At 43.9% G+C, this 72089-nt stretch overlaps 3 protein-coding genes and 2 pseudogenes across 8 annotated transcripts in view; 3 read left to right on the top strand and 2 right to left on the bottom strand.

Moving 5' to 3' along the window:
• The window catches only part of LOC310791443 (RING finger and CHY zinc finger domain-containing protein 1 pseudogene), a 6188-nt pseudogene extending 165 nt beyond the window's left edge, over positions 1-6023 (top strand). Inside the window, exons 1-2 of the transcript in view lie at positions 1-618; positions 5907-6023. The exon at positions 1-618 is cut by the window's left edge and continues 165 nt beyond it. The product of the transcript in view is annotated as an RING finger and CHY zinc finger domain-containing protein 1 pseudogene (transcript). The remainder of the gene's footprint in view (positions 619-5906) is intronic.
• LOC310772487 (partitioning defective 3 homolog) overlaps positions 1-29763 on the bottom strand; it is a 660426-nt gene extending 630663 nt beyond the window's left edge. For all 4 annotated transcript variants that reach the window (XM_083632305.1, XM_083632307.1, XM_083632306.1 and 1 more), the window contains exon 1: positions 29551-29763. In XM_083632305.1, coding sequence (XP_083488431.1) covers positions 29551-29670 — 120 coding nt within the window. In that variant the 5' untranslated portion in view covers positions 29671-29763. The remainder of the gene's footprint in view (positions 1-29550) is intronic.
• On the top strand, positions 6123-6891 carry LOC310791435 (RING finger and CHY zinc finger domain-containing protein 1 pseudogene; annotated as a pseudogene). The gene has a single exon. The product of its transcript is annotated as an RING finger and CHY zinc finger domain-containing protein 1 pseudogene (transcript).
• A 2986-nt stretch (positions 29764-32749) lies between the features above and the next one.
• Positions 32750-61714, bottom strand: cul2 (cullin 2). Its single transcript, XM_083658156.1, has 21 exons — positions 61630-61714; positions 60275-60413; positions 59186-59288; positions 58961-59055; positions 53557-53662; positions 53195-53277; positions 51697-51793; positions 50859-50969; positions 49724-49886; positions 45901-46025; positions 44155-44262; positions 43839-43898; positions 43478-43606; positions 43133-43219; positions 42695-42847; positions 41299-41376; positions 41121-41187; positions 38930-39132; positions 37919-38020; positions 37689-37805; positions 32750-33508 (listed from the first exon to the last, which is right to left on the bottom strand). Exons 2-21 carry the CDS (start codon positions 60391-60393, stop codon positions 33377-33379), a joined length of 2238 nt encoding a protein of 745 aa, XP_083514282.1. The 5' UTR covers positions 60394-60413; positions 61630-61714; the 3' UTR covers positions 32750-33376.
• Positions 61715-66759: 5045 nt separating this feature from the next.
• The window catches only part of LOC310772551 (cAMP-responsive element modulator-like), a gene marked incomplete at its 3' end in the record, with an annotated part of 26369 nt that continues 21039 nt past the window's right edge, over positions 66760-72089 (top strand). Inside the window, exon 1 of the mRNA XM_083632389.1 lies at positions 66760-66825. Within this exon, the coding sequence (XP_083488515.1) occupies positions 66795-66825 (31 nt within the window). The 5' untranslated portion in view covers positions 66760-66794. The remainder of the gene's footprint in view (positions 66826-72089) is intronic.

Below are 72089 nucleotides of genomic sequence, written 5' to 3'. Positions count from 1 at the left end.
CAACAGCCACAGCAGACCTGCCAGCAGTGTCATGTGCAGTTTGGGGACTATTACTGTGATATATGCCACTTGTTTGACAAGGACAAGAAGCAGTACCACTGTCAGCCTTGTGGAATATGCAGGATTGGGCCACGGGAGAAGTATTTCCATTGTGAAAAGTGCAATCTGTGTTTAGACAGTGATCTGCGGGGCAACCACAAGTGTGTTGAAAATGTCTCAAGGCAGGACTGCCCAGTGTGTATTGAGGATATCCACACTTCCAGAACAGGAGCTCATGTTCTTCCATGTGGCCACCTCCTACATAAGACATGCTTTGATGAGATGGTCAGAGCTGGTGTGTACCGCTGCCCTCTGTGTCAGCACTCTTGCTGGAACATGGAGGCCCACTGGGATCAGATGGACAAAGAGATCGCCCAGTCACCGATGCCCACTGAGTACCAGGATGCTGCTGTGAAGATCATATGTAACGACTGCCAGGTCCACTGCACTGTGCCTTTCCACGTGCTGGGGATGAAGTGCAGCAGCTGCAGCTCCTACAACACGGCCCAGGTCGGCGGACTCATCCTGCAGCCACAGAGACAGCAGGCGGAGGCAGACACCCAGCCCGAGGCAGAGACAGTCTGGATACTCTTCATTACACCCTCTTTCACCATAGCCTCAAGATTTATAATAATAAATCACAATTGATTGCATTTATATTGCACCTTTCTAGATACTCAAAAGCGCTTCACATATCGGGGAGGAACTCAACTCATCCACCACCGATGTGGAGGAGCACCCACCTGGGTGATGCACGGCAGCCAGTGTGAGCCAGAACACTCAACTTAATGTGGCAATTAAGTAAGGAGTGATGATTAGGTGGCCATGATTGAAGGAAGGTAGGAATGTAGAGGCAGGGCAGGGTTACACCCCTACTCTTGAGAAGAGTGCCGATGGGAACTTTAATGACCACAGAGAGTCAGGACCTTCGTTTAACGTCTCATCTGAAGGACGGTGCTCACTCACAGGACAGAGGCCCTGTCTCTGCCCTGGGGCATTGAGGAGATTTATTCATGATGAGACCAGAGGGAAGAGCACCTCCTACTCCCAACTCCCAAAACACCCGATGATGTCATACCTACTGATGATATCATGCCCCGGCTGCAATCCTTTAATTGAGCATGCAAACACCACCCGGTGGTGACTGAAGATGTCATACCCACTGATGTTGTCATGCCCCACAATCGTCTAGTGGTGGCCAGAGCATGCCCACCCTGGTGGCCAGTGCTGACTATGTCATAGCAGACATGTTATGCTGCGGCTCAGCAGCGGTGACCCACACGAACACAATCCATCAACTGAGCATGCAAATGCCACCGATTGATCATGTCATATCCACTGATGATGAGCAATCCATCAACTGAACATGCAAATGCCATTGACTGATAATCTACCCACTGATGATGTCATGATGTCCCACAATCGTCAAGTGAAGTCATACCCAACCAGACTCATCATAACATACCCACTAATGATGACATTGTGACATCATCACTAATTTTATAGTAGTTTGTTACATCAGTGATGTCATAGACTGACTTGTGATATCATCAGTGATGTCATAGATAAATGATGTCATTCCCACTAATGATGTTATAGACATTGTGACATCATCACTAATGTCATAGACTGAATTGTGACACTATCAGTGATGTCAGAGAATGAATTGTGATGTCATCAGTGATGTCATAAATCCTTCCCTGCTGAGGTTATAAATTGGAAGAAAAAAAGGACCACAAGGACACAATGTAGGGAAAGGATGAATCCAGAAGGAGGTGCTAATGCAACATAAAGGATGCCAACTGCATAAAGGATGCCAACTGCCATAAAACACCACAGAAGAAGAAAGGAGCGCAAAGGCGTGCGTGGAAGTTGGGAGGAGTGGGAGAGTAGGGAAACTGGATGGATAAATCCAGAAGGAGGCGGTAATGCAACATAAAGGATGCCAACTGCATAAAGGATGCCAACTGCCATAAAACACCACAGAAGAAGAAAGGAGCGCAAAGGCGTGCGTGGAAGTTGGGAGGAGTGGGAGAGTAGGGAAACTGGATGGATAAATCCAGAAGGAGGCGGTAATGCAACATAAAGGATTCCAATTGCCATAAAACACCACAAAAGAAGAATTCGCCCATGGTTCTGGTTGAGCGCGTGAAGCGTGCGGGGTGCTAAGCACATTAGTTGGCATGAGTGGTCACACTCCCAAAACGTGCAGCCATCTTTTATTGACACTATGTATAGCTGGTACAGTATTTGCTTCAGTATGATCATATATTCCTGTTTTTCACAAATCCCAACATCACCGCCCTCCCTGCAAAGGGCAGTTTGTTCTAGAATTGAGCACGCGAAGGTCTGGATGGTCCTGATAATTCTAGTCTCTTAAATCCCTGATCCAACATCATTGACAAAATGACAGACACTGATGATGTCATAGACATAATGGTCTCTATCGTTGCATCGGCCTATAGACTGCGCCCAGCGCAGCGCAGATTAGAGGGCGTGGACCGGCCCACTCGATATTTTGGTGTCGGCGCTACAGGCGGCCTTAAGCATTATAACCACGCCTTTTAAGCGTAAAATTATGCACAATCTGCTGATTGGAGAAGTGCAGTAAACGAATCACAAGCTTCCGTTTTAAGCTCCAATTCCACGGAGCGATCCAGTCCGGTCAGAAAAGCCAAGCACTCTGAGCTCCCCCCCTCCCTTTCATCCCCCTCTCTGTCTCCAATATATTATTCCATACTATTATGTAGGGCTGCTCGATTATGGCAAAAATCATAATCACGGTTATTTTGATTGATATTGAGATCACGATTATTTAACACGATTACTTATTGACATTGAGAACATCATGAATTTATTGAACATTGACACTGGCTTTTCTTTTTAACATTGGATGTCTTTGGATTTTAGATATAATTGAAAATAAATAAATAATATTAATCTACATTCAATATGTTGGTAAACATCTGAACTAGTAGTCCTTAAACCTCACACTAGCCAAAATAGTGTCGCAGAAAATGATCAATCAGTGAAAACTGTATTTATTTACCGTTGTTTAATTAAGTGGAATGAAAACAGTCGGGACATATGTTACCGACTGCAAATTAGTGTTCATATTTCATCAAAACTAACCAAATGAGAATGCTATTGAGTAACGTTCGTTTAAATTACATTAAATTACTCATTTGGCAGATGCTTTTATCCAAAGCGACTTACGTTTAGGTTCATAATAGGCTATTGTGTCCTGAATCGATGACTGTGTTGCTGTGGCAGGAGTAACTAAATGGGGCTTTGTCTTTTTGTTCGTTTAGCGTTTATTGCTTGGTCATAGGCCACTTTGTGAGTGGATTTCAAGTGATTAAACAAAGAGGGAGAGGTCGTGTTGCGGGGTGCAGCCACGACCACGCATATCTTGTACACTGTGTTTGTTCCAAGTCTGTGGCTGTGATTGACAGGTGGGTCAAAACTCGCATCGCAATTCCGTGCTGTATATTCGCATCGCTCTTGAGGACTTTTAAACTCGCCGAAACCATAGTGTTTCCACCCCACATACGTTGTTTTACCTCTCTTCTCGACCAGCGGCTCTGTTTCTGTGACTTCTGTCATCTTATTCTTGTGCTACCACGGAAATAAGCGGGGAGGATAAACGTGCCGGGTGGCTCTTCACATGACAGGCATTCACAACTCGAGCTGAAACGAAACGATGTGCTTTGGGGGAGGGGCCGAGCAAAGGAAGGGGTGCGCTTGATTTACAACACAAGACAGAACGAGAGAGACAAGAGCCGCAAAATCGTTTTATGTCGATTATCTTGTTTTCATAATCGTGGACACCCCAAATCGTAATCATGATTAAAATTCGATTAATCGCCCAGCCCTACTATTATGCTTCTCAAACCTATCTAACTGCAGTTTAAATACTGCAAGCATGTAAATACGCTACACTATAGCAAGATCAAAGTGAAAAGAATGTTCTAAACGCATTGGCTAGAAAAATATAGCCTATCCCTATGTGGCCTATGTCATGGTGAGATTAGATTGGTGAAAGTTTGTCCAGATTAGAATGATATCGTTTTCTCTCGCTACCTTTTCTTCTCCAGTGCTGCAGATGATGCACATATAGCCTACATTATGTAAAGTCATTGCATAAATGTGTTTTTATTGTAAAAGGCCTGTGGGAAGATAGGGCCCTATATCTATGTCCCCACAAAAAAAAGAAAATGTATTTCTTTCAAGAAAGAAAGAAAGTGGCCATACACTCAGTGGACGTCTTCAGTGATGTCACTATGCTTAAAGATTTATCAGTGATTAATGCTGCATTCGTTTATAACTGGCAAGTGGAAAATTGACAGTTGCTACTAGCAAAAATCTAATAAAACACCATGTTAACTGGGAGTTCCTACTCGCAAACTTGGGTATGATTTTCAACCCCCATTTGCTCCCAGTGTGTCATTTGATGTCATTTCAACATGGCTCCCACGATTGTAAGAATTTAAAACACAATTTTTACACATTTTTCTTTTCTTTTCAACAATAGTAAGCTTTCAGACCAATCAGCATTCCAATACAATAGTTGGTTAAACCCATACAACTAAACGTTAATGTTGTTATTCGCTGTTAGCTTAGACAGCTAATGATAGTTAATGACTGTTAACTTAGGTTCAGGAGCTGGGCCACGCCTCAACCACTTCTCTAACCACGCCTCTAACCACACCTCAATTACCTGGCAGGTTACATATACATGTACCTGGTGAACCTGTCCTGCCCTGTTTGTCTCAGATCATCTCAGTTCTCTCAACCCACCCTCCCTTCCCTTCATCCCTACCCGCAACCCTCATCCCTTCATCCCTCATTCCTACCCTCAACCCTCATCCCAACCCTCACCTCCTAACATCCTCATTCCTTCCCATCAAATTCGGTGCATGTCTCCGTCATGTCTCATTCCCAGGATCTGTCTGGAGGGGTCTGAAATCAGCTCGGACGTAAACACGCCTGAGAAGCAATCCGCTCGGGCAGCTCATGCTGAGACGGAACCCCCAACGCTGAGTCTCCTCCTGCCTGTCTCCTCCCAGACAGACATCAACGGATGACACCTTCATGCATTCTCACATGCACCTTCATGCACCCCAACGCTGAGTCTCCTTCTGCCTGTCTCCTCCCAGACAGACATCAACGGATGACACCTTCATGCATTCTCACATGCACCTTCATGCACCCCAACGCTGAGTCTCCTCCTGCCTGTCTCCTCCCAGACAGACATCAACGGATGACACCTTCATGCATTCTCACATGCACCTTCATGCACCCCAACGCTGAGTCTCCTTCTGCCTGTCTCCTCCCAGACAGACATCAACGGATGACACCTTCATGCATTCTCACATGCACCTTCATGCACCCTCACGTGCACCTCATCACATACACATCTCAATCTTCATTAAACTTCTAAACGATATATTGTTGTGGTGTGGTCCTTGCTAGTGAAACGGCTATTAGCATCCATGGTTTTGCGACTGGAAGCCTGAGGCTTGAACGCACGTAGGTCGGAGATGACGCGTTTTCCACTTGTCACTTGCCAGCTGTAGCTAATGGGGATCTTAAATAAAGACAAAGACAAAGACAAAGACAAAGACAAAGCTCCTACCATAAACGAATGCAGCATTATGACTTCTTCTTCTTCTTCTAATGGCTTTCCGGCAGACTGCATGCCTTGCGGCACATTGCTGCCTCTCACAGTTGGATGGTTTCACTCTAGACCTGGTTCTTCTTCTTCTTCTTTCAAGTTTCCGGTGTTTCTCACACCTCCTCAATCTTGGCTGTTGTGCCTCGTCTCATGTTGCTCCTCATCCCAACGCGCCTTCACCTTCGTGAAGGGATCCTCTGTTAATAGAGATTTCAGCCCAGGGGTGGAAGCCATCATCTGGTTCCTCGAACTCAAGATCACGACCAACAACCCCACCCTCAGACTCCAGCATTATGACTGGCACTGATGATGTCAGACATTGTGACATCATCAGTGATGTCATAACCCCTTCCCTGCAGAGGCTGTAAGTAGGACCAAAACTACTGTCACAGTATATGAAATGAAAATGGCTTCTCCTGCTGGATGTGAACATTATGTGCGCAACTGTTTATTGAAAGCGCCTTGTTGTGGCAAACTGTACGTGTGTCGACTGTGCCATGATGCAGAGGAGAACCATCAGATGGACCGCTTCAAAGTGGAGGAGGTGCAGTGCTCCGACTGTCAGAACCTGCAACAGCCACAGCAGACCTGCCAGCAGTGTCATGTGCAGTTTGGGGACTATTACTGTGATATATGCCACTTGTTTGACAAGGACAAGAAGCAGTACCACTGTCAGCCTTGTGGAATATGCAGGATTGGGCCACGGGAGAAGTATTTCCATTGTGAAAAGTGCAATCTGTGTTTAGACAGTGATCTGCGGGGCAACCACAAGTGTGTTGAAAATGTCTCAAGGCAGGACTGCCCCGTGTGTATTGAGGATATCCACACTTCCAGAACAGGAGCTCATGTTCTTCCATGTGGCCACCTCCTACATAAGACATGCTTTGATGAGATGGTCAGAGCTGGTGTGTACCGCTGCCCTCTGTGTCAGCACTCTTGCTGGAACATGGAATCAGATAGACAAAGAGATCGCCCAGTCACCGATGCCCACTGAGTACCAGGATGCTGCTGTAAAGATCATATGTAACGACTGCCAGGTCCACTGCACTGTGCCTTTCCACGTGCTGGGGATGAAGTGCAGCAGCTGCGGCTCCTACAACACGGCCCAGGTCGGCGGACTCATCCTGCAGCCACAGAGGACTCTGGTTGCATTGTATACACCATATATCTTCTAATAAACACCGGCACTCTATCTGCCTCCGGGTCTCCTTTAACCGCCGGGGGTCTGACCCGATTTAGCATAATAAACGCTGGTCTCGATTAAACGCCGGGGCGTTTATTAGATTTGGCTAACGCTGTTGTCAGTCAGTCTTGCCTGCGAGAGATCGCTGCCTGTTGGAGCTTTATCTGTCTGGGCGGGGAGTAACGTTACGACGGCCGCGGTAAGTGAAGGCCTGCTCGGCCACCCGCCCAAGGAAATGACACGGTGCAGCCTGGCCTAGCGGAGCTGTTGATAGCTAGGGGGATGTTGATAGATCTTGCTTCTAGTTTGCTTGTTATGTCCAAGTCCCGTTTTTCATCAATGGTAAAATTCGTTTTGACAATCTGTTGCCCGTTGATATAATTGTTTTACAACTGCCAAATTTTGTAGCCAAAGTAGAGATGCCTGCTGTGTCTGTTTGTTATGCATGACTACTACAGTGCAGTGCTCTCTAGTCAGTCCCTCCAGGAAATTTCGATTTTGCGATCGCAATAATTAATGCAAATTCAACCAAACTCCGCAATATTTGCGGGGGCTTGCAATTTTTCAAAATTCCCGCGATTTCGCCGCAAAAAGTTAGTAAAATGCCGCATCTTTACCTGGGTTTGAGATATGTGTGCGCTGTCATCTTGCCTGGTTGCTGTCGGGACGAGGGACAACAATAGGAAGTGACGAGAGTATGGGACGTAAGGTAACACGTCATCGCATTGAGATGAGGAGGACAAACCCCTCACATTTACCAACAAAAATAACAGCAAAACAATTACCTAATGTTTTGCATGAAAGTGGAGGCAGACTATTTTGCACTCCGTGCAACACTGTCTGTTGTGGAGGAACACAAACGGAAATCATCACTCGACAGCCACTTTGCTAGCGCGAAGCATTTGAGACCCATACACACACACACCCACACACACACACACACACAAACACACACACACACACACACACACACACACACACACACACACACACACACACACACACACACACACACACACACACACATATTTAGCTTAGGGTCTAGTAGTTTGAATATTTAACAAGGAACAAGGGATGAGGAGGACAGGGAAGGCATGAAGAGGAAATAAGGATAAGAGGAAAAATATGAAGCACTAAGCAAAAAGTATGAGAAAAGGCAAAGTGATAATAGCATTATTGAGGATGAGGAAGAAAGGAGAAGAGAAACGATGAAGGGAGGAAAAGAAAAAATGCAATTCAAAATTAAAAAATTAAAATCGAATTTTTTTCCGCAACTCCGCAATTTTTGCCAGTTCCCTCAATTTTACCGCAAAAAATCACATAAAATGTCGCAAATTGCATTGCAAATTTTGAGAACAGCTGCCGCAAAATCAAGCATTTATGATCGCAATAATCACACAAAAACGCCCGCCCCCTCATAGAAATGCTCTGAGCACAATCTCAGATGAAGAGGAAATGAGTTTATGAATTGACGATGCTGTCTGAATATCAGGCTACCAGATTGATGCATTTAAATTAAGGTTAAAATGAACAAAATTTTCTTTCAGGAGAGGAAGACGCCCGTAAAGGGTCCCACCACAGTGAGTCTCACTAAATCCTGTGGGAATTCACTGTGAGGGAAAGTGTCTAAGTGTGAGTGTGTGTGTGTGTGTGTGTGTGTGTGTGTGTGTGTGTGTGTGTGTGTGCGTGCGTGCGTGCGTGCGTGTGTGTGTGTGTGTGTGTATAGCCGAGTTAGTTTTGAACAAAGCTTTGTATGATCTTAATTCTGTTTGCATTTGCAGAACATGAACACCTGTGCCTCTTCTTCAACCCTCCCGTGATGTGACCATGACACAGTGAAAGAGCGCTCACAGCTCTTGTTCTTAACTCTTTGACAAGCACCCTGTCCTTGTGCTCCAATAATAGAGTGCTGCCAAACTGTAATCATGGCCACAGAAATAAGCTGTTGACAAAACAGTGGATCACACCCAAGTGGGCCTGGCTGGCGTGGCCTGCAGGGCCTGGCGTGGCGTGGCCTGCATGTCGAAACGCCACAAACCACATAGCTGGCCTTTGCTGCAACTTGTTCCCTGTCGGATTCAGCTGGAGGCAGGAGTTGTCATCTCATGGAGAGGCGGGATGAGAAAAACAAGAGGAACAACTCTAGGTACTTCATACAAAACAACAGGAAATACGGTTTGAATTGACGTCCAAATCGTTGCATTTACCAAATACACATGTTTACCCCCTTGGCAACGTACAGATTTAGTCCCTGCTATGTTATTACATCAACAATGCTTAATCTATGATTAACAGAAACATATGGAGCCTGAGTTATTAACAAAGAGTAGGATATCAAAAACAGCAAGAAAAAACGTGATGAACTCTCATCCTCTCATACTGCTCCATACCAACAGCTCGCCTCACCACACTAAACTACAATTAATACAAATGCATTTTGCTTACCTCTATGACCTGTACTTTTACATGTTTGTGTCATGATGTGGTGGAATATTATTTCTGGCCTACATGATTTAATAAAGTAATTGTCTTACACATCCATAATAACCTCCAACCACGCCCCCCCCCCCCCCCCCCCCGCACGCGCAAGTGGGAAACTACAACATTACATCCATATTGAATCAGTGAAGTCTGCACCCCAAGCGGACTCTGGAAGTCTGCAGAAATTCTGCTTAAGGCCCCTTGTGGACTGGATGAATTGTGGATATGGACAGCCCTCAGCCCTCACACAAGGCCAGATCTACCTGGGCCCAGGGGCCCTCAGCATGACGGGGTCCTCTTGGTGCTGAAAGGTGAAAAGAGGCAATCTAGTCAATGTCATACTACAAATGTATTTTGGTTAGCTAGCTAGCCAGCTGACCTTCCAAGTTCAAACTAGCCATACTAAACTACAGCTACCTGACCTTCCAAGATCATGGATGCCATTATCATGAATTAGTGGAAAGAATAAGTCACTGCCTTTTATATGTTTTATTTATATTGAGAGCAGCTTTGCCATGGAGAAAATGATTGTATAAGCTCCAATCTATGAAATAAGAGCTGGGGAAAAGCTTCTCCTCTGAGAGTTTCCTCTGACTAATGCAGAAAACATGCTACAACGTCAAAGCCCTCGCCGTATTCGCCGACGGCTGCCGGCACCCCCCCCCCCCCCCGAAAATATGACGACGCAGCTGACGTGAACCGCGCAAGTATAATGTGGATGGGGAGATAACAGGAGAGCATGAAAGCTATTACCAAGTATATGCACTACATTGTCTCCTTGAGCTAACTTCTAGTCATTAAAATCCTAGTGAAATCGCACAATTTATTCATTTTGCTGGGGACTCCCCTGCGACCCCCTCGCCAAGCTGACGTTTGAGTATATAGGTCTAGCTGCCGCCGGCAAGGCTCCAAGTCGAGGCTGATGTTGTTGCATGTTTTTAGAGTGAAGCTACGTGCATACATTATTCAATGGAAAAGGAATGCCTGTGTGTATGTTAAGAGCATAACAGCAGGCTTCCACGTTAAGACCCGCAAGGTTTAGACAGTGGAAGCTGTCAAAATAGCCTTTGAGGATGTGTTGGGGAGGTCCAAAGTGCTTTTCCATCTTAACAGCATTAGCAAGCATAATGTCGGCCATTGCTCCCCGTAAGACATTTAATTCAACAGCTTGTACACATCGTTTTTCCATTCCAAAGACTCCAAACATGGCTTATGGAGTCCTCTTAAAGAGCTATTCTTCCATGCCCATGGGGAAGGTACAGCGTAGTAGAGCCCGACCGATATTATCGGCCTGCCGATATTATCGGCCGATATTGGCGATTATTGATATATCGGTATCGGTAAAAAAAAAAAAAAAAAATCGGCCAATCTTTTTTTTTTTTTATATATAAGTTATAGACAGCATGGACAGCATGTTGTGTATATTTGATATTTTTTCTTAACTATTTGTTCTATTGTGTTTTTGTATTTCTAGTTATTTATAATTATTAAATTCCCAGTTAAGTTTACTGTTTCATTGCATTGAGTTTATTAATAAGCTGTAAAATATCCTGCCTACATCACATATTTCAATTCATGTCAACTCAATCATATCTTTGTCAAGTGTTTGATATTTGAGGGTTGCTGATGTGGTGCCTCCTCTGGTCGTTAAGGGCGCCTGTTCGGAGGGAGGGGAACTCGTTGGAATATCGTGATCCTCCCACGTGCTATGTCCTACCGGTGAAGCTTCCCCTGTCAGGTGAAAAGAAGCAGCTGGCTAACTGCCCATGTGGAAGCATGGAGCCAGTTTTCGGCTCTCCCCAGATCGGCAGAGGGTGGAGCAGCAACCAGGATAAATAAATAAAAAATTAGCACTAATGGGGGATTAGCACTAATGGGGGATAAACATTTGATGATAAAAACAAAAATAAAATAAAATAAAAATATCGTCCGATATTATCGGTATCGGTAATTTTTTATTCCCTAAAATCGGTATCGGTATCGGTTTCAAAAATCCCATATCGGTCGGGCTCTACAGCGTAGTGTTAATCTATTCCTTCATGAAAGCTGTTGGCCGTGGCATTATCACACTCACAACAGGCTGCTTTGACAGCATTTACAGACAGGATTGAGATTTGCTCAACTCTGCATCAACACAGCAAAGGTCCTGCAGCAGAAAATACATCATTATCTACCATTAATGGAGGGAAATAGATGCGAGAGGAAAATACATTAAGGAATAAAAAATAAATAATAACTTGCCAGTGAGGGGTTCAGACTTCAGATAATGGCTTTTCTAAAGAGAGTTTCATATAACAAGTCCTATATTGGCTATTGTCCAGTATTGCAGTATGTTGCAGTGCCTCTAAACCCTCTATGAGTCATGGCCTGTTGGCTACCAGTCCAGTTGACCGAGTTAAAGGATCTTTATGGTAACCTGTCCCAAACAAACCCATCACCTGCTTGTGACTCACCTGTGATAACACATGGGAGTGTTAGAATGGGATTGAGTACCAGAGGTAGGCAGGAGAGATAAGGAGGGAGAGAAAAAAAGCACAAAGTGAGGAGGCCTCGTGGCGCAACGGTAGCGCGTCTGACTCCAGATCAGAAGGTTGCGTGTTCAAATCACGTCGGGGTCAAAGCTTTTGAAAAGCACACAACTCTCCGCCCATATAAATAGGCTACAGCAGAGAATGTCAATTTACTGCTTAAGCTGCGTTCACACCGACCGATTAAAGTTTTTCGCTGGCATCGAGTTTACATACAAAGTCAATGCAAACGAGCGATTGAGCGTATATTTGCCCGGGAGAAAAATCGCTGGGCGTTCGAGCGACAGAGACAGAGCGATAGGGAGAAAATACGCTCGTCGCCCCAGATGAAATATCCCAACTCGAGCGAAAATACGCTGCCATCAGTCGCTCGCTGTTCAACGCTGATTGGCTGCCATGTGAGAGTGAGTCAAGGATCACACTGGCTTGGAACAAACCGCTGGTTTATTGTGTGGCAACAAACCGCATTGACAGGCTGACAGCTGACATGAAGTGAAGTCTGTACTACCGGTATGGAGCTCGCATTAGGAGCACGCTGATAGGCTTAGCTTGTAAACATCTACGGTGGCTCGTAGTGGACAAATATCATGACATTGCGTAACGTTACAGCCCCCACATGTCCGTCAATTCGTGTGCCTGTTGATGAGCGATTTAAACAGAGCGACAGAGGGATTCCAAAGGGTTGAATCAAGCGACAGAGCGAAAAATAAATATCTCGGTGTGAACACAGCTTTAGACGCATATTATGCGTCTAAGCGGCGCATCGAGCGTGCCTAGTTGAATTGAAAAACAAAGAAAGAAAATAAAAGTAAATAAATATAACTTTAACTAACTAAAATAAATAATATCTAAAAAATTTATTGTTCTATCGATTATCTTGTTTTCATAATTGTGGGAAGCCAAATTAAAATTGGATTAACTTTGGTTTCGGCCCCGAGGCTCACCCGCTGCGTCGGCTCGCGGCACACAGCTCGGCTGCTGCGTGGCCTCGCCTGCCCTAATTGGTAAGCGCAGCGAACAATCGCCTGCACTATTGGCATGCGCAGCGCACAATTGCCAAACTTCGCATCACTGATGACATCACTGTCACTGATGATGTCACAATGCCTATGACATCACTGATTATGTCACAATGCCTATGACATCATCAGTGCCTATGACATCATCAGTGATGTCATAAGATGATTTTGGTCAATAATGTCACTGATGACATCACTGATGTCATAGACATTGTGACATCATCAGTGGGACAAAAATGTAAACCAATATTGCCCGCTTGAAACAGTCCACTTGCTCTCTTTTATACGTAATAAATAAAAGGATTGCACAGCCTATACCACCAAAACCTCTCCAAAAAGGCAAATACAAGGATTATTAATGGCTAAACAAAGGGTTCGTGGTGACATTCGGTCACACATTTGACTCCCTGAACACCCGGTATTCACCATCATCAGTAACCAGGAATGACAGGACCATTTTGCAGGTCCCCACCCCCACCTCAAAACCATGTCATTCTGAAGCTGTGAAGGATAGCCGCCTTTGAATACAAACAAATGTCTAAGTTATGCCAGATCATGTGCACTGCATTGGCTCTATTGTCCTATGTAACGGTGCAGGCTAATGATTAACTGTGTTATCTGAAGCGGTGGACTAAGATAACTAAAGGGGGTCCTCAGCGGTGCAAGGCCATGGCTGGGACAGGAAAACACAGGCGAGCAGCTATCAAGAACTCATGTTTGACGTGTCAGCTCGGTCACACTGAACTAAGTCTGAATGGAGCCCTGCAATCTGCAGTAATATCCATTTAAGAGAACACATCGTGTCTATATAGAAAACACAGCCATGCGTGCACGCACCAGAGCCAGAGATGTGCCATGCTTTGCCTGCCACTTTGTGTCAAGGCCGTCTGTGAATGATTTGACAACAAAAGCAATTTCTGTTATTCAGCTCAAAGGACAGCGGGTAAATAAGAGAAACCAAAAAAAGGATGGGCAAAAAAATCAATAACTGTAACCGCAGCGGCGGTATATTATGTGCCAACAGAAACTGGAACCAAAGCAAGAAATACCAGCTGTTTTTCTATGCCAACAATTCATATGTCTCTCCTGAAACCTGAAACGCTGCATCACATTACCATGCCTGATGCAAAGTCTGCATCCAGGACACAGTTAAGCGTTTCCCGCTCCAAGGAGCCCAAATGATATGACGGAACTGGATATTGCACCACGACCCTGAATGCCCCAAAGCAGTGTAATGTATGTAGAGCAGGAAAACACCACAGTCACGCAATGGTCAGCATATTCAGATGTTGTTGCTGCTATGGCGTGTGGCCCGCTCACACTGCGGCGTTTGGCCAGAACACCCCCCCCCCCCCCCCCCCCTGCACTTTCACTCATTCATCATCATCCAGCGGTTAGTGATGTGTGCATATATGTGCAAACAGTCTGGTCTTTGCATGCATGTGCACCTCCTCAGACACATTTAGGTATGAGCACCTGTGTACACCTTGGATGTATGCTAACCAGTGGGTAAAGTCCCGACGTCGCCAGGTTCACGACCTGAGCTTGCCCCAGAGGAGAAAACAGCATTTGGGGGAAGATAAGTGGATCAGTGTGGTGCCGTTGTCTTTGGTGTTCACGTGGATAGGGAAGCTCGCCCAAGACAGCCCTTCAGTCTGTCAGCCAACCAGGCAAAAAGCCTGCCAGGCAGGATCAGGAAGTAGTTTCTCTCTCTCTCTGCTCTACACTGACTGATCATTCCAGACAGGATCAGGAAGTAGTTTCTCTCTCTCTCTGCTCTACACTGACTGATCATTCCAGTTAGGATCAGGAAGTAGTTTCTCTCTCTCTCTGCTCTACACTGACTGATCATTCCAGACAGGATCAGGAAGTAGTTTCTCTCGCCACTTCTTAACATGCAGTGGAATCCGGATTATAACCAGCTCCTAGCCGGTTGGCCTGCATGTTAAAAAACAATTAGCTGGCTTATGTGCACTCCCGCGAGTGCGGATCATGACCATCTGAGCCCCTGGTATAGGATCCGCATTATTGGAAAAGCGGCTGTTGTTTAACACTGGCAGCTCATGATCCAGATCATGTAGCTGTTATGTGTGAGCGGGCGGGTGGTGGCACTTTACAAACCATGAATGTCCCATCATTATTTTCATGAATGGACGTAGCGTTAGTTACGTGGCTGGATTATTTGGAAGAGAGCCAAATTAGGTGAGTAAACAACTAAAAGTTGAATTGTTTCTTTGTCCCCCATCTGCCAGTTTAAAAATGCAACAAAGGAGATGATAGCCTACTAGAGTTGCGCGATCTTGACCTCAGTCAGATCGTCAATTGCCACCCTTTGACATCGCCAATACACGATGTCATCGCGCAAGCACATGGCTAATTAATATGGACGTTAACATCCATATTAATATATAGCCATGTGCTTCAGCTGCGCTCTCGCTGTACTTTGCTAACTTAGCATCGATGCTAGCGGGACTTACCCAGCTATCGTCATTGCCTGCTTTTACTGCTGCTTGCTGGTAATGTTAATCCCATCATTCCCATATCAGAAAAAGTCTCCAGATTTGTCGCTAACGTTAGTCTCTTCTGAGAAAGATTGTCTCCAGGAGGGTCTGAAAAGTTTTCTCGAGTTGGATGCAGCCATGTATTGTGTGAGGCAGCCATTTGAGGCAGCCAGTGACTGTGAGCGTCCAAGCTAACACAGCTGTGGAGAGGAGCCTATTTGGTTATGTCGATGAGATGAGCTGACTGACTGACAGCCTATATCGAGACATAGGCCTAGCCTAACTTTTGTGGGGAGAAATAAATTGAAAACTAGTCAGATATGACTTGAATGCCACTTGTAAAATAAATCACCCACAGTGATTGACGACGGTACGCCCACTATTTTGACTGGGCGGCTTTATGTAACAAAGGCAAGCGCTCATTTTTGGCACATTGCCACCCCTCGTTATTGCCTGAATGGTCGGAATGGATCCTCCGTTAAAACGGCATGTTTTTGAATGGAGTTTGGTTAGAGATTCACTAAAGCTGTTTCCATATCACATTTCTTGTTATCGATACATTACATGCTACCGCACCCCCTCCCCCCGCCCACTGGCAGAGAGAATACGGACCATTTCCAGCTGTTTCTAAACACAGACTCCTCATGTCTAGAAAGGTAAAACCGGAAAATATCCTGCTCTGGCTAGCCGGACATGATCCAGACTTCATGTTTAGAAGAGGCTTCTCTCTCTCTGCTCTACACTGACTGATCATTCCAGACAGGATCAGGAAGTAGTTTATCTCTCTCTCTGCTCTACACTGACTGATCATTCCAGACAGGATCAGGAAGTAGTTTATCTCTCTCTCTGCTCTACACTGACTGATCATTCCAGACAGGATCAGGAAGTAGTTTCTCTCTCTCTCTGCTCTACACTAGGCTCGTTTGAGTTGACTGCCGCCTCGCCTGGAAAGCAGACGAGAGCAGGCGAGCACAGTCAGGCGAGGCGTCAACAAGTCGAACACCCCCGACGGCACACTCGCTGCTGCTTTTCTTCTTCTACAGTTTTGTTTAACAGCGGTTTGTAAACAAATTAAAATATGCATTAGCGCCACCCACACTCACTGCTCAAATGACACAGCCCTTCAGATTCCTTATTTTTATTTTAATGTAGGCATTCCAGGTGGTATTTATGTAAAATATGGAGTGACAGCTTGGAATAGATATAAAATTGCAGTTTCTACACTTCACTGTGGGTTTGTGATGCACCTGTGTTGAACCAATGGGCGCTCAGCTAGATGCGTTTCTCGTCATCCTCTGTCATCCGCAGTCGGACGCAGTTGGTGGGGAGCAACTGCGGCGCCTCGCTCCAAATCTGCGCCCGCCTCGCTCTCGCGAGAGTCCCGTGACTCACGCAGTCGGGCAGGACGGAGCAAGTCGGACAACTTTCTAACCATCATGCAACGGGGCAAGCAAGGCGCTGGTCGAATCTGTGCAGAATTTGCTCATCTCAAACGAGCCTACTGACTGATCATTCCACACAGGATCAGGAAGTAGTTTCTCTCTCTCTCTGCTCTACACTGACTGATCATTCCAGACAGGATCAGGAAGTAGTTTCTCTCTCTCTCTGCTCTACACTGACTGATCATTCCAGACAGGATCAGGAAGTAGTTTCTCTCTCTCTCTGCTCTACACTGACTGATCATTCCACACAGGATCAGGAAGTAGTTTCTCTCTCTCTCTGCTCTACACTGACTGATCATTCCAGACAGGATCAGGAAGTAGTTTCTCTCTCTCTCTGCTCTACAATGACTGATCATTCCACACAGGATCAGGAAGTAGTTTCTCTCTCTCTCTGCTCTACACTGACTGATCATTCCAGACAGGATCAGGAAGTAGTTTCTCTCTCTCTCTGCTCTACACTGACTGATCATTCCACACAGGATCAGGAAGTAGTTTCTCTCTCTCTCTGCTCTACACTGACTGATCATTCCAGACAGGATCAGGAAGTAGTTTCTCTCTCTCTCTGCTCTACACTGACTGATCATTCCACACAGGATCAGGAAGTAGTTTCTCTCTCTCTCTGCTCTACACTGACTGATCATTCCAGACAGGATCAGGAAGTAGTTTCTCTCTCTCTCTGCTCTACACTGACTGATCATTCCAGACAGGATCAGGAAGTAGTTTCTCTCTCTCTCTGCTCTACACTGACTGATATTCGGACCCACACAGATGTAGCCCTATCAGCATGACCCAAAGTCCGTAAGAGCTATATGTTCCTATACCCTGACCCCTTCCGTTATGTCCACCATAGAGGACTAATAACACAAACCACATCCAAGAATTGTTGTTACTATAGACCTTATTCGCTAAGCCTGGACGCACCATATTGTTGACATACCGTCTACTAGTAACAGCCTTATTGTCGTTTCTGTTCCATTACAAAATAGCGATGGTAATGACAGCAATAAAAAACCCACAGTTGTTTGTATGCTGCCGTTAATGCCTGTAATAAATAAACAAAAGAACGAGGTGAACAGACTTTGCTGTGAGGAGCTGTCAGAAAGTTTCAGTTGTCTCTCCCAACTATCCACACACCTCTCCTGTGCTGCTGGCGTAGCCCCAGTCTCGCTCCCTTCACGTCTGTGGACGGTAGAGATAGAAACAAACCACAGGGACTTTATTGCTGTCATTACTACAGCCACGTGTAACGCAGGTCACCATCCGAACACAATTGGAACGATACAGGTAACGCTAACAGCGGCTAGCTTCCTATAAACGCTGCTCCACATAGGCTGTCACTTAAGAGCTGCAGCGCTATGTCGACAATATGGCGGCGGTGGGCGTGCCAGTACGTGAGTGACGTCAATCGAATAAGGTCTATAGGAGCAACTGTTTCATGTCTTTGAACTATTTCTTCCAAATTCTGAAGCTAATATTTAACTACAGTTTCTGCCTATACACTGTCACTACAGTTTGTGCACAGCTGAGCACAAAACTAAACATGCAGCTACCAGCCTCCATACTTGTAGACTATTACAGTGTGCAATCTGTTTTTTGTGCAATGCAATGCTTTCTTTTTGTTATACTCTTATTCCACATTGCCGGTGGCGCCCAGAACAATCCTTCTTTCTGACACTTTGAATCTGGATTTGGATTTCCTCAAATGTTAAATCCAAAAAAGCAACAGAAGAACAAATTGGCCAGTCTTGCGCAGACTTCAACTCGTGACTTTTGAAGCGGTGTGTGTGTGATGTTTTAATCAAAGACGGGCAGCCGGTAATTCCCCCTGGAAGGAGTTAGCAAGAAAAGTGAGGACAACGCTGGTCAGCCGGAAGAGATGGAGCGCTGGAGAGAAAGGAAGAAAGAAAGAGAGAGAGAGGGATAAACAAGAAAGAAGGGGAGAAGAACAAGTCAAAAGACCGAGGGAGAGCCAGAGAGGAATACAACGCTATTGGAAGGGGGTGAGAGGTCATTGAGTCCATGCTTCTTCTTTTCTTCTGCCCCTGCTGTGATCCCCACTGTGGTAGGAATGAACTCTGAAGCACACCACTGCTTGACCACAGCTGAACCATGGGACCATGAACCCACTCACTCCCACTCACTTACCATCAAACATCTCATCCCATCAACCCAGAGGCCCTACAGCTCTGTAGTCCGCTCACAAGATAACCTCCCCTCAATTATCTTTCATTACCGTAATATTCCTACTGACATAACCGAGCAGCTCCTCTCCGTTATGTAACCAGTGGGCCGCGTGAGTGTAGTGAGCTAATGAGCTCTGACAACCTTTCCAATGGCACTTCCCACTTTCCCCTTTGTGGTGATTCTGTGCAGCTGCACGTTGGCCAAGACAAGTCTCCCGTTAGTTCCTTCGCTGAGAATAGCTGAGGATTACAAAAGTCTAGCTGTGCTTTTAGAACGGGGCCCACGCTCCCCGGCAGACGGGATGCACATGCAGTCGGTGGATGCTTGTAACAGGGGTTGTTTTAATGTAATGTGATAATTCGATGTTCCCCTGAAAGTGATCTTTTGTGGAGGCTAGAGTGCTGGAGTGCTGGATCTGCTACAGAACATCATCCTGAAGCTGGTAGGGATTTTGTGCGGCTTGAAACCCAGGTAGTTGAAGGACGGAATCAATCGGGACAGAATCAACAAGATATCTCAATCAAAACGTTGTCAGTTAAGCTTGCCAATACAGGCTTTGGAAATGGCAAGAGCCTGGTTCCCACGACAGGCTCAACTGCATTTTCCTTATGTTTGTTTGTTTGTTTGTTTGTTTAAGCTGTGCGATTAATCGAATTTTAATCTCAATTTCAATTTTGGCTTCCCACAATTATGAAAACAAGATAATCGAGATAAAACAATTATTTTTTATATATTATTTGGGCTCATTAGTTGGGCTATTTATTTATATTTCCCCCTTTTTTCTTTGTTTTTCAGATAAATTGTATTTAAATGTAAAAGAAATTCAGTATTAAAAATAAGTTTTTTCAAGTTCAATAAATGCACGATTTTGCCAAAGTCAATGAGTAATCGCGTTAAATAATCGTGATCTCAATATCAGTCAAAATAATCGTGATTATGATTTTTTCCATAATCGAGCAGCCCTATGTTTGTTTGTTTTGTTGTTGTTTGCATTCACATTCCTTTGATCACCACTATTTTTGTGACTCTTCACACAACATAGCTCAGATCAGCTGGGCTTTTCCCCTGACTTAGCCCTGCAGTGTACACACTTGTGTTTCTCCACTGGCATGAAAGAAAGCAGGTAGTCTCTCCCCTGTGCGGTCGCCTGTCATCAGGCAACAGCCAATCTGCACTGGGCAAACAACATCCAGGAGCCAGGGAGACCAGGGGCCCTAGGCCAGGGGTCAGCAACAGACAGCCCCCGAGGTGTGTGTGTGTGTGTGTGTGTGTGTGTGTGTGTGTGTGTGTGTGTGTGTGTGTGTGTGTACGTGCGCGCGTGTGCGTGTGTGTAGTCCAAGAGTCTGAAATGACTCAGTGAACCAGAGAGTGGTATGACAAATATGTCTGCTTAGAGAGGTGACTCCTGGCAGTGAGCAAAATGAAACTCAACATCTCGTTTGATGTCCAAGATCAGTCTATTTCGGTGCATAAGTCGGACTTATGCACTAACTTCAACTTCAACTGCATAAGTGCAACATAGGAGGATGGGATCTTCCAGTGCAGTGCATAGAATGAAAGAACCCCAAACCCATGTTTCAGGACTGTCTGAAGCAGCGGGTAAGATCAAAGAGCAACTTGGTCTACTATGAGGGAAAATCAAAGGGTTTGTCAAACAAGATTTGACAAAGAAGAAGACAGCTCTGAAAACGTGTCATTTATGGTTGTACTCAAACCAGACAAAAGCTGAGAGACAAACGGATGAATTCGCTCTTTTCGGAAGTAAGCTGAGTAACTGACCTGGGGGTTTTCAGAGCACTGTCAAAAAACAACACAGAATTTGAGTCTGAATTCGAAGTGGGGAATCAATGTAAACTTGACCAATTCTATGGTGTTCTCCAAGAGCTACTGTAAATGGCAATCAAAAAGACAATGGAGTCACAACGTGAAAATGGATGATTCTAAATCATTTGTACCCACCAATACCACTGATACCATCAGTGATTAAATGATTCTGAATAACAACTTTGATAGTAACCCTTCCTCTTGCTTAAAGCATAACTCTGAGGCGGCAGATGTTCTCATTGTTACCACTGTGGACTCACTCACAGTCAAGTCATCTGCAAACCTTTAAGCACATAACACTGTGATTGATGATGCATCGCATCTGTCTAGTTGGCGCTTATCAAGATAGATCAATCATTTGTTGATTAAATCTGGCTTCTCTCTTAAAGTCCCTGGAAACCAAAATCCACAAAAACCTTCCAACTATTAAATGTAGGGTCTTATGTGAGTAATTGTGTGCCTCAGAAAGTAGGAGACATTAGTTTCAACCCAAACCCCCAAAATCGCCACTTTTCTACAAGGTCTGGATTTCCACTTCCTCATTGAAGAGAGCGGTGCGCGCGGTGCTAAAATGAATGATCTCATCACGTCATAAGATTTTTTTGTCCGTTCTTATAAAATCTTCTTGCCCCCACAGCGCTCGCTCAGTGTCTGTCTGTCTCCCTCCCGCTCTGTGTGCCTGTCTCTCACTGTCACACACACACACGCACGCACACACACACACACACACACACACACACACACACTCCATCTCTCTTTCTTTCTCTCTCTCTCTCCTTCTCTCTCTCTCTCCGTTTCCCTCCCTCTCTCTCTCGGGACACGCCCACACAGTCAGCGGGAGAAAAGACAGTCTAAAATCTAATTGATTCTCATGACTTTTGTCATGACTGTCAAACCTAAATTTATATACTTTGCGACGTTCATCATCGTTCAAATTTGGCTGGTGGCTTATTAACATAGGTTCCTGTGATGTGATGCACTCAAAATGCTAAATAATAAAAAAATATTTCTGGTTTCCAGGGACTTTAAGTCCAGGGGCCAGAGGAGGACACATGCATATGGTGGCTATGGAGAGAGGGGAGCCTGGGCGAGTCACACTTCTCCACATTGAGGCAACTTGCCAGGCAGAAATATGGGACTTTGTTTTGTACCCCCCCCCCCCCCCCCCAGGCTCTTCTTGTGTCTGTGTATTCCCTGTATTTCAACAACTTACGTATGTATGTTGCGACATGTCGGCAAGTCTGAATTTGTGGAATTTCCTTGAGAAAAGAAGAGTAATTATGTGATTTAAGGCTTTAGTCTACGTTTAGGGTGAGCAGCTGTGGGAAAATATGAGACTGGTGAGTATCGGGTGAGCTCCTCAGAGAGCGAGAGGCACAAACGATGGATTCGCGAACCGAAAGGAGAGCGGGCGATCCGACCTGTATTGCTTCACACGTGTGGCAGCGTACAGCGGAAGAAGACGGGAAATAGCATGAGTAGTAGACATTGGAACCTCCCAGTCACGTGTGCATGGGGTTTTGTATGCCCACAACAGCATAGCCCACAAAATAACATCATGCATATTATTGCTCATGGTTAGGTGACTAAAAATGTGGTAACTACTCATTACTTGACTGGCAAATGCACAACAGTCTGGAAAGACATTTAGCAGTAATCCGTCATGACGGCGCACACCGTAGGCCAGATTGACTCTGAAGTGAATGGTGCTTGAGTAGTTGATTTATGCATGCTTCCTGGTCCCGCTGAGACAGTGATAAAGCCTGCTAAGGGTCCCCAGAGGAGATCAGGTACACCAGCACAGCCTGTAACTGATTGTCTGATTGGGGTCCACCGCAGTTACAGCAAATCTATGCCGCATACAATGATAGTAGAATACGCTGAATTTGCTAGATCACAAGAGCACTGTCGCACTCAGGCCGTAGGGCAAACAGTAGAGCTTGCTTGATATTAATATCATGTGCTTCTGAAAGCTACGGTGCAACCAAGTCATGTAAGCAAAGGGGCAGAGAGGGTAGATGACGTTGGCATAAGAGGCGGTCAGGACAGCAAAGCAAGCCATCGATCCTGATTTCCAAAGACAGGGCATGTTAGGCTGCGTTCACACTGCAGGACTTCTTGCTTAGTTCTGAATTGCATCTGATTCTTTTGATGATTGTTCATATCTATTCTTATAGATGTCACCCATATCTCATACCAAACCTTGACTGATGTTGAAAAGGCGTACAACTGATTTACTTTAAACACACATTTGGGACTGTGCGACAGGTGTCAGGTGTCAGAGGGCACTTTGTCCCATGCCTTCTGGTTCTGCCCTTCACTGCCCTTCTGGGCCAACATATTTGACTGGTACTCTAAGGCGGCGTTCACACCCAAAGCGCTTTTTTCAGTCAGAACGCTATGAAAATCATGTTGAGGGCGCTTCCATTGTGCACAAAAAACAGCGCACGGAGTGTTTTTTTGTGCTCCGTTTGTTTTCCCCCGTAGTCGCGTGCAGTACAGATCAGAACACAACGACCACACGGACGGTAACCAGCTAGTTTTGTCTGTTTGATGTTGTTCACTGTCAACACGAAAGCCCGATTATTGCTAATTCTGGCAGCAGCAGAGGTTGAAAATCCCTCGGGAGGAGAAAACGTAGGAAGAGTGAAAAAGACGAACACTTTTTTCAGCTTTGAAACACCCACAGCAGCACTCCTCCGAAAACAACAGACGCCACCAGCGCTGAAACGCCAGGTACATTCATTAAAAGAGGAGCACGTCTAGCGCGTCCTTACATAGAGAATGAATTGCAGAAAGACGCTGGAAGCTCCAAAAACGCTATTGGTCTGAATGGCCCGTAAGGCTTACAAAATAACCCTTCAGCCGGAGGCAGGAATTGCCATCTTCGGCTGCTCGGAGACCTCTGTGTGCTTCCCAACAGCTGTGCAACAGTCTCTGACACTGGGGACAACTGTTGCCAAAAAACTTATCCTGAAAGAATGGAAGTCCCCCTCTCTGCCTTCTTTCCAACTGTGGTTGACGGACATGATCTCGGTCATAAGGATGGAGAGGCTCAGATCCCTGAGAAACCAACTCATTTAATAAGTTTCTAACTATTTGGGACCCGTTTCTGGCCTACCTCGACGAGGTTGGGTGCAGTGGGTGACTTGACCAGTTGGTTCTTCTTGGACCCCTTGAGTGGGACCCCACGCACAACATTTCTTACAAGCACAGCACATAAGCACCCTATATGGACGGTAGCACCACATTATTGTCTATATGTTTTTTTTTCTTTCTTTCCTTTCCTGTGTCTGAGCTTGTTCGTTTGTTTTGTTTGTATGTTGTTGTTGTTTTTACATTTTTTTTATTTTCATTTTTTTTTATAGAACAATAAACGAACAAGACAAACAGGATCAGACACAGGGAAAAAAAAAAGAAAAAAAACACATACAACATTGACATTTGGCATTGTAATGTGGTGCTACCAGCCGCAAAAGGTGCTTATGTGCTTGTGAGAGATATTGCGCATAGGATCCCAGTCAAGGCGTCCACAGGAAACCAACCGGGCAAGCTGTCCATCACCCCTAACCTTAGTCACCGCCCACTAGTCGTTTTTAACCTCGTCAAAGTAGCCCAGAAACGGCTCCCAAATAGTTGAGAACCTTCTAAGCGAGTTGGTTCTCAGGAACCTGAGTCTCTCCATCTGTATAACAGTGATCATGTCCACCAGCCATACTTGGAAAGAAGGTGAAGAGGACTTCCATTCCTTCAGGATGAGTCTTTTGGCGACAGTTGTCCCCAGTGTCAGAGATTGTTGCACAGCTGCAGGGAAGCTCAGAGAGGACTCCGAGCAGCCGAAGATGGCGAGTTCTGCCTCCGGCTGCAAGGTTATTTTGTAGGCCTTACCACAGAGTAGTAGAGTACCAGTCAAATATTTTGGCCCAGAACCCCATTAGTGAAGGGCAAAACCAGAAGGCATGAGACAGTGTGTCCTCTGACACATGACACCTGTCTTGTTTGTATGTTGTTGAAATTGAAAAAAAAAAAATATATATATATATATATACCGTAAATTCCGGACTATAAGCCGCTGCTTTTTTCCCGTTTTTTGGCCTTTTTTGGCCCCTGCGGCTTATATAACGGTGCGGCTTATCTATGGATTTTTTCCAAAAAAAAAACACAGGTGGTGTTGTGTTATGTTGTTTTGTTGAAATGTTAATAAATGGGAGCTTCCTCAAACAGCCATCTCTTTCCCGACAATCCCCTCTGTGCATGAATCCTTACATATGGTAATTAAACAGCAGACGAAGCAATCACCGCCATGAATGAGGAAATGACTCACCTGCTGGAGGCTGGAGATACACGGCTTGGGCTTAACTTTTACTCCGTGAAACACTATCGATTAAGTCCGACATCGCTCAGAGGTTTTGAGCAGCTTGAAAACAAGTTTGAAAACGTGCAGAAGTCCATCCACTCACTCACTAAAGAAAATAAGGCAACCGTGAACAGAGTTTCTAATGCGGAAAAGCGCATCAGCGCACTGGAGGACAAAAACAACACAGTGAGTCCGAAAATGGATAAAATGCAAAAACAAATCGAAACCCTGCACACGCAGGTTGATGACTTAATCAGCAGGAGTAAAAGAAATAACATTCGCCTGATCAATGTAAAAGAGGAGCTGAGATTGGTGACATGGACGCTTTCCTTGGCAAAATCCTGTGTTACATCCTGGACCTGAAGGAAGGCGAGAAACCACAGTGGACAGGGCACACCGGGCGCCTCGGCCACGTCCAGACCCCGGCCTGACACCGAGGGCCATCTTCATCCGCCTACTCCGCTGGCCCGACCGTCAACTCATCCTCCAGGCTGCGGGGAAGAAGCCTCTTCCCCGCAGAAGGGTACGCGCTTTTTCGTCCGGCAGGACCTCTCCGCGTTGGTGCAACAGAAACGCGCAACATACAACAGCATCATCGAAAAGGTTAAAGTCAATGGATATCGCTTTGGCGTACTGTACCCAGCGAGACTCGTCATAACCATTGATGGACAGCGGCGGAACAAGAGCTCAAAGTGAAACTGCCGAATATCTTTTGAGTTGGACTGGTCAATAGTACTGTGAGTAACTAAAATAAAAAAATAAAAAACGGAATTCCTTTTCTTTAGCACTCTTTCTAACTATAAATCCACTTCTGTTTTAATTTCCTCTCTTGCCCTCTTTTCACCACACCGCAGACACTGTGTGCACTGTAAAAAACAACACAGGTGGTGTTGTGTTATGTTGTTTTGTTGAAATGTTAATAAATGGGAGCTTCCTCAAACAGCCATCTCTTTCCCGACAATCCCCTCTGTGCATGAACCCTTACATATGGTAATTAAACATTAAAACACAATAAAAAAATAAAAAATAAAAAAATAAAAAAACATTAAAACACCCGCGGCTTATAGTCCGGTGCGGCTTATATAAGAAAAAAATAGTCAACTTTGCAGGTGCGGCTTATACACCGGTGCGGCTTATAGTCCGGAATTTACGGTATATATAAAACACATTTGGGGGCACTCGAATACCACCGCAGAGACCCGGGTTCAATTCCCGGCAGCAGTACTTCCGGCTTGGTCAGACGTTCATACAGACTCAATTGGCCATGTGCCTGCGGGTGGGAAGCCGGTGGAATATGAGTCCTGGTCGCTGCACTAGTGCCTCCTCTAGTTGGTCGGGGAGGGGAACAAACAACCAAACATTTGTGTGTTCATGTCTTTTCCCACCACATTGGCACTATTTGTTGCAGTGTGGACACAGCCTTAAAGAAGAACCTTTTGTGCACATGCAAGTATTAAAGCGATACTATGGCACTGTCGGCGGAAGGAATATCTTGTCAGTTATAGTATTAAACATTCCTATAATGTTATTATGCCCTCCTTTGCGTCTCAAAGCCAGACCCTGCTCCAGCCTCTAAAGCTGTGATCCATTTGTCCGAAGGTCTTGGCCCGGCCTGTGAAAGTTAACGTTGATCCAGGGCCAAGTGTTCTCCTGGGGGGAAGCCTACACTTCTACACTTCCACACTTATCACTGCATGGATCAATGGGCCAGTCGCCTCCGTTCTGCTGAAGCATGGAAAACCAACAAGCGCGCTAAAACAAAGGAGTGATGTGTGGGAGTGTGTGTGACCGCTTGTGTGTGTCCAAGGAGGAAGTGCTCTTCAAGAACCAGTGTTAGTGTTGACCTACTGTGTCATTGTTTGCCTTCGGTGATACAATCTACTACAGAGCAGCACAGTGCCTCTATGGGAAGACCTCAGCAAGCGTCTTCATTGTCAGGGAATTACATTTTTAGAAAGAAAATAGACATCTTTGCCGGGGAAAACACAAAGCCCTTAATTGGCTTTGGTATGTTTAAGGTGACAGTGTTTGGACACTCTTCTATCAAAAGCGAATGCTATACCTCACCCAAGATTCCTTCTGAAACCTGACTAAAGAACTGGTCTCTAGAACAGGGACATTGAATGCTTTCCAAAGCTGAAACAGTGAAAGGAAATATCTTGGCAAAAAGCATTGTGGGTTCACAGAGGTATTCCAAAGCCCCTTGAAGAGAAGCTGCAACCATTAACGTGACTCCAATAGTAATATAGCAGCCATTGCCATTGACGAGGAGAAGGCCACTGTCACTGACCATGGCAACAGAAACACACTGTCACTGACCATGGCAACAGAAACACTGTCACTGACCATGGCAACAGAAACACACTGTCACTGACCATGGCAACAGAAACACACTGTCACTGACCATGGCAACAGAAACACACTGTCACTGACCATGGCAACAGAAACACACTGTCACTGACCATGGCAACAGAAACACTGTCACTGACCATGGCAACAGAAACACACTGTCACTGACCATGGCAACAGAAACACTGTCACTGACCATGGCAACAGAAACACTGTCACTGACCATGGCAACAGAAACACTGTCACTGACCATGGCAACAGAAACACTGTCACTGACCATGGCAACAGAAACACTGTCACTGACCATGGCAACAGAAACACTGTCACTGACCATGGCAACAGAAACACACTGTCACTGACCATGGCAACAGAAACACTGTCACTGACCATGGCAACAGAAACACTGTCACTGACCATGGCAACAGAAACACTGTCACTGACCATGGCAACAGAAACACTGTCACTGACCATGGCAACAGAAACACACTGTCACTGACCATGGCAACAGAAACACTGTCACTGACCATGGCAACAGAAACACACTGTCACTGACCATGGCAACAGAAACACTGTCACTGACCATGGCAACAGAAACAAACTTGAATTCATTCATTAGTCATTTAATGGGCCTTAAAGCGGAGCCATTAAAAAGACACAAAGGGAAATGCAATCAGCCATCTTGTCAAGCGCTGTTCAAATCTGGCACAAGAAATTCACAAGGACGCGCGGTCCATCACAGATCGATTTGTCGGATGGATTTAACAAGTACAACCTGGATGAACTTACTGTATAAACTTATTCATGATGTTATTGAAAGGGCAATGAGTCAAACCAGTGTTTCCTATCAAAAGCATGTGCATGGGAACCTTCTCACTAATCCCACAACTGCTTGACTCTGTTGTGTAATAGCACGTTTATAGTGACCTTATCTTTCTTTCAAAGAAAGAAATTCAATCTGTTATAGTATCACGGAAATATCGCTACGATATGCCCAGGGAGGTTATATAGATTATAGCTATACACTTTATATACCATTTTATATCTTCGATCTGGTATTACTGGTATTTCTCTGCAGTGCAATTTTCACTAGGCCTATACAATACAATTTTATAGGCCTTGTGGTTGCATGATATTTTGGGTTTTGCTGTGATGTTTTCACGGTTCCCAGGTCATGTCCATCTGCAAAGCCCCTAACTGGTGATTGTGTGTGTACTGTGTACACACACGCACGCACGCACACACACACACACACACACACACACACACACACACACACACACACACACACACACACACACACACACACACACACACACACACACACACACACACACACACACACACACACACACACACTTGTTATTTTACTCTTAAAGTGTATCCATCAATCCTAAACCCGATCCCAAACACTCTGTGTGAACTATGCCATTACAATTACATCATGCACCACTTGTGCGCGCTCTTATAGTCCAATACAGCAGGCATTGCGTTCAGAATGAGCAGTGTACACCGGGCCAGGGGTTCCCCAACTGTTGTCCCAAATACATCCACAATAAGCGAGAGAGCTGCTTCAGTGCAGGAATGCATTGCTGTTAATAAAAACAAGTTGTAGACATAGTTGGGCACAGTGCAGTAAAAACTGACCAAAACGGTCATCCATTCACTCACTGAGCAAAGTGTAGTAAAGTAAGTAGGCTATCCGTCATTTAGCTGGGGTGTCCTCCCTGCCTGAGACACCCACCCACCACCCCGTGGGGGATCCCCACTGGATCCCGGGCTCCGGTTTAAGGGGGAACCGCTGTCTCCCTAGTGAGTCCCTTTCAGTTCGAGCCGAGGAAAGCGCCATGTTATGGCTCTGGTGTGTGTGGATGCAGGCAGCAGCTCCCGGCAGTTTTTGCCTCGCCTTAATTGTGTCAAATGTTACGTTAGCGTAGAGAGAAAAAGAAAGCAGGGTGGGTGGACTTACCTTGGCGATCGCCTTTTTATACCTCATGGCCGCTTGTTCGATGAGGCTGTGCACTTTTATATTCCCATTTCCACAGGGAACGACCACCCGCGTCCTCCCGAAACACACCGTCACTTTCATTTCTCCTCCGCCACCGTGTCGCGTTGTTCTATTAATTCCAGTAGAGAAAGGCGCTCAACAGAAACATAATCCCCGATAGGTTCAAAAGAAACATCCCGGTGGCTCTGGCTCATCTGGAGAGATAGTTCCTGGCCCAGGCAGGCGATCGGGTGGCGTTCCTCCCCTGTTCTGCCGTAACCCGTGTTGACTCACTCAGGAGAAACTTCCCAACAAGCCCTCAGACTGTCTCCACAGAGAGAGAGCGCACCACTGGGCTGCGAGTGCGTCCACATGTTACGACAAGCACGAACTAGCCCACTCTGTGTTGCCAATTACGCACGAAAGCCGTGCGTCAAAATGAAGCGTGCGAGTGGAGGGGTGGTGGTGAACCGAGTTTACTTTACCTTTGTTAAGCCGATGTGAGTTTTTAATGATGTGTTTGCACAGACAGTGCAGCATAAGTCAGTGTGATTCAACCTTTTTCATAGGACCCCTAATTTAGTCCACATTATAGAGCCACAGACCCAAATCTCATATAGCCTACAGTATTTGTATTCAGATTTTATGTTAACGTATTGTAAATGAAATAATTCATCAATTTGCGACGGACCCCAAACCCCCTCAAGGACCGCATGGTCATGGACCCCACGTTGAGAACCAACGGTGGTTTAATTATGAGGGTTAAAGTGACTAGATCAGTTAAAATAGGCCTACCCAAATTCATTTAAAAACTAATTTTAATGAAACAAACTTTGTTTCGTTAAAATAATGTTTTCAAACAAGCTCTTATGAACTCTTCTCCATATGAGTTTGATTGATTTGATTATTTCATTCATTACAGTGAAAACAGGCTATTTGGCTACTCTTCTATCTGGTTCCCAAACTGGGACAATGCCTCCCAGGGGCCCTTGAAATCCACAGGGAGGTCCCATGGTGTCCATAACAAAATTATCAGTTTAATTCAACTCTCTCCAGGTTCACACAATGAGAGAATGTTATCAGAGGTTTCACTGCCCCCTACCCACCAACAGTATAATAACAGCTACAATCTTTTCATATGGGATTCCCTGTACTGGGGCAAAACCATATCAGCCTTATCAAGTGGGTATTACTCATGTATTACCACATTTGGATGGATTTGTGAAAGATAAATGAATGCCTGATGATTGATATAAAGTGAGGAAAATATGACTTGCTAGTCAGACCGAATAAATTGAACCCAAGCACACCATCAAAGTATGTAACCTGCTGCTAGGTCTAACTGGTTCTTAAAGTGGGGTCAGGGGACCACTAGAGGGTTCTAATCTAGGGGATCTCCAGCAAAATAAGAAATTGTTTAAATTTTGCTATTCAGTCACTAAAGTCTTGAAGAATGACTGGTTATCATAGGTTTCACTGCACCTATTATGCCTACATATCTACTTATGTGCTAAATAATATCTAACAAAAAAATCTCAGCAGATTGAGTATATTAAACATAAGCTTACCAATTTATATACATACATATATGTGTGTGTGTGTGTGTGTGTGTGTGTGTGTAGTATGTATATATATATATATATATATATATAGAGAGAGAAATATATAGATCCAATTCCCTAATAAAGCTCTGATAATTAGCATCTAAACTGCAGAGTATTAGAAATCAGCCTGCAGTGGTATTTCCATATTTTATTACCCAATTTACTGTCAAAAGGTGCAACCTTTGGAGCTTTTTTTGCTCCCTGTGGCACTTTCCCCCCTTTTACTAACTAATGTAGCCCAGATGTAGAGCATGAGTGCAAGATGGACAATCCCTCTCCCATACTGTCTCAATGCATGGTGTAGAAAACATAAGGGGGAAATTAAAGATTCAAAATATTTTCAAACCATCATCGCCGTCACACCTGAGAACAGTCCACTACAGCCACAGAAATGAACAGACCACCATATAACCTTGTGGCGCAATGGTAGCGCGTCTGACTCCAGATCAGAAGGTTGCGTGTTCAAATCATGTTGGGGTCAATACATTGCTTCCTGCACACTACTATCTCTGGCTCTATGATTCAGGCCAGAAAGTGCTGCAGTCGTTATGCAGGCAACCTGACTGCTACCTCGTCTTGGCCATCTCACTGAATTGTAGGCCTGTTTACAATGTTTGTGGGCACAAAACCATGGAGAACTATAGCATAACGTATCATTATACATTCTCTGATTGGGGTTATTTCTCATTAACTGACTTAGTGAAATTCAATGCCTGATTTTGCTGGGGACTCCCTGGAACCCGCTCAAGGACCCCTGGTGGTCCCTAGACCCCACTGCTCCACGGATACCAAAGTCCAAATTCTAATACCCCCCCTAGAGGTAAACAGAGGAAACAGAAAGTACCGGTATGCCAAAAGACATGCTGTGAAGAATTGGACGACTTACAGGACATTATTTTACCTCTACATGTTGTACACCTATGAGTCTCAGTCTTGGCTCTTACAATTAACTAAATAAAATGGGTGCAGAATGCAGATCCCTTATGATGATATAGTGTGTACGGTACATCTATCTATTTATCTATCTAAAATTGAGTATGTGGGCAATGTTTGCTCAAGTTCTGTGTTCGGCCACAGCTATGCCATTTTACGTGCGATCGGGCTGAAACCTTAAGGCACCTGTGCACTTAAGGGCACCTGTGCAGGTGACCTGATGGATTTTTAATTAGGCTAATTAGCTAATGATGTGATGTCAAAAGTGATGTCATAAGGGCGCGCACACACACACACACACACACACACACACACACAAGGAGGCATTGTGACAAGTGATGTCACACACACACACAGAGGCATTGTGACAAGACTGATCAGTGATGTCATAGGGGGCCACACACAATGATGTCATCAGTGATATAATGGGGCACACACACAAGGAGGCACTGTGACATCACTGATGCAATAACATTTAGAGATCGACACACACACACCCATGCGCGCCAATAGGGCAGCCGAGCCTAGGCATCGAGCGCGCTAGTTAATCAAAAACCAACATCTGAAATCACTGAAACATGGATACACATGACACATGTTTACATAAAACCCCTCAGTGTTTTTATTTATTTATTTGACAAGCAGCAGGATCATGTTTGTCACCTCAATTTTTTTACTTTACATTTTAAAGTAGATACAATAGTCAGTATACCAGTTTTATTACAATATTTTTTTCCTAACTTCGGTACATTTAAAAAAAGAAAGAAAAAATAATAAACACACAACAACTGCAAACGTGAGAAAAGAAAGCATGTTTTTTTTTATCCGTCTAGCCACCATGTCGTCATATCTCACTCTTTTCCCGGTTTCTCTTTTTCTTTTTTGTGTTGGTTTTCGGTTAAGTCAACGAATGTGTTGATCAGCTCTTCCTGATCGAGTAGCTATAGGCATTTTCTTTTCATTTCAAGGACGCACGGGTGCGTGGCACTGGTGATGTTGTAAACAGCTTTAAATCAGAAGGTGGGTGGGCTCGGGGTGGGGGGAGGGTCCTATGGGTGGTGGTGCCCGTTGGCTGTCTGACATCATGATTCGGTGACCTTCAGTTTTTTGTTTAAATCAGAGATGGAAGCACCAGTCCTGCTTCGGTCCCCGGACGGTGATCACGCCAGACAGCGCCAGTCCAAAAGCGAAATAGATGAATGAGTCTGTTTTTGTTGTTGTTTTGTTATTTCAAACAATGGGCGGGTGTTAGGTGGCAGGGCTCTTCCTGTTTATGCCACATAGCTGTACTCGTCCGCCGAACTCTGGCTCCGCTCGATGTACTGCTTGTCAATGAGCACCTCGATGCACTTCTTGATCATGCTGATACTGGGGTTGAACCTGGCTTTGGACTGGTTGATGACCTGCAGACAGGAAGGATTGAAAAAAATATGTATGTGCTTTTTGTCCTATAAACACCCCACCTTCATATAACATGTGTTGGTTTGATACCCAATATGATGTACGGTATATTGTATACTATAAATTTGGTAAAACAATTCTCCACTACATCCCTGGTTAGGATGCTATATATAACATTCGTCTTTACCAAAAAGTGCACCAGTGTGGACTATTGACTGTGAAACCCTGCAAAACGCAGTTTGTGGTGTGTGAAATGCATCCAGAATGTCAGCCTTGTCGATACTCTTCCCCAACCTCAGCTCTGAACTAGAGGCCCAGAGCTTCATCAACCTCAGCTCTGAACTAGAGGCCCAGAGCTTCATCAACCTCAGCTCTGAACTAGAGCCCAGAGCTCCATCAACCTCAGCTCTGAACTACAGCCCAGAGCTCCATCAACCTCAGCTCTGAACTAGAGCCCAGAGCTCCATCAACCTCAGCTCTGAACTAGAGCCCAGAGCTCCATCAACCTCAGCTCTGAACTAGAGCCCAGAGCTCCATCAACCTCAGCTCTGAACTAGAGCCCAGCAGTGGGTTGCACCAGCTGTGCGTAAGTTGAAACGTAACCTAGTTTGAGCGTAAAGTCTCACTAAGTCCGAGTTTACGCACTACTAAAAATATTTGGGTTGCACCAAGTGAAATAGTTACAACTTAGGCATAAGTTAGAACTTAAATTTTACACCTACATCTTACTAGGTGTAAAGTCCTCTGTAAAGTAGGTAATTGGCATTGTTTTGCGTCGGTAACGTGTTCTCCGTGATAAATTACACCCTTTGATATTGATGACTCACGCTTTTGTTTTCCACAAGCTGCGTCACTGCATACAAATTAAAATACCAGCAACAATTTAGCGAGGCAGGATGGTCATAAATTAGCCTACAATGCATGATGATGAAGAGCTCACAGATAAACATTAACAGTAGCCTATTATGAACCTAAACGTGTTATTGTAAGTCACTTTGGATAAAAGCGTCTAAATGACGTAATTTAATGTAATGTAAACAAACGTTACTCAATAACGTTCTCATTTGGTTAAGGCCTAAACATGGTCGTCCGTCAGAGCCTCGCCCCGCCCTCCCCGTGTGACGGCGGGTGAAGCGCCGTCCTACGGGGAGGGGCCGCCGTCGGCTGACGGGGGCTGCTCGAAAATGTGACTTCCCGGCGACGATACGTGCGTGACGACAGCTGCAGGAGAGTTGTGATTGGCCGTTGCCCTGGCTCTTCGTCGTAAAGTCGCCTTTCAAAGCATGATGTTAGATTATAACAACTAGTTGTGTGGCTTAGCCTTCCCAAATGTTGAGGGTCGTTTTTTAGAATTTAATACATAGAATTGGGAACGTTACATTCAATTTCATTCAGACTGCCTGGCACACAATCTGCGCCATTTTCACACGGAGCTTCCGCGGGGGGGGGGAGGGGGGGCATAGTGGCGTCCGAGCATGTGGGGCTCGCTGGCGCCGCCAGACGGCGAGACGGCTCCAATTCAAGGCGGACGGACGACCATGTTTAGGCCTTTAGTGTTGATGAAATATGAAAGCACTAATTTGCGGTGGGCAACATGGCCCGACTGTTTTCACTCCACTTAATTAAACAACGGTAAATAAACACCGTTTCCACCGTGCTTTTCACTGATTGGTCACAGATACTGTACACGTCATTTTCTGCGACACTATTTTGGCTAGTGTGAGGTTTAAGGACTACTAGTTAACACATTGACTGCCAGCCGTTTTTTTCTTGCTGTAGGTAGCTTCTGCCAAGCCGTTTTTTTGAGGATTGTGGCTCATTTTACAAGCGCCGAGGATTATTTTCTGCTTGGAGTTTGTGAACATACAATATCTCAAAAGTACTAATATAATGTGTACTTTCTCTGTCTAAAAGAGTTAGTTTGTAGAGTTAGTAGTTATGTAAGCATTATCAGTTGAATACAGCATGGTTTTAGCATCAGAACAAATATTCAGAGATAAACGGCTTTTTGTGAAATTCGATAGAGCTGTCACTTTAACCATTCATTTTTTGCTCTCTCTCTCTCTCTCTCTCCCTCCCCCTCTCGCTCTCTCTCTCTCTCTCTCTCTCCCTTCCCCTCGCTCTCCCTCCCTCTCTCTCTCTCTCTCTCTCTCTCTCCCTCCCTCTCGCTCTCCCTCCCTCTCTCTCTCTCTCCCTCCCTCTCGGGAGGGAGACGCACTAGGTTTAATCCTAGTGAGAGGGGGAGAGGGAGAGAGAGAGAGAGAGAGAGGGAGGGAGGGAGAGAGAGAGAGCGAGAGAGAGAGAGAGAGAGAGAGGGAGAGAGCGAGAGGCAGAGTTCAACTCCTCCCTCTTCTTGGGTGCAGCGGCCGTCACAGTCTCAGTGCTTTTGCTGCTCTCCTGTGCCTGTCTGCAGGCTGCTGTTTGAGGAAGTCGGCATGGACTCGCTCGCTTCTTGGGAGTTTTGGTTGAGAGAAGCTTTTGCGATTCTGGTCATATTTATGCTGCGTGTTTCAAAGTGTGTTCCACCTGTAATGTATTATGTAAATTTGCAATCCCGCATCGCCAGCAATCAGCGTGAAAACGAGAGCGTTTTCCCCCAACCATTTTCATGAGAATGTAATACTGTAAAATCGCCTCGCCATTTCCTTGGAATGGCTTGCTCCCTTTTTCTTTGATTTCGCTCGTCTGGGGGAGCACTGTCAACACTTAGTGGGTCGGTAAAATAGATTATACACATTCAATACCTCCAATAATTGTACAGGAGACGTAAAAGGGATTGATCAACGCCCCACCGTCAAAAAAAAAAAAACGATTTTTTTGACGTATCCATACGTCCTTGGCAGTGAAGCGCTGGATTTTTTTTGACGTATGCATACGTCGCTGGCAGTTAACGTGTTAAGATGTACCTTACGTCTCCGTGGTGCAACTAAACAAAGACACAACTTTAGTGTCAAACTAACTAGTTTGAACGTAGCAGTTAGTGTGTACTTTACACCCTAACTTAAGAGAGAACTTACGTTCAGCTGGTGCAACAGGCTGCAGAGCTCCATCAACCTCAGCTCTGAACTAGAGGCCCAGAGCTCCATCAACCTCAGCTCTGAACTAGAGGCCCAGAGCTCCATCAACCTCAGCTCTGAACTAGAGGCCCAGAGCTCCATCAGTTGTTCCCATGCAGGCGGCAGCGATAGCTGGCTCTCAGAAAACACACCAGATAGTCAGGAGATCCATGAACACATCAGAGCTTCCCCCAGGCAACCGGCTCTGCTATTTACCCAATGTGTGCCAAGCCTGCAACTGGTGCTTAATTGCACATCAGGAATGCAGGGAGGAGGGGCAAGGTATGTGTACTGTAGCGAGAGGTGGGAAGGTGGGGACAGCAGAACAGACAAACAAGCCCGTATTGCGGGTCCCAGGCCCAGCATAACAAATGACGTGGAATTGCCTAAATACAACAGGGTGGAGAAAGGATTGGAAGTGGTGGTAGAAGAAGACAGGGTTCCCACACAGTTTTGATTTAAAAATTCCATACTTCTAGACCTTATTATCACGCGAGATGATGAGGGTCATACACTATGTTTCCACACTTTTTCAAACTTTTTATGCAATTCCCAAGACCTAGAAATTACCACGTTTAAGTTATTTTCCCAGACATTTCCAGACATTCCACACCTATCTGAAACATGCGGGTGTGTGTTTGTGTTGGATCTGACAGCTGATCACGGTGCTTCTTCCAGGGAAGGCGTGCTCCAACATGGTCCCATGGAGGTACGGATGGGGGGGGGGGGGGGGTTATTCCATGACACATCCCTCTGTCATAGCAGCCTTACCTCACCGCTGGGGAATTCACCACCGACATACACAAGCAGACTGCCTTCATATAGATACAGTATGTACATAAGCATGGTTGACTTACTGTGTCCTTCCTCTTTCTCCACCATCCCCACCCTTCTAATACCACCTTTCTTTGTGCATCTTTTCAAGGTATTGTTTAACGCTGAGGCCCACAGCATGTTTTACTCCCATACCTTCCCTCCACCCTCCATCTACAAGCCTTGCCTCACCTCCTCATATCCCGGATTGCCAATAAATCCTGACGCCGACTTTGTCTGCGAGCCTTTTACCTTGCCCCAAATTGTGAAATGATCAAGAAATCAAGTCATCATGCACAAAATGTCCACCCACCTCCTGGATGAGGGCGTTGTGTCGGAGCACTTTGCGGGCTTTCATGATTCTCACTATAGCAGCTTGTAAATACATTTTGCGGTCTTCGTCTACGGCGCTCCTCGTCTGCTCCATCTCCTAAAGGTGGGCCAGAGACATGAAGAAGCCTTCAGAGATGTAGTCGATAGAGCGTGCACCACAGTGGAAAGTTTGTCAACAGATAGAGGAGGGAGAACAACCCTTTGTCTAACCTGTGGCGTGTCTTTCTGCATCGACGTGGTGATCTTGAACTTTGTCCTTTTACTGGTGAAACTCATATTTAGTGAAAACGTGGACTCTGCTTCAATTTCCTCCTGTGAGCAAAGTGGAAAGACATCCTTTTGTAAGTTGTAAAATTCAAAATCATACATCCATAACTGACAACAGTCATGTTGTGCTGTCACACTTCTCCTTGGTTCCCTGTTACATCTTCCCAGTACATTTCCAGATACTGCGATAGAAAGGTTTACAATACATGATTCAATAGTTTCTTGCCATATCAGCTAAGGTTGCTAGGAATTGGTGGTGTACACATACAGTATACCTCTTCATGCAATACCCATTACCAATGACAACAATACAAAACACAGTGCCAAGGGAGGTTCTCAAGTGTCAGGTCTATTTCAGCCCAATTCAATGTCCACCCTCCAGACTTGTGGATTGAGCCCTAGTGGACTTAATTGGTACGTACCGTGACGTGTTCAATGTCATCACGTCAAGTCTGCGACAGCGAGAGACTGCAAGGCTATAAATACGCCGCTGATAGACAGGCCTAAATACTACATTACAATAATAAAATGCATTCTGCTTCCCTCTATGGCCTGGCCCTGTACCTCTACATATTTCTGTATCAGGATGTGATTCAATATAATTTCTGGCCTACATGATTCAAGTAACGTTTTAATAAAGTAATTGTTTTACACATTCATACGTTTTTTGTTATGTTTGGCAAGTGGTACGTATTGCAATGAATTGTGGGTAATTACATCAGTGAAGTCTGCACCCCAAGTGGACTCTCTGGAAGTCTGCAGAAAGTCAGCTTGAGGCCCCTTGTGGACTGGATGAATTGTGGATTTGGAGCCGTCAGCATTCACAGACTTCCAGGGAACGTGCCCGCAAAGTCCAACAGTCCAGAGATTCGGATGGGGCCTTCATATTCTACTTGTCGCACTAGAAAGCTCCGACCTTTGACCCCCCACCCCCACACACTTTGGCTGGCTGACCTTTTGCGAGTCGTGGTTGATCATCTTGACGTCCAGCAGAGACTTGATGGTCTTCTGCAGCTCCTTTTCGTTCATCTGTGTGCTGTCCTGCAGCTCCTTGTAGGCCACCGTCTGGCCGTTGTTGAAGGCCAGCAGCACGGCCATCTGATAGGTGGTCACCATGGCGACATAGGGCTTGGACAGGTAGTTCATCTTCACCTCGCCTGGTTGTGGGAGGGGACAGATGTGCAGTTATACCAATGTTAGCATTAGTCAGATGTCTGCCGTTTATCGTATCGTGTATTATGAACCTTCATAATTCACAACCTTGTGGCTTGTCTGACATCACAGTGAAGCTTGCAAAACACCTTCCACCTTGTGACTGTACTGAATCTGTACCTTTTTATCCATATTACATCAAGACTGTGGGAGATAAGAGAGGAGGCTGACATCACCGTTTTTCTAACTGCTGACTTACTGCTTTTCTCTTCAGTCATTGTCATTTAATCAGTCTTTATCAAATCTGTATCCAATGCATCAGCAGCCAGCTCTATGCAGGACTTCCATATACACTCATTATATACTGCTGAAAGTGCTGTATGTTGTGATTTAAATCATCAGCACCTACAATTGCAGTTCTTAATCATCACAAGCTGATGCAAGCTTAAAGCATTGCCATTAATTTCCCCCAAAACAAGTTTCCCATATGACTCAGATTCATTTTAGCATCAACTGCTGCTACATTTAGCTGCTAATCATATAATACAAAGATTCCACTAGAAACTAGTCAAAAGCAATATCGGATTGTCACAAAAAAAGAAATAATAAATTAATAATAATAATACAGAATTTAAGCAGGGATGTCTGGAAGCAACATCAGGACTCCATGGCTTTTAGTGTGTTGCCAGTGGGCTACCTGTGAGCTCCGTTTGTGAGGCCAATGCAGAAGTAGCTTAAATCTGCATTCTTTCAAATGGACTGCAGGGGCGACTGACTCCACTGGCTTCAAAATGAGTCTAGTTACCGGTACATGGAAGTGAATGGGAAAATGGCACTAGTTCTCACTTTAGTTATGGCCTCAGTAAACCCTTTCCTAATGAGTTTATGGTCCCAATCACCAGTTTCAAGTCTTCTTCAATACAGCATGATGTTCATTTTGTAAATTATGGTCCCATTTCGAGTAAAATAGATGATAAAAAAGACTGTTTTGGGGCATGATTGACAGGTCGCCTGTCCACTGAATGCACAGCTCGCCGATTCCGGACCAATAGCAGCCGCGCTGCGGCTCTTCTCCTCCAAATTCACATCACTTCTGGCTCCAAATAACCAAGATGGGAATGGTGAAAATGCCAACTTTTAGGTTTCAAAACGTGAGTGCAAAAAACAATGGGTGACGTCACGGTAGATACTATGTCCAGATATTTATATACGGTCTATGTGTGTTGCATTATAACTGACAGCATCGCAAAGCTACCAATAAATTAGCTAGTCTTTGTGCTCAATCTATTCAAACAGTCTAGGCGGAATTTGATTTGTATTTGTGATTGAAGTTAGAACACTGATAGGTTTTCAGCTCATTTGAAACACAGGACCAGCGGGCAGGTAAGTGAAGCAGCCAGACAATTCAAAGCGTCGTGGTGCAGGATAGTGTTCTCAGGTTTATCGTCAATACAACAGGTGTTTTCCCTCAACACAATCTTCTGCTGACGTCCTAGATCTGCCCCCCTTGCTGTGTCCTGCAGCCTCTGGCCTCACTCGACGGCACTACAGCATCCAGTGTCCTGAGAGCTGAAAAGCCCCGTCTGTAGGCTGAGCTGCAGAAGGTAACACACCTTGTCTTGTATTCTCTCTAGGAATCGTGTTTGTTCAGATTAAGCCTCGAGCCTTTAATTGCTGTGTTTGTGGGGATTGGGGCCGGGGGTATGATGTGAACACCGAGGATGTTGTTAGCACAGTGTTAGCACTCTGATTTCATGGATTAGCAAATGCTGCCAGCTGCTGTGCTGTGCTGTTGCCACCTATGAGGAACAGATGTCGTTTTATCCTCTCCTGTAGTCCAAAGTTAAAATAGCACAAATGTATTTAGGACGAAAACTTCCTCTGAAGCATACAGTAATCGTATTCAGAACAATTAACTTCAAGTAGCTAGCATGGATAGATACAAGTGCATTTTCACAGGAAGATCTTGCATAGTTCAGCTTGTTTGTGTTACCTGTGCAGAGATAGTGCAGCCAGGTCAACTTCCTCCCGCTGAAGTGCTGATTATAGAACATCTCAAACTGTTAAGAACAAAGCAAAGTCATAAATTGCTCCCCAACGCCCTCCTCTCATGTTAGTATGAATTTCTGCAATCAACACTTCGTCACCGTCTCCCAGGGGAGTCAACTCACCATCTGTACGCTCTTCTCTAGTTCTTGGGGGATGGCGAAAGTGGAGGAGGGGACGTGTGTGAGAGGCCACGCTCCAGCCTGCAACCACATGACAGACAACATCACACAGTTAGGCTGGAAACATGACAAGCAACATGGACACTTGGCCTTTCCTGACTTATCATTATGTGATGGATTTGGATGTACAAAAATCAAATCAAATTTTAGTCTCATTAGGATCAGATCTTTAAAATGAGATATGCAAGTCAAAAGGCTCATGTTGCGATTCTATGTAGTTTTGATGCAAACACTCAACATATCTTTCTGAATTGATAAATGATAATCATAACATTTCAATAACTAGAGACCATCTTGCGATGGCATCACATGACCTGCGACCAAGCGAATGTCAGCCAGGGGTGTAAAGTGTGTCTAGTGTGTGTGTGTGTGTGTGTGTGTGTGTGGGGGGGGGGGGGGGGGGGGATTGCTCGGATCATGCCCATTTTCAAACTCAACCTTCATTTTTAATGTCAACTACAACTACACACACACCTGTAAAGTTTCATGACTGCATCTTGGTTTTGACACTATCACGTTCACAAAATATGTCCAAAGACAGACATATCAACACCTGTTAAAGTACTCAAAATGGCTTCAATGGTAGTTCCCGCTGCAATAGGTGTCTCCAGGAACAGATTTTAACACGCACGCACACACACAAACAAACAAACAAACAAGGTGAAAACAATAACAGCTGACGCTATCTCGGCTGGTAACTAGGCTTCCTACAAAATTTCCATTTCAAATTCCAAACTTTTTCCAGACCTTAATTTCTTGAATGGATGAGAATATGGTCAGTGTTCACTAGTATGTTAGGTGATAGTGGCTGTCACTCTATTACCAGCTAAAACTGGAGGAAATGTATCACTACTATCACTTATATTTCTGTTGTTATAGACCGAAATGGCCTGAAACTATTCCCTGTCTATCATCTTTCTTTCTACACTTTGAATATATTCAATAATAAAGATCATAATACTGGTGGTATTAAAATGTGTCCTTTTGCACTGGCCACAGCTCTAGCTGTCCTGTTATGAATATTGTCTACTTGATAAACCAATTCCCATTGACAAACCTGCTCTCTCCCAAGCTTCTTTTACATTAAAGGGACATTTCTCCATAAATGCTCAGCCAAACAGCACAAGGGACAATTAGATCACAGCTTAGGTATATTATTGTCACGCCCCCTTACCCACCCTACAATCTCTCTATTACAATATCTCTCATTTGTCCGTCCAACACTCACTAGCCGTTTTATATCAGTTGGAAAGCAGACATTGAGATCCACATCTATCTATTGGCCATCACTCCGTCCCTTCTGCCCGTCCCGTCGCCTGCATCCTCTCCTCCACCTCACCTGTAATACGTAGATCTGGAAGCTGATCCCCAGGTCCACCACCGCCTCCTGGGTCTTGATGAAATTGTTGAACTTGTTGTTGAGGTCGGCGCTCACGCTCATGTCTGTGTACATTCTATGGAGTTTGCTCGTGAACTCGTAGCCGCAAGCTTGCTGCAGGATTAAGGATAGGGGGGGGAGGAAGTTTGGCCAGCGGGGGTCACAGAGAGGACAAGGTGAGAGGAAGGAGGGGAACATTATGAGTGTGTCCTTTGTGGTCACTCGCAAATATGACACTTGATGACAGATAACCACAGGGGGGTCGAATTAATCACATGCTTTGTGGGCCGGTTCCACTCCCAGCTAAGATTCAGAGTACCAGTGACTTTTCCTTAAGGCCCTGGCTTTGTGAAACACAAAGCACACCATGTTTTTAATTTCCATCAGTTGTACATTTACCTTTAGTTTGTTGATCATGGCTTCTTCTGAGTCCATTGATAATGATAGGCCATGTATTAACCGCTTTGCTAGCATTCTGGCATAAAACTGTGAAAACCAGAAAAAAACAAGACTTCAAACAACAAATACTGAGAAGAGACACTTTGGTGATGGAGGGACAAATCTATTGTGTTGTGTATTTTGAGACTATTGAAGATACTAAAATTGACACATGCTACAAGACTACGTAATATTTTACGCCCAAGAAACCGCCAGAGAAAACAAGTGTGTTTTTATAACCATTTTCTAATTGGTATGCGGTTGTTTAATTCGGATGAATCAGTGAATCAGTGCAGGCTTGGTCACCTTCTGGAAGACGTCCTTGTCGTCTATGTACTTGAACACTGTGATGAAACTGGTCAGCTTGTCCTCCACCTCGTTCTCCGTCATTCCTTTCGCAGACTTCTTCAGCAGATTGTCACAGTACTTGGCCAGCTGTACAGAGGGACACAAGGGGGATGAGACCAGGTCAAGGCCCTGTGTGTGTGTGTGTGTGTGTGTGTGTGTGTGTGTGTGTGTGTGTGTGTGTGTGTGTGTGTGTGTGTGTGTGTGTGTGTGTGTGTGTGTGTGTGTGTGTGTGTGTGTGTGTGTGTGTGTGTGTGTGTGTGTGTGTGTGTGTGTGTGTGTGTGTGTGTGTGTGTGTGTGTGTGTGTGTGTGTGCAATCACCAGTTCAGGGGCTTTGCAGATGGACTTGGGCTCCCTGTAGTTCACTACAGACGTCAAAGCCTGAGAAAGAGAGAACATGTCAAACAAACAACACCTGACAGATTGAGGCACACAATTGCAATGATGAAAAAGACTTTCAAACATGTTGCCAAATTCAACTAACTCTAGCTAACAGCAGTTTTTTTTTATAGAACACAATCATATTGGGGAATAGGGAGCTTCTCAACAACCTCCTCACTTTTGCCCTCTAGTGGCTGTATCTTGTTATGAGTAATTCCTGTGCTGTTCCACTAAGCACTGGCCTTTGAAGTCATACCTTATCAAGTGCACTCATGAAGTGCTGATCTCCATTCAGAACTGTGTTAATGAGCTGAACAAATTTACTGTGAACCTCCAGCACCGACTCCACAAACTGGGTTGGCATCTAGAGGAGCCAGAGGAGAAAGACAAAGATGCATTAGTACAGGAATGATGTGCAGCGAAAGCTTCGTTTATACATTTTATAATATCAATCATGTATAATATCAAAAGTGATTGCCACACTATTCATTGCAGCCTTTCCCCGTGTCCATTTTAAAACAATAGGCCACTACAGACAGAACACTGCCACCTCTGTGGGAGAAAAGGTGGTATGAGAATATTAACATTTAGCCCAAAACACAAGTAATAACAAGTTAGGGCTGTGCCAAATAGTTCAGCATCTGAATATTTGAATGCTCAGTTGAGTGCAGTTTGCACTTTGCAGTATCCTTCTCTTAGTGTGTGGCTTCTGTGATTATATTTATCTTGAATTCTTCCAATAGCCTGCATATTGTGAATGGTGATGACTGAATGAACAAACTGAAACTATTAGGGCTTAATATACATGAATGGTTGACTGAGAAGCTAGATGTTGTACTAGCGATCATCCTAGTACAATGTTTGTACTGTGAAATTTTCACTGTAGTTATAATTCATTCATCCTACAAGTGCAGGGAAATGTAATGGTTTTACCATGAAAAAGTAGTCAAATCAAGCTAAATTTAAGTTCTTTGACCACTTATAACTTATGACAACAATAACAACTTGTGTGAGAATCAAAACATGCACAAATGTGGAAGTAACACTATAATTACCTTCAGCCCTCACAGGTATAAAGAAAACTAGAACGACCGCACCGCGGTTATATGCCTCCGCCAGCAAATGAGCAGTCGACATGCATGTCTGTCCAGACTTTGACGTTTGAGCCAAATGTGAAGAAAATTTTCTGTCAAGGTGTTACTGAGCTATGTCATTACTGAGCTTGAAAATGGCGTTCGTGAGGTCACAGTGACCTTGACCTTTGACCACCAAAATGTAATCAGTTTATCCTTGAGTCCAAGTGGACGTTTGAGGCAAATTAGATGAAATTCTGTCGAGGCGTTCCTGAGATATCACGTTAACGAGCATGAAACAAGCGGTCGTGAGGTTACAGTGACCTTGAACTTTGACCACCAAAATCTCATCAGTTCATCCTTGAGTCCAAGTGAACGTTTGAGGCAAATTGCAAGAAATTCCGTCAAGGTGTTCTTGAGATATTGCGTTAACAAGCTTGAAAATGACGTCCGTGAGGCCACAGTGACCTTAACCTTTGTCCTTTGACCACCAAAATCTAATCCGTTCATCCTTGACTCCAAGTGGACGTTTGAGGCAAATTCAAAGAAATTCCATCAAGGCATTACTGAGATATTGCGTTAACGAGCTTGAAAATGGCGGTCGTGAGGTCACAGTGACCTTGAACTTTGACCACCAAAATAGAATCAGTCCATCCTTGAGTGCAAGTCAATGTTTGAGGCAAATTTGATGAAATTCCGTCAAGGAATGGGTTCCTCAGATATCGCGAACATTGGACGGACGTACAACCCGAATCCATAATGCCGCCGGCCTGGCTGTCGCTGGCGGAGGCATAGAAATATAGTGGAAATGCTTTCTCCTGCTCGCACACACACATACACAGAATACCACCCACCCACCCCCACCCCCCCCCCCCCCCACACACACACACACACACACACACACACACACACAGAGCTGTAGTACTGACGTTTTCCAGAGAGAGGTTACTGGTAGCTCGGAGTCCCTCGTTGTGGATGTGGACCTGCAGTTCCTGGATCATGTGAGGTAAACCACTGGACACGGCCCGCAGCAGTGTGTACATGTTCGCCATGTCTGCACAAAGACACAGTTAGTTAGTTCATGTTAGCCATGTCTGCACAAAGACACAGTTAGTTAGTTCATGTTAGCCATGTCTGCACAAAGACACAGTTAGTTAGTTCATGTTAGCCATGTCTGCACAAAGACACACCGTTAGTTAGTTCATGTTAGCCATGTCTGCACAAAGACACAGTTAGTTAGTTCATGTTAGCCATGTCTGCACAAAGACACACAGTTAGTTAGTTCATGTTAGCCATGTCTGCACAAAGACACACCGTTAGTTAGTTCATGTTAGCCATGTCTGCACAAAGACACAGTTAGTTAGTTCATGTTAGCCATGTCTGCACAAAGACACAGTTAGTTCATGTTAGCCATGTCTGCACAAAGACACAGTTAGTTCATGTTAGCCATGTCTGCACAAAGACACACAGTTAGTTCATGTTAGCCATGTCTGCACAAAGACACAGTTAGTTCATGTTAGCCATGTCTGCACAAAGACACAGTTAGTTCATGTTAGCCATGTCTGCACAAAGACACAGTTAGTTCATGTTAGCCATGTCTGCACAAAGACACAGTTAGTTCATGTTAGCCATGTCTGTACAAAGACACACAGTTAGTTCATGTTAGCCATGTCTGCACAAAGACACACAGTTAGTTCATGTTAGCCATGTCTGCACACAAAGACACACAGTTAGTTCATGTTAGCCATGTCTGCACAAAGACACAGTTAGTTCATGTTAGCCATGTCTGCACAAAGACACAGTTAGTTCATGTTAGCCATGTCTGCACAAAGACACACAGTTAGTTCATGTTAGCCATGTCTGCACAAAGACACACAGTTAGTTCATGTTAGCCATGTCTGCACAAAGACACACAGTTAGTTCATGTTAGCCATGTCTGCACAAAGACACAGTTAGTTCATGTTAGCCATGTCTGCACAAAGACACAGTTAGTTCATGTTAGCCATGTCTGCACAAAGACACAGTTAGTTCATGTTAGCCATGTCTGCACAAAGACACACAGTTAGTTCATGTTAGCCATGTCTGCACAAAGACACAGTTAGTTCATGTTAGCCATGTCTGCACAAAGACACAGTTAGTTCATGTTAGCCATGTCTGCACAAAGACACACAGTTAGTTCATGTTAGCCATGTCTGCACAAAGACACAGTTAGTTCATGTTAGCCATGTCTGCACAAAGACACAGTTAGTTCATGTTAGCCATGTCTGCACAAAGACACAGTTAGTTCATGTTAGCCATGTCTGCACAAAGACACAGTTAGTTCATGTTAGCCATGCCTGCACAAAGACACACAGTTAGTTCATGTTAGCCATGTCTGCACAAAGACACAGTTAGTTCATGTTAGCCATGTCTGCACAAAGACACACAGTTAGTTCATGTTAGCCATGTCTGCACAAAGACACAGTTAGTTCATGTTAGCCATGTCTGCACAAAGACACACAGTTAGTTCATGTTAGCCATGTCTGCACAAAGACACACAGTTAGTTCATGTTAGCCATGTCTGCACAAAGACACACAGTTAGTTCATGTTAGCCATGTCTGCACAAAGACACACAGTTAGTTCATGTTAGCCATGTCTGCACAAAGACACAGTTAGTTCATGTTAGCCATGCCTGCACAAAGACACACAGTTCATGTTAGCCATGTCTGCACAAAGACACACAGTTAGTTCATGTTAGCCATGTCTAGACAAAGACACAGTTAGTTCATGTTAGCCATGTCTGCACAAAGACACAGTTAGTTCATGTTAGCCATGTCTGCACAAAGACACACAGTTAGCTCGAACTCCCACAGCTGCACATGGTCTGTGTGTGGAGAATTCATTAGCTACAAGCTAAATCAATACTGCAGTCCTGAAAAGTATCGTTTGGACAGCTTGGACAATAACAATTATGTTCTCTTGACACTAGAGTAGGTAGTTTATCCTTGTGTGTTTTTTTTTTTAATGTAAGCCCATGTACAGTGAATGTGTAAATGGGTACAGACAGAGTGAGTGGGTGAGCAGAGTAAAAACATCCCAGGCTTAACCAGGTGCCAGACAGAATAATGTTACGGGGCAGAACGTCAGAGGTTACGTAAGACGCCATGTGTCAGTTTATGAGCTCTCATTGGTCAGTTTCATGAACAGCTGATAAGGTCACGCCATTCAGGTGCGTCAATTCAGGAGTAGTCCTTGGCTAACTTAACTAGGGTGACTGTCAATCATAGGAGGAATTCACACGGGTCGAGCTTTTGGGCTGCTGTATTCGCTGACTTTGCTCTCTGACATCATTTCCTGGGGTTCGGCAGGAAGTGTAGAGGTCTCCTGCAATGGATGAAGGAGCGTGTGTGTGGGGAAATGTTTGGCGCGAGGCTGAAACGCAGAGCCATACACTGGAGCCCGAACCGAGGATAGTGGCTTAATGATGAATGATTGACTCTTTAACCGGGAACCGAACCGAACTCGCTTACAGAGACCAAAACTAAACAAAAAAAAGAAGAAGGAATTTAAACAAGGCCAGGTGGAAACCTGGCATAGGGCCGGTGCATGGTAGCCTATTGCCTATTACTTATCCTACTGCATAGGCTAAAGTACCCGCTAACGTTCACGTAGCATATTAATTAATTAATCGTTCGGGGAATAGCTTATTATACGCTGTAACGTTATGGACTGCTAACGTTCATGTAGCATATTAATTAATCGTTCGGGCAATTGGTTATTATACGCTGTAACGTTATGGAGATTTCATTTAAATTACTGCCTGTCTATTGTGTTATGTTATACAACTGCTACGGACTCCACTCGCCAGCACCCCCCTCCCCCCAGCTCTTTCTAAACAAAGACTCCTCATGTCTCCACTCCGCGAGTGCATATAGTGGAGACATACCTAGCAACAATGAGATGATAGCCTATTACTTAGCCTACTGCATAGGCTAAAGTACCTGCTAACGTTCACGTAGCATATTCATTACCCTTACTGTGGCATGTGAAGCTGCAGCGTCCTCTGTGTAACGAGCAAAAAAGTAGTGTGGAGCTGCAGCGTCCTCCGTGTCCGTGTAACGAGCTAGCCACAGTATACCTGGGCCGTTTCTCAATACCAAGAATGCGTTCTTGTTCTTGTGTTCTTGGGGAGAACGTTCTTGCTAGTCGTTCTTGGAAGAATTAACTTGCTAGGTCACAAGCACACATGACGCTGTTGGCAGTTTGAGATGATGCGTTCTTGAGGGTATTGCGCAAACCAGCGCAGAGGCCGCCTGCAGTACTACACAAATAAAAAGCTCAGCTGATGTAGATGCAGCCAATTGTGCTCTGGAACCTTTTGCCATGTTTCGCCATAAATGTTCGTAAAGTGGCACTTATTGAAACCTACTACCCTGCTTGTAGGCATCAAAAGTCATCAGAAATTAATTTAGTGATGAAATAAAACCTTAAATTGTAAAAAACTTTCCGGAGCTTATGGCGTCTTCTCTGCTGCGTTCTGCCTCTGCTTATGCCGAAATGCATGCTGGGAGTGTGGAAATACATTTAGAACCTGAATCCGTGCTCAAATGGTCTGGGCGACAGAGTCGAATGTAGGGGCCCTGCTGTGCATGCTGCACACCGGCCCCAAAAAAAAGTCTAGTTGAAACATGGTGGGGCGTGTAGGGGGTGGGTGGGATTTGCAACAAAGGAAAACACGGCATGCAACACAATGAGGACAGGAGTGGACTGACCCTCTCTCTTCTCCTGCCGGATGATGCTCTGGCACTCCCCGTGGAGGAACTGCAGGTGATCCGCCACCATCCTCTGCTGGCATTCGTGGATGACTTTGGCATAGGAGGTGGGGTGCAGGTACTTCCGACATCGCACCTCCTCGTCTTTCAACCGCCCTAAGACCTGGAGGAGGTGACAAGAGGAAGAGAGAAGGACGTCACGGCAGGGAGAGATTTGTTGACACAGTTTAGTGTAAGACAGGCTGGCTCCTTGTTGATAACATACGCCAGGATGCCAACAAATCAGTCAAACGGGATCAAAAAAGTAACCTTATTTTCTGTCCACCGCCATTCATACACTGCCCTGGTGCCGGGTAAAGCCTGGCTGATTATCCTGTTTACAGGCCAGAGGGATACATCTATCAGAGAAATCTGATTATTGCCAATTGATTCGCAGTCCGTGGAGAGGGAACGGGGGAGAGAGAGAATAATGTGTGAAGTTGTCCAGGGGTCTGTGATCTCGCTCTTGGCGGGTAAACGGTACGGCTAATAGTCAGATTAAAACTCTTATGTCACCAGATTAAAATCACCCAGCACGCCCAACCACCCACACGCCCGCCCGCCCACACACACACACACACACACACACACACACACACACACACACACACACACGCCCACACACACACACACCCACCCACCCACCCACCCACATGCCCCCACACACAGGCGCCAGGCTGCACTGTGGGCGTCATCAGAACTAACCAGTTTTGTTTTTAATTTTTGTTTACACTAGGGGTTTAGTTTCAGTTAGTTAGTTTCCACAGTGGGTTTGTTTGTTTCAGTTTAGTTTTTAATCTTTAGTTTCAGTTTAGTTTTTATTGCTGAAAAATGTTTAGTTTCAGTTTAGTTTTCAGTATTAGATTTAGTTTATTTGTATTACCGTATATGTCAGGGGTGAAATTTAAGAAATTCAGAATTCACTCACACACAAAGTCACGAGAGAGACTGAGGGAGGAGAGAGGAGAGAGGGGTAGAGAGACTGAGGGAGAGAGAGAGAGGGAGACATTGTGCGTGCGCAAAACACTATGACATACAAACCTGCCCCCCTCCTCCCCTACCACAAAAGAAACAACCATCTCTCCATTCAGCCTACCTTTTCCATATACTGTGAGCAATTGGATTCTTGCAGTAGATTGGAGGCTTCCTGTTTGTAATACTCTCCCGTTCTCGTCAGAAATGGCCCTTCAAAGATTTCCTGATAAAACTGAAACACAGGCAGAGGAGGTGAATCACACATGATCTGGCCAACGCAGTCACACATAAGCCTGGATGGCCACTCTATTATTTACAGTCCACAATCATCAGGGAACAGTGCACATTAATCATGTGATCATGTGATCATAGGGCTGTACCCGTCTCATAATTCTGCCAGTCAAATCAGATTTGGCTGTTCAATACGAACATTCTACTATTCTTTTTTCTTTCTTTTAACAAGGCTATATGGTAATCAGAAAATTCATTGGCATGAGCTTGTTTGATTTGTATGGTTTAATTGGGACTTGGTTTTACGGTATTAATAGGCTGATACTTATACCAAAATAGGCTATATATCATGATCTATTGGGAGAAACCAAGCAATTCTATGTAAAATCAGACATTCAGCACCCCAATATAGCCGGAATGGAATAATCCTTGTTTCATAAGCACATTTTGCGACTATTTGGAGTCGCCCCTGTGTGATCATGACAATACACAGAAACGGGAAATAATGAGATGACGCAGGAATCATTAGAAATAATGGCAGCTGTATGCCTAGGAGCAGAAATTGAAAGATGCCTTTCTATGCAAGTTTTGGATTTGCGATCTTGGTTTTGGATTTGGCCAGATCAACATCAACAATAGCTGAATAGTCTGAACGATAGACCATGTAACACAGCACAGTGCAAATATGATTGATTGGGAGAGCATCAGAGGAGGTGCTGCTGTCTCACCTTCAGCGGGAACTTCTTCTTGTACTGTTCAACATGAACAAAGGAGTTGATGACCCCATGGATTACCTTCTGGTTAGGGTCCTCGCCGCAACGGTCACTGGAAGAAAAGAAGCTGGTGTTAGGACTGATCTTTTTACAGTGCTAGTTTTGTGTGAGTAGAGGCTAGATACTTGGCTAGAATCCAAATCCTTCGAAATCTTGTGTTGGAACCTTTTACTTTTTTGGGGGAGGGGAGGGCGGGGGGGGGGACAAGCCACTGGGTAACTTTTATGCTGCGTTGATAAGTGCTTATTCATCACACTTGTGCAGTTGTGCACCCTAGGCTTGCCGCGATAATAGGTGTTACCGGTGTTACACGGTGGTGAGGCATACACCGATTACATAACATGCCCACCGGTAACACCTTCAACTCCACCCGCTCGTGCCAGTTTCAGCATGCACTTAGCTGCGCTGGTGTATATTACAAGCGCTCCCTCTATCCTGGCTGTCTGAGTGCATCATATCTCTGGTTAGACAGACCAGCAAGTAACCCTTAGTTGTACATGTTGTGAACACAATCCCCCCTCACACATGTAGGTAAGACCCTTATCTACGCCTGTGTGTATTCTCTTGCCACTGCCATCTCTGGAAATGTGGTTTTAACAGAGCTAAATCTCCGCTAGCATTGATGCTAATATGTTAGCTAAACCTCCGCCAACATTGATGGTAATAATTAGCATTGATGACTTAGCTGTGATAAAAGCACATGCTGTCTGATGCTACTCAGCTATCGTCATTGCCTGGTTTACTGCTGCTTGCTGGACACGTTAATCCCATGGCCAGAAAATAATCCCAAATTTGTGGCTAATGATGTTAGTTTCTTTTCTCCAGGAGGAGAGTCTTTCCCCAGTGTTTAACGTTATGTGAGGCTGACAGACAGCGCTCACAACAGCGCGCAGCAGCAGGGATGGGAGGAGCTGACTGAGAAACATGGGGTAGAAAGGTCTGTGTGCAAAGTAGCCTAATTTATAGACCGACAAACGTAACTGCTCCAAACTATTCTCTGTGGTTAACCTGACATCCCTACCACGCTTGCATTATGACTATCTTGACGGGTGTGTCGGACTGAGAGCAGTTAAATTATTATTATTATTTATTTTTACGGTGTAACCGGGTCACGTGTTTATTATCCAGTGAGAAAATGTCCACAGCGTGGCATCCCTAGTGCACCCCCACTTTGTCGACAGAACAGTGCCACAAATATTGCATGACACAGGTTTTGCAATAATAATAAAAATTAAAAAAATAAATGCATGGACAAGACATGAGCAAAGCAGGTGGAGTCCCAAACTAATTAACTAATAAAAGCTGTGGGGCAACAGGTGCAGCAGAAAATAAGTAATTTCTCTTATCTCTCCAGAAGCAGACGGCGAGACATATTCATTGTGTGTCCGTTCGGCAAAGAAAAACCCATTTCACAAAATAACCACCGGTGGCTCGGCTTGTGTGAAGAACTAACTTTTTGATTTCGTTCAGCAGCATCCGGATCATGACAGCCTGGAGGGGTTCGATCATGAGCTTCCTCCACATATCTAGCGCCAACTGCAACAACAAAGACAATACAGCATATCACCACAACACAGACAGATCCTGGTGTCTGCAACAACAAAGACAATACAGCATATCACCACAACACAGACAGATCCTGGTGTCGGCCAGGTGTAAGGTGACATCTGGACCTGGGTTCATCACATGTACTCTCCTCACTTTGATCTAATAACCCAGTCGGGTGTGGATGTGTGCGCGTGCAGGGACGTCTACCATCTGCAAAGGCTTCAGCTGAGATGCATTTCCTACCAGTGTGTTAATCGGAGAGCATACCTCTCCAATCTCCATGAGCGGCTCGTTCATGTCCACTCCTCCATAGCCATACTGTAGGTCTGCCTCTGTTAGTTTGTTCTTCTTGATGAACTGAGTGTTGAGATACCTGAACAAAAGGGGCGATTGGGGAGAGTGTTAAACAACTTAGGTTAATGCAGAAATCCTGCCGTAATGCATCAACCTCATCTCAAAGAGCTTTTGTGTGTGTGTGTGTGTGTGTGTGTGTGCGTGTGTGTGTGTGTGTGTGTGTGCGTGTGTGTGCGTGCGCGTGTGCGTGTGTGTGTGTGTGTGTGCGCATGCGTGCACGCCAGTGTTGTAGTCGAGTCGAGTCAGACTCTTTTTTAGGACTTGTGACTCGACTTGGACTTGAGCATTCATGCATTTGGACTCGGAAGTTGGAGACTCGGACTCAGACTTGTGAATAATTGATGAAGACTGTTTTTTTTTGTAATAGGCCCTAATAATTTGGCATAAGATATTGATAGCTATATTAATATTGTGACATTATTCAATTTTGTGCAAGGGCAGGCACGTGTGTTCCAGCTACATGTGGATTCGCAAGCTCATGTTCAGTAACTCTGGACTCGGACTTGGACTCAGATAATGGGAACTCAACTCGTCTCGGACTCTTCTTTGGTAACTCAGACTTGGACTCAGACGCTGGGGACTCGAGACTTGTGACTACAACACTGATGTGTGTTTATATAATCCTCTTGTAAAACAATTAACAGGAACAATTTCATCAATTGCATTGCATTGTATTTATGCATTTGATCTAATGCTGCAGTGACCACTGTATAACCATCCTCAATCAAATAAAAAAGAATTATGCTAAATAATAATCATATTAATATTAATAATAATAATAATAATAATAATAATAATAATTATTATTATTATTATTATAAAAGCTATGTGTAACATAGGATAAAGGAGGGTGTAGCTTCTCTTGTTTTTGCACTGGTCAAAATAATCGTATTCAGAATAGGTGAACAGATAATAAGAAACGAGGCCAAATAAAGAGAAACATGGAGATGGAGATAAGGATCAAGAACAGTGCAGTAAAGGATCAAGAACAGTGCAGTAAAGGATCAAGAACAGTGCAGTAAAGGATCAAGAACAGTGCAGTAAAGGTTAGGCCAGATTAAAACACAATGACATTAATGGCAATAAAGTGCTATACCTACAAACTTCACAAATGGCTACATTTCAGCATTTTCACATCAGGAGACATTTCCCCTCTCACTGGGGTTTTATATTTCATCAAAGCACATAACATTTAAGTATAAATATCAAGAAGCTTAATTTTCTGGTCTAAGAAAAAGTACTTAGAAGCTGGATCGCCGTCAATGGGCTGTCATATTCTATATTCCAATATATATTTGAATATAAAAATGAAAAGAATATTCAAATATGAAAAATTAATATTAGGTTTTTACAGCTATCAGACAGATTGACAGACACTTTGAGATCATGCCAATCTCCATTGGCTGACTCAATCCACCTTAAATGACAAGTAGTTTTCACAGCTGTGTTGTCTGCTTCTATCAGTGGGACAGCGATGACACTCGCCCCCATTCCTCTCATAAGCTCAAGATTTGACAAGTGTAAAACACTAGCATGACTAAGTGCTAAATGACAGCTAAAATGACTAGTTAGTGTAGAGCACCAAATAACCCTGAAAATGACGGTAGTACTAGTAACATGAGGTGTTAACATTTCAACTTCATTCATCATGTGGCAATAAGACAAAATACCTCAGTCCACTGGCCCAATCCCAAATCTTTTCTTAACCCTCAATCTTAACCCTCAAGCTCAACCCTCAATCTTAGTAGCCCTCAAAACTAAGTGTTAAGGGCTATCTTGCGACTTTAAAATGGGACACCCGGCAGATACGTCTTCAGACTGTGGGGTAGGCTTGGCGCGGTTTTAGATGTCACCGGTCTTACACGGTAGTGGGGGCTACACCGATTACATAACATGTCCACCGTTAAAACCGTTTGTTTTTATGGAGGAAGAAATGAAAGGAAAACACAGCAGTTTCAGCGTGCGCCGGGGTCAATTACAAGCGCTCCCTCTGCTGCAGTGTGGCTCCACTGTTCTGGTTAGACCAGCAACTAACGTTAGTTAACGCGCTATGCATCTTATGAACACAAATTATGCTCTCCTCATACACATGTAGGTAAGACCCTTTAGCTAAGCCTGCATGCGTGTGCATGCTGTTGTCACTGCGGGTCATCTCTGGAAATGTGCCTTTTTTTCCACAGCGAAAAGTCGATGCTAACTTAGCATCATTGCTAGCGGGAGGACTTACTTACCAGCATTCCGTGATTGCCTGCTTACTGCTGCTTGCTGGTATTGTTAATCCCATTTCAGAAAAAGTCTCCAGATGTGTCGCTAATGTTAGTTTCTTTTGAGAAAGATTGTCTCAACGGGCGTCTGAAAAGTTGTCTCGAGTCAGATCATCGATAGTCAGATGCAGCCAAGAGTTGTGAGGCAGCCAGTGTTGTATGGCTGTGAGCGTCCACGCTAACGTTAATACGTTACACAGCAGCAGCGTCTTGTCTCTATGACCCTACAGAATGGACGGTTAAAGCATAGACTCTTGCTTACTTTAAAACTTTTATTATCAACATACATATAACGTAACGTTCGCTGTAGTCTAGCTGCTGCTGAGGATATCAGACTGGTGTCTCACTGTTATTGTTCCCGGGGACAACATGCACTAGTAGGAACTAACAATCCTATTGTTTACTTTTTTTTACGGTGTCACCGGTATAACCGGTGTTGTCACGTGTTTATTACCCGGTGGGAAAATATCCACACCGTGGCATCCCTACTGTGGGGGGTAGCAATACGTCAAAGCTCCGTCCAGTCTGTCAATTCAAAAGAAGAAGGAGAGGAAAAAAGCACCCCTACAAATGTAAGTATTTCCTTGTTAATATAGATGTAGAAATTACGATAACCATTGTATTATCTTAGTTTAAATGTCATTTTATGGATTTCCGTTTTGGAGCCTAACACAATTGTTACAAAAGTTACAAAATTGTTACCAAAATGTCAGTGCAAACATTACACATAGGCTGTATCTTGATAAAAACTCAACAACGACATTACCACCGAGAATTATGGCATTTCATAACAACGTTAGCAATGTTATAATATAATAATAATATGGCTTGACCGCACCAGCACAGCTACTGTCTATCGATAGTTAGCAACAACAATTGTTGTTAGGCTCCAAAACGGAAATCAATAAAATAACATTAAACTCATGCTGTGTTCACACCGAGATATTTATTTTTCACTCTGTCGCTCGACTGAACCCTTTGGAATCACTCTGTCGCTCTGTTTAAATCGCTCATCAATAGGCACAATAATTGATGGACATCTGGGGGCTATAACGTTACGCAATGTCATGATATTTGTCCACTACTAGCCACCGTAGTGGTTTACAAGCTAAGCCTATCAGCGTGCTCCTAATGCGAGCTCTATACCGGTAGTACAGACTTCACTTCATGTCAGCTGTCAGCCTGTCAATGCGGTTTGTTGCCACACAATAAACCAGCGGTTTGTTCCAAGCCAGTGTGATCCTTGACTCACTCTCACACGGCAGCCAATCAGCATTGAACAGCAAGCGACTGATGCCAGCGTAATTTTGCTTGAGTTGGGATATTTCATCTCGGGCGACGAGCGTATTTTCTCCCTATCGCTCTGTCTCTGTCGCTCGGACGCCCAGCGATTTTTCTCCCAGGCGAATATACGCTCAATCGCTCGTTTGCATTGACTTTGTATGTAAACTCGATGCCAGCGAAAAACTTTAATAGGTCGGTGTGAACGCAGCTTAAGATAATACAATGGTTATCATAATTTTTACATCTCTATTAACAAGAAAATACTTACATTTGTAGTGCTGCTTTTTTCCTCCTTTCGCCACCATCTTCCATCTGAATGGATCTAGCTGATGACACGCAAGGGATTCTGGGATCGCACTCACCGCCAAGGGTGGTCCTGGAAAATCTTAAAACTGAGGGCCATACAGCCCTTAAACTCCACCCTTAACTTAACACTCTGAGAATCGGGACAGCACTAGCACTTCGCGGGAGCGCTGATTTTTTTATACTGAGGGTTAAGATTGAGGGTTAAGATGGGAATTGGGATTCACCCACTGTATCTCAACTCATCTTTGACAGTAACTAGTAGGGGTGTCACAATATATCGTCCCACGAAATTTCGCGATAGTAAAACGTCACGATATGTATCGTTGAGATGAAATCTCATATCGCAAAAAAAAAAAAAAAAAAAAAAAAAAAAAAAAATTCCAAAAAATAGACCAAGAAACGTCTTTGTTTGTTGAAGTTCAATGTGTGGAAAGTAGTTCAGTTGAACAAGTCTCTGAAGAGACACATGAGAAGTTATACAGGAGAGAAACGATTCAATTGAGTTTCTGGCAAAACTGTTTACTTGACAGGAAAAACTGAAGATGCATAAAAAATAGATTAAGAAAAGTCTTGTTGTTTGAGTTTGAAGAAAAACTGAAGATGCATAATGAGAATTTATACTGCTGAGAAACCTTTTAGTTCAAAGTAAATCTAAGTGACGGTGTAACTAATTCTATTTCAAGATAAGCCTTATCTCCAATCTCATGTTTTTTCTAGTTGTTATTGTAATAACAATTTCCCACAACAGCATGTTTTGTATTTGTGCATTTCAAATAAAATACTACTTTTCCAGTCATATATTGTCATTATTCAAGTTTAAAAAAATATTGTTAAAATCGTATCGTATCGTATCGTTATCGTATCGTTATCGTGAACCCAGTATCGTGATACGTATCGTATCGTGAACTGAGTGTATCGTGACACCCCTAGTAACTAGTGTATGCATATACATACCGGTATTAAGTATATGCACATGGGGGTCAGTGAAGGGTAATAAGTGACCCTCTCCTCTATAAAGAGTTTAGCGCTACTATGTTACTACTAAAGTCTGCAGCCTCGCTTCCTCTCTCGCTCACTCAAAGACACAATAAATCCCAAAGGCATACACATGCACAGGCATAGTCTGGAGGGAAGTACACATAAAAATAGGTCTGACGCCTCTCCAAGCGGGTATTGATTCAGAATGAATCAGGAGAGACCAAATGGCTGTTGGCACCACACACTATGCATTTCAAGGTAATATTATAATGTAAGCTGAAAGGCCACCCCATGCAAGTGAGACGTCCTGTCTGGAACAGTGGCCTCAAAACCCTCACATCAAACTTCAGCACACTAGCTTACAACTCAGTCTTTACCTTTTATTACTATAATTACCAAGGTTGTGATTCGTTTGCTTATTCTGTATCTATCTGTGTATCACATCGCCAAGCAGAAATAGAGGACAGCAAATGGAGTAATGTTACCTGTATAAGCAGTCCATGTAGTCCGCTCCCTTGCTGTACTCCTCCCAGTATCTGTGGTACATCACTAAAACCTTCTCCTCTGATTCCAGGACTTTCTGAAATGCACACAGATACACAACAGCTGTTACAGGAAGTAGCATAATGCGGTAACAACAACAACAACAACAACAAAATACATTGCAAATGTCCTTTGCCAGCCTCTGGAGAGTTGTTGAAAGTGTTTACCTTGTACAACTGCCGAACATGATTCTCAAGAAACACCTTGGTCTCTGTGTACAATCTTTCACCCAGGGGCTCTGGGTACGCAACACACAAGGCATAAATGTCACTGGGGTCACAGTTAAGAATAGAACAGGGATAAACAAGTTTTCATTCTGTTTTACAAACATACTTAAACGTTTAAAATGAATTATCTGAATTATTATATTATTGTATATTATTATTGTTGTTGTTATTCAGCTACTCCTTACAAATCACTTTAGTACCAGTACCTTAGCCCTAATAAATACAAATGGAGTTAATAGCTCTGCATTTCATTTTGACGTCCCCCGCTTCCTTCTTTTTTTTTAAAGAATTTTTTCCCCCTGCTTTCCCCCCATTTTATTGTCTTAACTTGGCCAATTCCCCCTGATGTTCCAGTCAGCAGTCGTTGCTCTACCCCCTCTGCCGAACTGGGGAGAGCCGTAGACTAGCACATGCTTCCTCCGATACATGTGCAGCCGCCACCCACTTCTTTTCACATGACAGCGAGGAGTTTCACCGGCAGGATGTAGCGCATGGGAGCATCACGCTATTCGCCCCAGTTCCCCTCCACCCAGAACAGGCGCCCCGATCGACCAGAGGAGGCACTGGTGCAGCGACCAGGACTCATACCCCACCGGCTTCCCACCCGCACACATGGCCAATTGTGCCTAAAGGAACGTCTGACCGAGCAGGAAGTACTGCTACCAGGAATTGAACACTGGTCTCGGTGGTGGTAGGTGAGTGCTTTTACCTCTTTTGTGCTTTTGACATCCCACACTTGAAGTATTACAGTATTATATTCAGGGACAGCGCTTTGATTTGATTAGTCATATTTTTGCGCACCCTCTTAGTAAAATAACTCTCTAAACTACCAGTGCCTATTTGAATTCGGCATATTTGGTGCTATACAAGTCTGATACAATCATTTCTATGCATGCTGCCTGCTGCTTTATTGTACTGACAAGGTGGTTCAATTCATAGTCATAGTCACTGTACTGAAATTTAGCAGAAAACTTTTGTGTTGTGATTCAAATCACAGACTCAAATATTAGGCAAGTTTGCATAGGATACGAGAACCGGTCATTCCAAGTGGCTCTCTCCACGTAGTCGAGCATCACAACTGCCTTGATTGTCGTCAGTAGCTTGTTCCATGTCTCGTCAAAATCCACCACCCGCGGCTTCAAGGACATTGTATGGTTTCTCTTTTAGCCTGACAGAAAAATGAATGAATGAATGACGACAGAAATTCACATGGCTGGATTTGTAGAATTGACTGGTCTTGTCTGTCATAATGTACCAATCCACCTAAGCATCTTGCCATTTAGGCAATTAAAAGCAAAAACTCAATATAGCCTAATTGAAAAGGTTTCAAGTTATTGGTCCAGGCATGAGTAGCACTACCAGACTTTGCACACAAAGTAAAAACTGATATTTTGTCAAGGCAGTAAAATAAATATAAGAAATTGAATCTCAAACAACATTTGTGTGCCCCTTTTCTGTGATTCAGATTATTAGTATGAAGCCCTAGATTATTTATGGAGTAGTCAATACAAATAATCTCAACATTTGCCATCATAAAGACTTTAAATAACTGTGCATTACACAGCTGTTGAATAAAGGGCAAAGTTAACAGGTCTCCATCAACATGCAAACCAAGTCAATAGAAATTAGGTTTATGATAAATAATCTACTTCAAATCAGCTGCTCACATTAATAAGGTAGCTGGCAAACAAAATATGATATAAACATTGTGGTCAAGTTCATGGCCTCTATTAACGCTTATCAACAATGTGCATAGACAGTCAATGGGGTAACCATTACACATGAATACAATTGTATCAGAGGAATTTGCTTCGCAAGACTGCTGAATACCAGTATATACTTCCGTAAAGACTTAGGTTTATCTGTGACACAATAATTCTGAGGTTACCTACAAGGAGGAGAAAGCAGGCCCTGTGATGGTTCTCGTCATTCAAACCAGTTGATTTAACGTCACAGAAAACATTGCAACATCATGCACAATTTCCTTGCTCGTTACGTTATTTCATATCAAACGACATCCATCTTATACCGTGGAGTGTTATAATTACTGAGTAAACAGCCTATCTACAAAGATATACCATGCAGTTATGGAAATGGCAAGTTACTAGCTAGCGAAATGCCAATCCCAAAATAGGAAGGCTAGCTAACAGGCTAACTAGCATCTACCTAGCATGCTACTTCTTCCTGCTAAAGTCAATACAGTTTTACCTGCGGAGGCAACCAGCAAGTTAGCTAGCAGGGAGTTAGCCTAGCTATCGTTAGCAAATATGGGCTTCTTCGTTGCAATTTCCCTACATTTGCACTGACAGCACAGCAAACGCTGGTATTATTGTTAACAAGAACAAGTCACTGAGGTCAAGCCATAAGTTTTGAACAGTACGTACCTCTGTACAGTATTTACTTGTTATAAAACTCAAGTTTCTCCGCTGTCACAGGCTTGATGTGTCTCACTTACAGGTCTTCCATTACGCTACCTCTTGGATTATACCATTGTATCAGCTGGAGGAGTATATTGGACGAACGTTTTATCTTTACAAAGCTTGTTTGAGGGAATGTAGTTTATTTAATAACACATATACTATTTACACCTATGTATAAGAGTGGGACAAATCCCATTCAGAATTAACTCACGAAACCACATATTCCGGAGGTAATATCTATGTAATATCCCTACATTTTAAAATGGTATCGGCTAAAACTACGGAAGCCTCTTAGGGATTGTGCAAATTCTCGAATGTACTCATCACTAGCCTACTGTAACCTGTTTTATTCCGATCACGATGTTCTTTCATTTCAGCTGTGCGAATCACCACCTAGTTCCTGGAACAATCCTCAAAACGAAAATACTAGTGTAAAAAGAAAGGCAGACGACCTATAACTTTTCTTCGGCCAACAGTTGCGTTCAAGGACGCTCAAACCTCCTAGTCCATGTCGTGAACACAACTAACTTGGATTTGTGTGATGAAAATTAGATACAAGATTTAAGATTCAAAATTCACTTTAAGAAAAAATACATCATCATCATCATCATCATCATCATAAGTAAAAGGAAGCAAGTGGGCTCTTTTAATTGTCCCGGAAGTGATGTCATCAGTGCTGTCACTTGAGCAATTGTGCATTGTGACATCACTGATTATGTCATAGGCATAGGTAAGAAAATTAAAACGATATTCCTCGAGTGCGGTCCCTATCTTCTCATTTACCTGTGACATTTCTACATTGGATTACGCACCTGTCTGAGCGCAGTGGTTACCTCCTCTACTTTCATAGGCATTGTGACATCATCATTGATGTCATAAAAGCCATGTCCTCAGTGATGCGAAGTTGTGACATCATCAGTGGTGTCATAAGAGCACAATGGTCGAGCTGCAGGGCGGGCGAGGCTGCGCAGGCGGTGAGCTGCGTATGCGAGCTGCGCATGCGAGCTGCAGGGCCAGCTCGGCGAGCTGCAGGGCAGGCGAGCCCGCGGGATGCCTACTAACCCAAACATGCCTCTAAGTCTGACATCACTTTATACTAAACTTCAACACCATTCACATACAGTGTGTGTAAAGGATAAAATCACAGTAGTCAAGTCCACAAAAGCAGCTGCGCTTGGATTTGATAGTAGCAGTTGTGGCTTTTTGACACTTTGATATCTTGTCCATTGTTGACCACATATAAATCTTTGATGGTTGAGGCTGCTTCTGTTATGGTCATGTCTTCCCTCTCGCTCTTTGTGCCATTTGTCACAGGCAGCCTGTGCCTTTGTCTCAACTTGAATCTTCCTTGCTTCCTCCAGGTTGAAGCTGTGATTGCTCTGTACTGTAGATGTTGGGATGTAGAATGTCTGGAGAGAGGGGCCTGGGGATGATGGCTCTGTAGTGTAGATGTTAGGATGTAGAATGTCTGGAGATGTTTGTCGACACGGTGTGTATATATATATATATATATATATATATATATATATATATATATATATATATATATATATATATATATAACAGCAATAACATAATGAGAGGGAGGGCTATATTGTGGTTATTGGCACTGGTGCTATGCGGTCTTAATTTATGCTATTTAGCGACAATGTCCTTTCATTGATTATACAAATTAACCATGAACTTGTATTTGCAGGGAAGAGCAAGAACAGCCACCAGGGAAAGATCAACCACAACTGGACCAGCATCCGTCATCAGAGCTGCCCGCAAGTTAAGAGGAGCAAGAACCGCTGAGATTAAAGACTATGCTGGCTCAGAGGGATGCCGAAATTGCTGAATTAAGAAAAGATCTGATTCTAAACGGAATGACACCATCAATCTTGCACCACGACAATATTTCAAACTATTTCCAGTACTGCACTGGCTTTAGTTATGACCAGTTTAACAACCTATGCACTGTGTTTGCAGTACCAAGCACTGAGACATCTCCACAAACTAATGTCCCACTGATATATAAGAGGGCGAATCAAGAAATTAATAAAATGCCACTACGTCACCAACTTTTGCTCTTATGAAGTTGCTCCAAAACTTCAAAACAGATTTCAGATACCTGAACGCAGCGCATGCACTCTGTTGAACTCATGAGTTGACTGCATATTTGGTGTATTTGGGGAACTCCCTGCATGGTCACATAGAGACATCATATATAATTGAATCCTTTCCTTCCACATAAAAATCTGGAAGGCATCAAATTTGCCATGCTTTTATAACGAAATATTGAATAATGAAGGAATATTGGATAAGATTTGAGAAAAGATTTGAGATACAAGTGTAATTATTAGGTTATTACATTCATAAATGTAAGGAAATATATTCTGATTTTTTAAATGTTCAATAGTATTGTCAATGGTTTTTGCTGGGGTCAAAGGCTAATGCTATTTGGGGGGCTTTGGCATTGAAACGTTTGGGAACCCCTGCATTAGGCTACATGGATTAACTTTGGGTGTCTTAATAATTGTATAGCCTATTTGTAAAAATAAAATAATAATAAAATGCAATGTTTTAATAACTTATTTGAGGAGAAAACCCATATCAGGCATGTAGCCTAATTGATGTCTTAATTCACTTATTGAAAACAACAGAGAAAAACTATGGCAAACAAGCTAGCATAGTGTAGTAAATGTATGTTACCATCAGTTATTGACATGGCTTAGGTCTTCTGTAAGTGGATGGCATTTTTATGGCATGTGCTTTACTGGGGCACCCTGTTGACAGTTAACTCTTTTGGCCAACCAGAATTGTTGGAGAGATTTCTACCAATACACACATTAGTTTTCAAATACATACAAAGATTGCCACAATTTATGTAGGTCTACCTCACATTTTTTGTCAACTTCCAGTTTATTGTTTTACTCACTCTGATTGATTCAAGCTCGCCAGGTTTTGCACAACTGGGACAACACAATTTGACATGAGTGCACTGGGTCCCAGGTCCCAGCGCCAACTAGTAGAATCAGAATCAAAGGTATCAGCCTAACTTATAGGCCCAAAATCCTACATTGAATTGGATGCTGGATCGACCAGTGACGACCACATCAAACTTAATCTCTGACTTGTGCATATTGGCCATAGTTTTGACCTGGATGTGAGAACAGACACCCAGTGACCAGTCTGGCCTGTTTTGCTACATTTACCATCATTAAAACCCAGTGTTGGGAGTAACTAGTTACTAAGTAACTAGTTACTGTAACTTAACTACTTTTTTCAGTAACTAGTAATCTAACTAATTACTTTTTCAAATTCAGTAACTCAGTTAGTTACTAAAATAGTAACTGGGCTAGTTACTAGTTACTTTAGGACATGAAAATAACGGACAACTTCAGAGGATTAGCCAGTTTCTGATCCTCAGACCTAGTCCAGGGAGAGAGCTGCAGCCAGAGCCCCAGAGGCTAATGACCTTGATAGGCTATAAGCCTCCCCAATAAGCGAAGGTTCAATGCCACACTGTGGCACAGCAACACTAACATAATGTGTGCATTAATAACAATCGAAGCAGACTTTTAAAAGTAACGCAAAAGTTACTTTCCCTAGTAACTAATTACTTTGAAGTAACTGGTAACTTTAGAGGTAATTAAATTACCTTTTGAGAGAAGTAACTAGTAACTGTAACTAATTACCAATTTTCAGTAACTTTCCCAACACTGTTAAAACCACCCAGTGACCAGTCTGGCCTGTTTTGCTACATTTACCATCATTAAAACCACCCAGTGACCAGTCTGGCCTGTTTTGCTACATTTACCACTATTAAAACTCAATATTTAAATTGGCATCGGATTGACAAGGTGGGGAAACACAGTTACTTTCTGTAGATGAGTCACTGAACTCCTCAAGGAGGACTTGAGGACTCCTCAGTCCTCGTCATCTACTTACCAGCAGAGGGGGCCAGCTGCCTTATTACAGACTGTGGAATCAACTAGTGAACAGTTTGTTTACAGCCTATTGCCCATACTATGGTTAAGATCGTTTTCAGGTTAAGCTGTTTACATGAACTTTCAACCTTGCGATTGAGTCTCCCTGTTACATGAATAAAGCAGTTAACAAGTAGGTAAAGGGAAGTAACAGAAGGTTACTTCAACTACAAGGGGAAGAAATGCTGATCACGACTCCTATGTAGCAATACACTTTTTTGAGTTTAATCCAAATATCCCATTTTGGATTATAAAAAACAACAGGATGTGTTGGCCAATTTTATTTCTGGCTTACACAGGGAGGTTTTTTGTTGTTATTATAAAGAGCCACCTTCAACCAGCCATATAGCCTACACTTCTGCCTAGCTGAAGAAAATTCCTCTCCAGCCAAAAGACAAACCGAATGATGTGGGGGACAAGAAGAAAAAAGAAATAAACAAATAAATAATAATAATAATAATAATAATAATAATAATAATAATAAAGAAAAAAAAAAAGTGTATGTATAAGTATATATATATATATAGGTATATGTATATATATATAATAATAATAATAATAATAATAATAATAATAATAATAAAACAATGATTATAAAATGTATGAATATGCATGTATGGATTGTGTTTGTTTTGTTATTTGCTACCCACTGGTTTTTGACTGTTGTATTATTTGTTTATTTTTGCTTTTTTTGTTTTTGTTGTTGTTGTTTGTTTCTTGTATTAGGATATTTTTCCTTGCAATCCTTTGTTGTTTATTTGATGGCAAGTAAGGACAATGTCCAAAATGTCTGATCATGATGATCTTCTTATTTTAATTGTAAGAAAAGGGGGGGCTTTACATAAGCGTTTGCTTCTGCCCCAAACCTTTGGTTATGACCTAAGTGTATGCTTGGTGGTGGTGGTGGTGACCAATAAATTTTTTCATTCATTCATTCATTCATTTCATTCATTCAAACAGCAGAGAGCCCGTGACTCATAGCGCTGTGTCGGGGGAGAGAGCAAACTGCGCTGTTGACATCAGGAGGCCAGTGATGTCATGGTGATGTCAATGCCTCTAATTGTAAATTGCACACATAGCCTCGCTGGTGGCCATGGTCACATTTCAGTTAGAGAGGAGACTTGAAGTGGACAGTTTCTCTTGGAAAACCTTGGAGTAGAAATGGCTGTAACTGGGGATGAGACAGAAGCAGGTATGTTTTCCACAGTTTTTTTTTCCGTCAAATCTCAAAATTGCTTCTTTACATTGTTGTTCACCTGAAATACTAATTCAGATATGTCTCAAATCATAGTTTTTGAATATGAATGTCACTCTTTTTTTCTTCTTCTTTTTTTTAATACACAAACAAGAAAAACAAACTCAGACACAGGAAAGAAAATAAAATAAAAAATACAACATTACAACATAGTGTTTGTTACCAGTCACATAAGGTGCTTGTGCTTGAAATATGAATGTCACTCTTGAGTAGGCTACAAGGATATAGGTGTTGGGAAGATCTTGTGATACATTCACAATTTGTTTATAATAACTGGGATACAAAGCAACAACAACAAGTCAGCTTTCTGCAACAAGCTGACTACAATAACATTGTCATTTTCACAGTGTATGTCGCCTCAATCTCCCTCTCTCGCTCCACCCCTCCCCCCTCCCCCCTCTCTCTCTCCTCTCTCCACCCCTCCTCCCTCTCTCTCTCCTCTCTCCGCCCCTCCTCCCTCTCTCTCTCCTCTCTCCACCTAGCCATTCACCAACCACTCATGTTCTGTGAGACTGGCGCCCCCTACTGACACTGCATGTGAACCATCTCTGGCACATACCCACCACTAAAATGAAATATCTCCTGCCTCTGTTAAGATGATAGTAAGTGTACAGCAACCAATAATAACAGTGATTTAAACAAGTTTATTTATTTATCTTTCTTTCTTTTTCCCAATCTGTAAATAAGACAATATTAATAAAAAAAAAAAGGTTTGATAGGTTTTGGATAAAATATCGAGTAAGAAAGATGCAAGAGCACATAACGATTCTGTAAAATCTGCAAGAAGAAAATATATTTGAACATCACAACTGTAGGTACTGTAATAATCCGCTCCCGGGATCATTAAGTGAGGAGGAGAAGAGGCAATACTTGGTACAGTCTTTATTCCTGGTTCACACTCATAGCTTCTAGCTACACACACAGCTCCTAGCTACACACACGTCCTGTCCGCTTCCTCGTATTCCCAGACTCGCTCCCCCACCCGAGACCGGAAGTCCCCTACACACTGGCTGGTCCGCTGCCTTCACGTAACGTCGTAATCGCCACCGACATGTCAAACTCTGGGTCGCCACATTACCCCCTCCCTTCTTAGGCCCGCTCCCACGCGGGCACCCACAACCCACACATATCCCCCTGTACCAAAACACACCAACACATCAACACTTTTTCCCAATAACCCCCACAGACATTAAATTTCCCCCCAAACAGTCTTGTCTTATTTCCCCACTTAATTTTCGTTACTTCACATTACCCATATTTTCAATTAACATTCCCACACAAATAGCCCCTTTCTTTTTTTTACACACATTTCACTCTAATTTAACCACCACCATTTCCATCCCCCCTTTCAAAGCTTCTGTCCCATCTGAAGCACTCTAGTCCCTCCCAACCCCCAGTGGGGTTAGTCCTTCGCAGGGTGACTCTCTTCGGTCCCCCCTCTGTGCCCTACAGTCATCACACGCCCTGCAGTAGCTCCGCACATTCTCCCTGAGTTCGCCCCAGTAGAATTCCAGAGTGTGTCCTCCACCCCCCGATGACTGGCCCCGACTCCCCTGTGTCCCCATCGTAGCACCCCCCCCCCCCCCCCCCCCGCAGGTAGCTGGGCACAACCCTCTGGAACCCCCCCGTGTTCAACAGCCCACTCTCCAGACGCAGGTCCGAAAACATATTCCACAGTAGCTTCGTGGCACCGGAACATGTGCGAACCTTCTCCACAGGGGGCCGGCGTCCGGCCGCGACCCACGCATACACCGGACCGATATCCGCGTCCTCCGCCTGCCTGCGCCTCCACTCATCTTCCCCGATATACCAGATGGCGTCCATGTCCTCGTCTGTCAGGTCCACATCTGCACAGTACTCCTCTTCCTCCGCCTCTTGCACGCGCTCGTCCTCCCGTCCCCCTCCCCCAGGGGGCAGCGTGTTAAGGTCAGTGGGGGGAACACAACCGTCAGCGATCTCCACCTCGGCTTCCTGCACCGCAATTGTGGGGGGTGTGGAGCAGTCAGGTTGGGCTGGTTCCTCCGGCGTTGACCCCTCTCGCTCACCCGGAGACAGGAGCGTTGCTCTCCCGACTGTAACAGCGTTCTCTTCCCCCCGGCTGCACACATTCTCCTCTGGAGACACAATCGTCAGTCCCCTGACTCTAATAACGTTCTCTTCAGCCTGTGTCCCTCCTTCGTCCTCCACAGACACAGTGCAGTTCCTGGCCAAATGTCCAGGTTTCTTACACGACCAACAGAGATAGGTTTTGGATAAAATCTCGAGTAAGAAAGATGCAAGAGCACATAACGATTCTGTAAAATCTGCAAGAAGAAAATATATTTGAACATCACAACTGTAGGTACAAAGCTAGATAACAATATAGAACTTTAATCCTGCATGTAAAGCTGAATGTTTCATGTTCTGTGGTGTTGACTAGTCCTGCACCTACACATTTACTTTAGTCTGTTACACAACCAGAAGTATAAAAACCACAGTTTGAATAACAAGTAAAATATTTCAGATCCAAGTTTTGAATGTAACGGAAAACAACAACCTAGGGAGAACAATCGAGTTTGACAATCTTGCTGGTGAACACGGTTTTGTGACAACTGTTGAGATCCTCACGTGCTTATGCATTTAGCTGCAGCCGGTCTTACAATGTGCCACAAGCACATTACAAAACTACTTTTTTTTTTACTATATCAATTATGGAAATAACATTCTTGAAAAACAAATTGCAAATTGAAGTTTTTAACTCCACCCTCTCTGCCGTTCTAGGGAGAGTTGTTCGTTTGTTTGTTTGTTTATTTATTTATTTAAGAAAAGGGACAATGCACATTAATTAACATAAGCATGTGAGTCCATCATGTAAATGTGCCAGATTTAGCCATACAGGCTAATTTTCATCTGCAGTCCCTGGCAGGTTGATGTTATATGTGAAACATTAACAAACACATGCAATAGTACAGAAGACATAAGTAGACAAAAGCATATAAAAGAAGAAACGCACAAGCAGATTAATAGCATATAAAAAGAACATGCATGAGCACATATAAAAAAGAACATGCAAGATTACATTAGCATATTCTATACAATACATGCCAGAGCAACAGCACATAAGCACATAAAAACAGACAAAAGCCCCAAGTACATATTTAGCACATTTTAACTGCATTCTATTCTATTTATTTAACATTATTTAATATTATCATGTAAAATACTGTACTGAGTTAGCTATACATGAATGGAATTTAGTTCATGCATTAAAATAAAAATAATACATTTTGGATTTCTTTGGCAAGCTACTTATTGATGGCCCGAGATCTACCTATTGGGCACCCCTGCTCTACGACCTTCCTATCCTAGCTATCTACGTCGTACGGACCACCTGAAAACATAATACCTGTGGCCAGGGCTATCGCCGGGCTGAGGCATACAATTATGTGTAATATTTTGAGACTATTTACTGGGATTACAAGAACTTTTACCTAGCACTGTCACACCCATAACTATTGTAAAGTTAAGTTAAGTTATAAGTTGTTATCCTTTATTTATCCCCAATGGGGAAATTCATCCTCTGCATTTGACCCATCCTCTACTAGGAACCTTCCTAGAACTAGGAGCAGTGGGCAGCCGCAGTGCATCGCCCGGGGACCAACTCCAGTTCTTTTGCCATTGCCTTGGTCAGGAGCACTGACAGGAGTATTAACCCTAACATACATGTCTTTGATGGTGGGAGGAAACCGGAGCACCCGGAGGAACCCCACACGAACACGGGGAGAACATGCAAACTCCAACACAGAAAAGACCTGGGATGGACCAGGGTTCGAACCCGGGACCTTCTTGCTGTGAGGCAACAGTGATAACCAACAGTGATGTCAGATATCTAATTTATCTCACATTAAATAAGAGGTGTTTGTACTTCTGTGAACCATCTTTTTTGTTTTATTTTAATGTATACAATATTTTCGTACAGTAAAAAAAAATGTAAAAACAAAACAAAAAGTCACAATCTTGCTTCTAAGGTACAACATTTGGAAATTAGAATAATTTTGCTGTTTCAAACATTACAAGCTGTGACAAATCTTTGTCTTACACCCAACACAGCAAAGACAGCTAATGAAGATCCTTTCCATAAGCAGCAAACCTATCCTCCTGCACAGCCCTGCCCTAGAGGAGCTAGAAGCAGCACATACCTAGGCAGTGTGTTGTGTAGACAGCATCGGGTGACATACCTAGGCAGTGTGTTGTGTGGAAACCACCGGGGGGACATGCCTAGGCAGTGTGTTGTGTCGACAACACCGGGTTACATACCTAGGCAGTGTATTGTGTGGACACCACCGGGGGACATACCTAGGCAGTGTATTGTGTGGACACCACTGGGGGACATACCTAGGCAGTGTGTTGTGTGGAAACCACAGGGGGGACATACCTAGGCAGTGTGTTGTGTAGAAACCACAGGGGGGACATACCTAGGCAGTGAGTTGTGTGGAAACCACAGGGGGGGCATACCTAGGCAGTGTACTGTGTGTACACCACAGGGGGACATACCTAGGCAGTGTGTTGTGTGGACACCACAGGGGGGACAGATGCGGCACTGACATAAAAGCAGGATCAATAAAGCTATGGGTGGTGTTTAACAACATGCTTAGAAAGATCCAAGCTCAAAACACATCCCAAATCAATTAACACCAAAATACACATCTAACTCTAGGGCCATATGATTTCCACAATGCAGAAAACACGAACGGATGGTAATAAAAATAGAATCAACTGTAAAACATGGAATATTGCTGAATTTTCAAGATTGTTTAAAAAAGTAAAATTCAAAAATAGGCCAAATTATTGTAGTAACATGTTTCGTAAATTGTAAAATAGGCGTAGAGAGATACGGTAATTAAATTTTCGACTGGGGCGTTTTGAGAGGGTGGACGGTCTTGCGGGGGACCTTTACATCACCTCACAAATTGGTTGTCACTTCGAGAAACAGATGATCAAGTCATCACAAAAAAACAACAACCCTAACGCCTAAATTCAAATTCAAATGGAAAAAAATGAATTTGGGGGGGAAATAAAACGGAATTCATATGGCCCTATAACTCCAACGTGAAGACATGAAAGAGACATGGAGAACAACAAAACACACCAGTCTGGAAACATTCACCATCACCTGCCTCAGGAGAATACTAAACATCTGGTGGAGACAAAGTAAGCAATGT

Source organism: Poromitra crassiceps, assembly GCF_964638095.1.
Source record: "Poromitra crassiceps genome assembly, chromosome: 2".
Lineage (NCBI taxonomy): Eukaryota > Metazoa > Chordata > Actinopteri > Beryciformes > Melamphaidae > Poromitra > Poromitra crassiceps.
The sequence above is the reverse complement of the archived record's forward strand: the minus strand, read 5'-3'. Positions and strand labels throughout refer to the sequence as shown.

What these genes read in the sequence shown, in the direction of transcription:
- cul2 (XM_083658156.1), bottom strand. Translation starts at nt 60,393, where the DNA reads ATGTCCTTGAAGCCGCGGGTGGTGGATTTTGACGAGACATGGAACAAG. An exon ending in CGCTCATGGAGATTGGAGAG is followed by an intron (nt 53,278 to 53,556) that starts GTATGCTCTCCG and finishes TTGTTGTTGCAG; the next exon opens with TTGGCGCTAGATATGTGGAG. An exon ending in TCCAGATCTACGTATTACAG is followed by an intron (nt 41,377 to 42,694) that starts GTGAGGTGGAGG and finishes ATGTGGTTGCAG; the next exon opens with GCTGGAGCGTGGCCTCTCAC.